Consider the following 72,089-nt stretch of genomic DNA (forward strand, 5'->3'; position numbering starts at 1 on the left):
CTCGATACATTGATGAACCATTCGTACTCTCTAATGATGTGCATCAAGTTTTCTATGTGAAGGACATGTCTAGCAAACCCAAGAGCAATCTAGAAGATCCATGGAAGCCAAAGCGCCACATAGTCCTTCCAAGTAAAAGAAAAATTGTGGGAGTCGAGGACAAAATAGACCAATCAGATGATTATGATCAGTTTGCAGGCATGCCTCCATTCGCTGTTGAAGTTAACCCTAGCATCCTACTATCCAAAGAAGAGGCTCCGTACTTGCGTCGCGATCATGACCAAGGAACATTCGTGAGGAAGAAGTTTTTTAATGTTACATTGTAATGCGTTAAATTTGCGTCACATTTATGATTAATTTCATGTACTACTTGATACAATTTCATGTGTGTTTAAGAAGGTTGAGGTGAAGATTTATTGATAGATCAATTTAAATTTTCACGCGTATAAATTATTTAATTGATAATTTCTTGATGATAGTGATGCAGTAAAATAATTATTTAAGAAGGAAATATAGCTAGTGTAGAATTAATGATTTAGTCAAACTTATTGTAAATATAATTGCTAATTAAATATATTTTTGCATGTTTGAAATATGTAAAGTTTAATTTTTCCTTCATGAAATCTAGCGAAAACATAAAAAAATATTTCCAAAGAAGAAGAGGGAGATGAAAAATGGGAGAGGGACCTTTTATCCCAGTTTGTAAGGCTCCTTTTATCTCGGTTCGTAATTAGAACCGGGATAAAAGGGTAAATTTCAGTTCCTCCCTGGACGTGACCATTTATCCCGGTTCTAGTTACAAATCAAGATACCTTTTATCTCGGATGCGTCAAAACCAGGATAAAAGGGAAGACCTTTTATCTTGGCTGCTTACAAACCGAGATAAAATGGTTGATTATTTATCTTGGTTTGTAAGAACAACCGAGATTAAAAGTCCATTTATCTTGGTTCGTCTTACAAACCGAGATAAATGGTTGGGGGTGGATAAAAGAAACTGGCATTTCTCCCCCCTCCCCCGCGCAACCGATAACTTAGCGAAATTTTTACTCCTCCTCTCTAGCCTCCGCATCGTCTCCGTCGCCATCTTCGCGCGCGTCACACCGCCGCCTCTGTCCCTGTCACCGTCGGTAGTCTTCATCCCTGTCGCCGCCTCCTCTCTATCCACGTGGCGTCCTCCGCATCCATCCGCACCGCCGCACGTCGTCGTCCGCGAGCCATGTCCTTCCTTCTCCGTCCGGCACCCCATCCTCCCTCCTCCGTCCTCCGTCCGTGCCACGAGCCCCGATTCATGATCCCTCCGTCCGGTGCCCCGTCCTCCACGCCGCGAGCGAGAGAGCCATATGTACGTGCATCTTCCACGCCGTGAGCGAGAGAGAGCCGTCCTCCTCGATCCGTACGTTCGCGCCGTCCTCCGTCCACGCGCACGTGCTCGGCCACCTCGCGTGCACTACCGCCGCGGCCACCCTCGCGCGCGTCGTCGACCCTGCCGCGCCCGCGCGTAAAACCCCAGCACTTGGTCGTCGTTTAGGCTCCCGCACCCGCGCGCGTAAAACCCCAGCACTTGGTCGTTGTTTAGGCTCCCGCACCTTGCTGATGCAAGGCAGTGGTGCAAGCCTTTTTTTTATTTTTTTCTACTTATAAAATCAATAGAAAAGGTTGGATTAGTCAAATTGTATAGGAAGTTAGAATAAATTTGGCAGTGATGCAAGTCAGTGATGTAAGCCTTTTTTTTATTTTTTCTAGTTATGAAATTAATAGAAAAATTTGGATTAGTAAAATTGTATAGGAAGTAAGAATAAATTTGGTAGTGATGCAAGGTAGTGAAGCAAGCCTTTTTTTGTATTTTTTTCTAGTTACAAAATTAATAGAAAATTCTGGATTAGTAAAATGGTATAGGAAGTTAGAATAAATTTGGCAGTGATGCAAGCCTTTTTTATTTTTTTCTAGTTATAAAATTTGGTAGAAATTCTTAGAAATTGCACTAATTAGTACAAATTTGTTTAGAAATTCCAATAAATTAGTAGAAATTCCAATAAATTAGTAGAAATTTGTATAAATAAATTACGCTTCAATTTTGATAGAATTCAGTGGAAATTAGTATAAATTTGTATGGTTTTACATTGTTCTTGTATGAGGTCATGTATGTACATTAACTTGTAATACATTAAAGACATTTCAGGTAATTAAGTTTCATTCAAGATTTTTTGTGTATTTCTTGTATGTAGGTTTAATTTTGTGTACGGTTTCATGTGTACGTTTCTATGATTTCATTTATATACCTTAACATACATGAAATTATGATTTCTTGTGTATTTGGAGTAGTTGAGATGGCAAACGACAAGAATGCAAGGTTCATGCTGGAGGACATTATTGTGGGTAGAGATCATAACGTAACCTATACCAAAGAAGAGAGTAACCAGGCGGACATGTACCTCAACATGTCCACCCATGCCAATGAAGAGCCCGAGCGAAACCTTGCCGTGGCGGAAGATACCGCCGAGGTATATATGATTTATAATGTTTTACCCCATTTAGAATGTCTTCTTCTTTATTATTATGTACTAATTAACAAATCTTGAACTGTTAGCCGTCTGGATCGGCGAACCCTAAGAAGACCCGAGGTTGAACCATGGTGATGGATGGATCGCAAAAACTAGAGATCACAAAAGTGTCAGAAGACGGCAGGACAGTTGCTCCTCACGATGTGGCAAACAAGTACGTGGCTCAGCTCGGGGCAATTGTAAGGGACAATGTGTCCATCAGCTTCACGAAATGGAGAGGCAAAAGAAATGATTCGGATGCGCTACCGCAAACAGAAAAGGATATGCTGTGGGAACAGGTCAAGCAACATTTCATATTTTCCGCTAGATATATTGAAAAGGATGTGAAGGTGTCGACGCCGAAGAAGATGGCCACACAATTTCAAACATTCAAGAAATTTCTAGTTTCAAAGTACATTAAGGAGGATGAAACTCCAAATTTCAACGAATTTCCAAAGTTGAGCAGCCACTAGGAGGCATTTGTCGAGTACAAGAGGAGCCACGATGGTAAGCAAAAAGTCAACACCAACATTGCAAATGCTAGTCATACGAAAGAGCACCATAAGCTAGGGCGAGGTGGTTACAAAACAGTAGTGCCCAAATTTCGCAAGACGGAACAAGACCTGCTCGAACGGGGTATCGTACCAGCAACTCATGAATGGAACCAACGAGCTAAAAATTGGTTTTTCGCTCATGGAGGCAAACTGAGCGAAGAGGATGGGACGTTGATCTTAACTGAGGAAATACGTCTCAAGGGCGAACAGCTCGCCAAGAACATTGAAGATGTTAAGGCTAGGAGGTTGGTGGTGGATCGAGAAATGGATGAGCTCACATTGGCCCTTGGGAATCTTGAGCACCCAGGACGTGTCCGCGGGTTCGGGATCCTTCCATGGAAGTACGAATTTCTTTTGTTGAATTTAGTTTCAATCTATTTACAATTACTTTCTTAATTATTTCTTTTCGTAATGGTTAGAATTACTTGTTAACATGGAATATAAAATATAGTTTTTTTCTTAATTATTTCTTAATCATTGAGAAATCATTTATTTAGAATTACTTTCTAACTACCTTGTTTTTTCTTGTACTGGTTAAAATGGGAGATAGGGATGAAGAGGAGTTCATTAAAAACATTATTAATGAAGGCAACAACTAGAACGCAGAAGTAGATGATGCTTCAGGCAAAGAGGATGATGGTAGCCAATACCTAAATATGACTAGTGATGGCGGTGATGATGCTCCAGTTGAAGAGGAGAAAGAAATTGTCGAGGTATATGAATCACTATATAAATGTACATGATTTCAATTCTCTACCTATCAACAATGGTTATAATTAATGCATCTTTTTTGTAGCCATTTGCATCCTCATCGAGGCCTAAACACAAATGAGGTGGGACAAAAAAGTTGGAGGGACGTACCATCACCACAGAAGTGGACAAGAAAGGCGCACCAATTGCTCCCCCGGTGTGTTAACAACATTTGTCAATCAATGTGGCTATATTGTTTGGGAAAACGTCCCCATAAGAATTAAAAAATTGAGAGCAACTGCACTTACTGATGCACTTGAAGACCTCATCCTTGAGCGAGAGAAGGAATTGTGTTGGCAACAATTGGTACTGCACTTCAAATATCCAAAAGTGAAAGCAAAAGAACTGAAGGAATTTTCCTTTAGGAAGATGGCAATTGCTTTCCAGACGTACAAGAAAAACTTGCACAAAGACTTTATCAAGAAGGGCATCAAACCAGATTTTGAGAACAAGTTCCAGAAGCTAGCACCTTATTGGGAAGCATTCAAGCAATACAAGTTGTCGAAAGATAATGTGAGCAAAAGGAAACATTATCATCGTCTTGGCCAAGGAGGTTATAAGACAGCAATGCCAAAATGGCAGAAGATGGAAGATGATCTAATGGCAAGAGGAATCTTGTCGGCAACTCTTGATTGGCCATTGCGAGAAAAGAAATTTTTCTACGCTCATGGAAGCACGCTAAATAGGGAAGATGGATCATTTATTACTACCGATTCATTAATAGCAAAATTCACATGGTTGGAAGATGCACTAAAGGTTAAACGACAAGGAAATTTCAAGACTGACAAAGAGAAAAGCGAGCTAACTTATGCACTTAGGAATGCGAAACACACTAGATGTGTCTGAGGCATGGCTATAGTTCCATGGAAGAAAGGCTTCAGTGAAGATATTGATTCTTACAGAAGTTGAAGAAGAAGCAAGGCCACAGCAGAAGAGAAGCTGTGTATCCTAGAAGAACAAGTAGCTTTGACTAATGAAAGAATGGATCGGCTTCAAGAGGTGTTAGCACTTAGCCAAGCATGAGCTGCATCAGGTGCTAATGTGGACATAATAAGCCCTACTTCCTAGCGTCGTAGCAGCATCGCTTCCATGGAGTTCCAACCAGTAGATGAATCGTCTGACATGCAACAAACACTACCCTGTGGACAACATCACTATGAGGATCCCATGTGAGTTTCTTACTCCGGTGAGGAAAATGGTCAGAGTAGTGGCTCACGGTATTGCTGAAGTACCGGTATCGGGTAGGACAATTCATGGCGCGCAGATTCCTGAAGGATATGCTAGAGTCCAGGTTGACCGAGTGGAAACAGGATGGGAAGACCTAGACCTCGAGATCCCTAGAGGCGATGGTGAAATGAAACTGGGACACGCCATCCACACCTGGATTTGTTGGGCCAAGTGCTACATAAGGTTTCCGCAAGCAGCCATAGTTCCCGCATCATCCCCTCAAAGCTTAAGGCACAGATCACCAACACCACCATCTAGGGATGCACCTGCTCCAAGGGACCAAAGCATGAGTCCATCGTCCCCACTAGCTACAGGGGACCAAACTATGAGTCCACCATTACCTCGGCCTCCACTTCGTAAGAAGGAAAACTTGAAGGCTTCGGTCCCACCACCTCTGAAGTAGAAGAAGAACCCACCTCCTAAGGAAGCAAAGCCTCCACCTCCGAAGCTTCTAGATGAACAAACTATGGAGGAAAATCATGCGATATCTTTCGCTGAGGTTGCTGCTCACTTCGGGCCAAAGAAGAAGCCCAAGGAACCACCAATTGATGAAGCAATGAAGAAATACTTTAAATCCCTGGTGGTTAAAAAAATGGTGAAAGAACCAATCTTGGACTATGATCGCTCAATCACAAAGGCATTTGAGAAGACAAAAAGATCACGGTCCACAATTCCCCAGCTCGGAGAACAATCTCAACAATTGTTCGATCTGCTCAAAGTGCTTCCAAAAGAAGATGAGATTCTAGCTCAATGGATTTTTGAGACCAATCTCACAAAAGAGCAACTCCTAGGGGGGTGGGGGGTGATATCGAAACTCACCCAGTGCTGGTAAATGGGAGTTTAAGTTGGGGGAACCTCTTGTGCGCCCACAGTTGGTGCCTCACCTGCCAACGAAAATGTATGCATTTCATAAATAGTACATAGAGGCAGCTGCATATGGACGGATCATGTTCGATTCTCGGGTTCAAGATCATGATTACTTTCGACGGCCAGATAACACATGGATTCAGTTTTAATGTCTATGGTACTTGTACCATCAAGACGCCCTTGACAAGTCCCTCATTAGTGCATGGGTTCTGTAAGTGTTTTCTATGCTATCTACATCCTAGCTCCTACATTAATTGTGCATCATCTCATCCCCTCTTTTATTTTGTATCATATAGAATGGAGATTCAATATTGCTGGAGAAAACAATATTGTTATGTCAACTTCATGGACCCGTATGTTATAAACGAGGAATATGCTTAATGCAATGATCAAATTGGACCATGAAACTATTTTTAACTTCCTGGATAAACAACATCACATGCAATACATGCTTTTGCTATACAACTTGATTCACTCCTTTTTTCATCATCCATTCAAGTTAATAATAAGTATATCTAACATTGTGTGTGTGTATATGTATATGAATAGGTTCCACTAGATACTACTTGTTGTCGAGATTGATTGAAGCCACATCACAGTGCTGGACCCGAAGAGGAAACCAAAAGCAGAGTACCAAAGCCTCGTAAACACGCATAACAGGGTACGGGCTCGCTTCATAAAAAAACACCCAAAACTGTTCAAGGAAGAACTTCATATCAGGGATAACTTTTCGGTGTGATTTCAAGTTGGACATCTAGTGCATGTCATTTTTTTAAAAACTACGATTGCTTGAATATTTCTTAACTCCTCTCCTTTTTCCATTTGAGTGTTTGAGGCATCCACGACATTGTAGGTCCCAAGAAAGGTAGGAACCGTCAACACCAAGGATGTAAACACAATTCATATCAATTTCAATATTTCTCAATCTACACATATATTGGTTTAAAATGATGATGTTAATTTGCACGTGACAAATTGCTGAAATGAGAGAAGATCTCATCGCTCCAGAACGACTCAGGACAATTCAAGAACAACTATGTGAATTCCTTTTGAAAGAGGTCGTAGATCTAAAGGGAGAATTCTATTACGATGGAACAAGTGTGGGTCAACATCATTAATCAGGGACACGAATGACAACGCGTAATGCAGATTCGAAAACCTTGTAATATTTGAATTGTATATAAATCGTATAAATATAATATATGTAAACTTTACTGGATGCTAGATCAATATATATATATTAACGTAATATTTCTAATATACGCAAATGGATATTCTACACTAATACGCATACTAACCAACCCACGAATTAAAATGAAAGGACCATTTAAGTACGGGTACTAAACCAACCGGTACTAAAGTACCGTCTGCAATAGAGCGACGCGTCTTTCAGTTTAGGACCGGTTGGTACTATCGACTGGTACTAAATGGCCCATTTAATGCTAGGTATTTTGACCGGTACTATATGTGTCCGCTTAGTTCCATTTAAACTATATCCACGTCACACCATACTTTTGTCCTAACAGGCTACACACCATACTTTCGTCCGCCGTATCGCTAGCAGCAAGATACGTGTCCGCCTCGATCATTCGTGCTCTAAACAAAGTGACCTATTGCTTGATCTCATGTTCAACGATCTGACAGAACGGAAGTCCACTTGGCGCAATGGACGTTGCTTACATCGGCCGGTGCATAGCGATAACATACAGTGTTACTTGTATCGGTTCTCCCACCAGTGTTTATTTAATTGCGTAGGTGCGTTCACGCACATTTAAATAATCTTATATGTATTTTACTCAGAAAATAATCTTATACGTGTTTTACTCAAAAAATAGAGGACCATTTCACACAAAGTGAAACCATAAACTGTTTCCATTCCAAGTAGTGGACACACCCAAATAGCACTATGCCAGAAACGATTTGTACTGGCACGTCGAAATTAGCGTACTGGCGGATGGAATTAGCACCCGACAGCACAAAGGTCACCGGAGCCGCCGGAATAGTACCCGCCAGCACACATGACTCTATGCTGACGGGCTACCTAAGCGCCTGCCAGCACAAATAGGATGCATTTGTGCTGGCGCATTAAGAGCCTGCTAGCACAAATGCCCCCTACATTCGTTGTATTGATCTTAGATGATCTGGAGTTGTTGTCTCTGAGGGGGTCCCTGCCCGTCCTTATATACTCGGGAGGGTAGGGTTACAAGTCTGAATCCTAGTCGGGTACAATTACAGAGTTCTACTCGGTAAGGTCTGTTGGGATACGAGGTAGGCTACGCTAGCGCAAAACAAATTTTTTTTATCGCGTAAACTAGGAAAACTGCCGTATATGGATCACGGGATTACCACTCGATGCACTGGTGCGGAAGATGTAGAATCGTGTCGGGGCAGCGAAGTCGATCAGCGTAGTCGAACACGTAGTCGATCATATCGACGTCGAGCAACTCCTCAGCAGCTCGTCTACGTGCAGCAAGGTCGTCCTCGTGCCGTGGCTCGTCGTGGCTCGTCGGCGGCTCATCCAAGTGCTTTAGGTGCAACACCTCCAAGGTATCCACACGTGCAGGGAGGAAGCGTCGCAAGCCGAACTGCTAAACTTTACGAGTTTTAGTTGGGAGGGCATACTAACTTAAACTTTGCGAGGGATCGTTCTACTTCTAACATCACATCATGCAGAAAGTAAACCATAAAGAATAGCATTCACACAGTTGTGATACAGTATGGCCCGATTTCTATTGGTGATCTCCATCTCCATAGAACCTGTTCACCATGGTGATCTCCATCTCCATGTTCCATGTGCGCCATCCTCCTTGTGATGAGTCCTACAAGAACTAGAACATGCTATTACACCTAATAGCTAGTAAAGAAAATTACATAGTCGCTTGGCTCATCACAGATTGGCACGCAGACCATTAATTACATTAAGGTGACAATACATATGGCTCCAGCCGTATTGCCGTACGCGTGACACGCAGGTCACGAATGAGTTACACACATGCATCACAAACACAGGGGCTATACCGATCATAAAATCCTGCAAAACAGAGTTAGGCGTTCTAGCGTTCCAAACTTCAGAGGCCCGAAACTCCATCTTAGAGGCCGAATTTGGGAAATCTAAGATCAATTTTCATATAAAATTTGCCTCGATCCAAGATCGTACCAAAAAGTTACGGTTGTTTTACCGAAGCACACGCATACGGCAAAAATTCGACCCGGTAGTAGATTCAATCTACTATTGCGCATCACATGCACCTAGCGTATGAACCTGGGTTTCGATTCGATCAATCACATTGATCTTCGCACATTGCAACTAGCATTACGTGTATCACTTAACTCCGATGGCGGAAATCTAACCGGTAGGAGTATGTCGTTACACGACCATTGCAGCAAGAACACGAAACTAGGTCATAGATCAATCTAAAAACTTACATATCTCCATATGCACACATCCCGAATCCATAACAAAATAGCTACGGCTCTGATACTACTGTTGGGATACGAGGTAGGCTACGCTAGCGCAAAATAAAATTTTTCTACCGCGTAAACAAGGAAAACTGCCGTATATGGATCACGGGATTACGACTCGATGCACTGGTGTAGAAGATGTAGAATCGCTTCGGGGCAACGAAGTCGATTAGCATAGTCAAACACGTAGTCGATCACGTCGACATCGAGCAGCTCCTCAACAGCTCGTCCACGTGCAGCAAGGTTGTCCTCGTGCCGTGGCTCGTTGTGGCTCGTCGGCAGCTCATCCAAGTGCTGCAGGTGCAACACCTCCAAGGTATCCACACGTGCAGGGAGGAAGCGTCGCAAGCCAAACTGCTAGGTCCGCGAGTTGCAACAGGGTGAGGGCGTGGGAGGCGCGGCAGATGTGTTTTCATCCAAAAGGGATGAAACTCTAGGGCGCCCCACCCCTCCATTTATAGAGGTTCCTGACGGGCCTCTAGGTCTGAGGCCCATTAGTACCTCTAAACCCGATCCAACTCGGATCATATCCGAATTGGGCTTCCAGCCCCTTAAGTGTGTGACCCTATGGGTTCGAATACAAATAGACATGGCCTGAGTACTCCTACTCAGCCCAATAGTTGGTAGCGGCCTCTAGCAAGATGTGCCAACTCCTATACGCACACGAAGATCATATTAGACGAATCGTCACAACGTCACGTACATGCTATTCCCTTTGCCTCATGACATTTGGTCTAGCTCCAAGCCGACCGCTCTTTCTCGATCTTGTGATTCGGAATCCCTTTGTAGGTTAACTCTTAACCGTACGTAGCATGGCCATGCATTTTCGAATCCGATCACTCGAGGGTCCCAGAGATATCACTCTCAATCAGAGAGGGGCAAATCCCATCTTGATTAACCATATCTCACAGCATGCTTCTTGACAAACCCTAAAGCTACCTTTTTAACTATCCTATCATGGTGTAGCGTTTGATAGTCCCTAAGTAAGTCGATCCACATCTTGAATACATGCGACAATTTCAGGTCTAAGGACAAAGTGTACATGTTGTGTAAAGAGAGAACTACTTCTCGTGTTGGGTCAGTCCTAGCACATGTCTCTACATATGCCTACAATATTATTTTGACATCTCCATGTCCATGACTTGTGAAACATTGTCATCAACTAATACATGTACTAGTCTAATATTCATGTGTGTCCACACATGAACTCCGACTAGGGACAACTTTTAGAAAAACCATACAAGTAAAAAGTTCCACATACAACTCACATAATTGCAGATCAATTCAAGTAGCCTTTAATGGATATTCAAGGAACACAATATAAATTATGGATACAATTAGATATCATCATCTCTATGATTGCCTCTAGGGCATACCTCCAACAGTCTCCCACTTGCAGTAGAGTCAATCTAGAAGGTACCTAATACCCATAGCTCTTACATGCGCATCATGCTTAGCCTGCGGGAGAGGCTTTGTCAACGGATCGAAAATATTCAGGTCTGTGTGTATTTTGCATATCTTGATCTCACCCCGATTAACGAAGTCTCGAATGAGATGAAATAGCCGCATTACATGTTTATTCTTCTGGTGATTCCTTGGCTCCTTTGCTTGCACAATTGCCCCATTGTTATCACAGTAGAGATTCAATGGGCTAGACACATTTGGGAACACACCAAGCTCAATAAGGAAATTCCTTATCCAAACACCCTCCTTCGCGGCTTCCGAAGCTGCGATGTACTCGGCTTCTGTCATAGAATCGGCCATCGTCTCCTGCTTGGAACTCTTCCAACTAACAGCACCACCATTTAGCGTGAACACAAATCCTGATTGTGACTTTGAATCATCTCTGTCGGTTTGGAAACTAGCATCGGTGTAACCTGTTACAACGAGCTCCTCCTCACCTCCATAGATGAGGAACATATCTTTAGTCCTTCTTATGTACTTAAGAATGTTTTTCACCGCTGTCCAGTGACTCTCACCAGGATCAGACTGGTGTCTACTTGTCATACTTAGCGCATAGGAAACATCTGGGCGAGTACTTATCATTGCATACATGATAGATCCAATAGCCGAGGCATATAGCACTCTACTCATGCGATCCCGCTCATTAGCAGTCGAAGGATACTAAGTCTTGCTGAGATGTATGCCATGTGTCATAGGCAAGAACCCTTTCTTCGCCTCTTCCATGCTGAACCACTTCAACACTTTGTCAATGTAAGTATCTTGGCTTAATCCTAATAACCTTCTCGATCTATCTCTATAGATCTTAATGCCCAGAATATATGCCGCTTCCCCTAAGTCCTTCATCGAAAAACTATTTTTCAGTGAAGTCTTTACGGACTCAAGCATAGGAATGTTATTTCCAATCAGCAATATATCATCCACATATAAGATTAGAAATCCTACAGAGCTCCCACTAACCTTCTTGTAAACACAAGACTCTTCTTCGTTCTTAGTGAAGTCAAACCCTTTAACCACTTCATCAAAACAAATGTTCCAACTCCTAGATGCTTGCTTCAATCCATAAATAGATCTCTGAAGCTTCATACTTTTCCAGCATTTTTCAGATCGACAAAACCCTCGGGCTGTATCATATAGACGTCCTCAGTTAGGTTTCTATTCAGGAAAGCTGTCTTGACATCCATCTACCCTATCTCATAATCGAAATACACAGCTATAGCAAGAATAATCCGAATGGACTTAAGCATCACTACGGGCGAGAAGGTCTAGTCGTAGTTAACTCCTTGAACTTGTCAAAAACCTTTTGCGACAAGTCGTGCTTTATAGATGTGAACATTTCCATCCATGTCTATTTCTTCTTATAGATCCAGTTGCACTCTATGGCTTTAACACCATCAAGCAGGTCAACCAAGTTCCAAACTTGATTGTCTCCCATGGACTCTATTTCGGATTGCATGGCACTCTGCCATTTTTTGGAGTCTGGGTCCATCATTACTTCTGCATATGTCACAGGCTCATCATTGTCCAACAATAATATTTCCCGCATTTCGCGGAGCCTTGTCAACCTTCGTGGTTGTGGCGGTGCTTCTCTTGCCATGGGTGTCTCAACTTGTTCTGCTACGTTAGCATCACTCGTTGATTCTTACTCGATTGGCTCATCTCGAACTTCTTCAAGATGCACTGTCTTTCCACTCTTTTCTCCTTTGAGAAACTCTTTCTCTAGGAAAACCCTGTTCCGAGCGACAAACACTTTAAAGTTTCCTTTGGATATCCTACGAAAATGCACTTATCTGACTTGGGTGTGATCTTGTCCGACTGAAGTCGCTTGAAAAACACTTCACATCCCCAAATCTTTAGAAAAGACAAACTAAGAGTCTTTCCAGTCCACATCTCATATGGTGTCTTAACTACGGATTTAGATGGTACCCTATTAAGTGTGAAAGCTGCTGTTTCTAGAGCGTATCCCCAAAATGACAACGGTAGGTCTAACTGGCTCATCACTGATCGAACCATGTCTAACAAAGTTCAATTACGTCGCTCGGATACGCCGTTTCTCTGAGGTGTTCCAGGCGGCGTAGGCTGTGGAACAATGCCACAACTCTTTAGACGGTTGCTAAATTCGTGGCTCAAATACTCGCCTCCACGATCAGATCTCAAGGCCTCAAGTTCTTGCCATGCTGATTTTTAACTTCATTATGAAATTCCTTGAACTTTTCAAAGGTTTTAGACTTGTGCCTCATCCATATCTACTAAAATCATCAGTAAAAGTTATGAAGTATTGGTACCCTCCTCTAGATGTTGTGCTCATTGGTCTGCATACATCGGTATGTACAAGTTCCAACAAGTCTAATGCTCTCTCAGGAAAACCTGTGAAAGGTGGCTTGGATATTCAATAAACATAATATACAAATTATGGATACAATCAGATATCATCATCTCTATGATTGCTTCTAGGGCATACCTCCAACAAGGTCCGAGTAGTTTCCATATGCACACTTAACTAGTCCGAGTGGGATACGCCTATTGCTGCATAGCCCCTTTGTCTTGATCATGTCCGAGTACGTCCCTTAGTGGGCCATTCAGGGCCTACTCGTGGACCTGGGGTGTATGCCTGACAAGCCCCCGAGTACTTTGTAGTCGTGCATCACAGTCACGAGTATTGTGGGCACCATCCTAGTAGTTCTTCATAGCAGTTGTAGTGTCCAAAGTGCTCGAGTACTGTCACATGGCTGGAAGGTACTCTTCTTGTTTCTTTGAGTTACTTCTTTTCCAAGAATTTTATATGGTAGTGCGATGACAATCACACTCCATATGGAGTAGCCCCCGAGCCTTAGTTTGAGTCGAAGAGTCAGGCTTAGGGTCAATTCTGCTTCTTGGTTGTTTCTCTTTTGTAGTCTTGAAAAAGAAAACTCTGTCCATCGGGTACGGTACCCGCAGCCCCCGAGCACTTAGGCGATTTTTGTCGATGAAGTGGTCAAAACCTGTTGATTTGAGTAGTCATTGGGTGTTATGGAAATAAATTTGTTTTATACCTGACCGTTGCGTAACTGACACTTGGAATCTGGAGGTGGAGGAAATATAACAGGAGGGCTCTCTTTCGGTTACGTTCAATTGTAGCAGATCTGTTTTTCTTCTTCTCCCCGTTTTTCTGTTCCTCTTTTGCGCCGTCACGATTTTCCAGCACCGCCGCCGCCATTGCTGCTGTTCTTTGAGAGAGATCCAAGGTTGACTTCTTTTTGCCTTGCTACGGCTGAGATCGTCTAATGCGCACCAAGAAAATGAGGAAGAAACCCGAGAAGACTCAGGAAAAGCTCTGGCGGCGGATAAGTTGAGATCCAAATCAAAGAAGGGAAAGGAGCTGGTGTTGCCGGCACCGAAGGTTGGTCCGACAAACCAGACTACGCTGCCACCGCCTGGAATCACGTGGCAGAATTCCATGATGAAGGAGGTGGTCGTTCAGGCGCTTGTTGATGCCAAGCTTCTGCAGCCGAAGGAGGTACTCGAGTGGAGGCCTGCCTTTGCTAATGCGTGGCAGTTCGAGGAGCATTCGAACGAGACTGTCATGCTCGCACACTTTGTGGATAGGGGACTGGCAGTGCCTACATCTGACTTCTTCAGAGGTATCCTCGAGTACTATAAGCTTCAGCTGGTTCACTTGAACCCCAATGGTGTGTTTCATATGTCCATTTTTGTACACCTATGTGAGGTTTACCTAGGCGTTCCTCCTAGCTTTTAGCTATTTAGGAAATTGTTTCGTTGCAAGCCTCAGCCTAGTACCATTAGGACAGAGGTTTTTGGAGGTGCCGGGTTCCAACTTAGGAACTCGGGCGCTTATCTTGACTATAACTTGATGGATTCCCATGGTGAGTGGAAGAGGAAGTGGTTCTACATCGGGAACCATAGCCCTCGCTTGCCGGTAGTCACTGGTCACGCCCCAAAGCATGCAGAGAACTGTGTGAGCGAGTCTGAACATTCTCCTGATATCGACAACTTGCTGATCCAGATTACCGAGTTGAAGACCCTGTGTTTGACTGGAATTAATGTGGCCGCCAGCTTTCTTAAGAGGAGAGTGCAGCCTTTGCAGAAACGGGCTCACTCGGGTGGGGAGTACTCGAGATTTGATGAGCCGTCATGTATGTCTCCTGAGGATATATCTGACGATGATGTGGAGGCAGTGCTAACCATGTTCTTCAGGAACTATCAAGGAGTACCCATTATTCCTTCAGCTCTTCGTTAGTTTGATGCTTGGTATGGGTCACAAGAGGTATGTTTTTTGCTTGACTTGTACTTTTCGAGATGTTGGGACATTGTTTGAGTAACAACTTGTTTTGTAGTCCCAGGTTCTCTCCGGCTATCTGGCGCATTCTGAGGAAGAGTTGGTTGTTGAAGAATCAGAAGATGAGCCTTCTCCTCCTACGAAGAAACACCGAGTAGTTCGCAAGAGGCCTCCTGCTAATTCTACCTCGACTTCGACTCCTGAGAAGTCACAGAGTACCAAGGTATATAGTCGTGCATTCATTGGTAGCTGGTAGAGTTTATCGTGTAGTCTCTTGATGTTTTTATTTGCCTGAAAAGGTTGTCGACGCGTCCCTTGGTGGTGATGAGGCTACTTCTGATGAGGTAGTCATGACCGCTAAGGATGTTGATGTTGCGTCTGTTGAAGAAGTGCCAGTGGAGGTGCCGCCAGTGGATGCTGGAGTAGCCCCTGTGCCAATTGTCCAGACCCCGTCGACTGCCGTATTGACGGTCCCTAACCAGGCAGTTCTGGATTTGCCTGCTGGGGTTTCGCATGTTGCAAAGGGAGGATCGCCAGTAATTGCTACTGGCTCTTTATTATCCAATGTTATCGCTAGTGGTGAGCTTTCTCTCCGACTATTTTTGTTAGTCTGAATTTATTGTAGTCTTGACCCTGTTTTTGCAGGACTTAGCAAAAAAATTGCATCTTCAGTTGTTCCTGCAGTGCCGAGTACTCGGCCACTTGTTGCCGAGAAGAAGCGCGTGCGACTGCTGCCACGATCAACTCGGTGCATTTTTTATTCTTGTGACGTATCTTCGGGTTTTCTAAAAGTCATGTGTTGACTTGGTATTTTGATGCAGGGATGCGGAGGACACTATCCCTGTGAAGGCAGGAGTAGAGACTTGTCCCTCGGCTGCTCTTTCTGCTCCCTTGGGTTATTTATCCGTTGATGATATGTCCGAGGTTGACACTAGCCGTATTGGAGCCACCATGTCCATGCTTTAAGAAGTGATCTGCTCGGTGGAGGATCCTGTGGTTGCTTCAGGTTCTGGTGGTGTACCCTCCTCAACGTCTACTGGCGGTGTTCTGGCTTTGGTTGATGTAGCGAAGGCCAAACAGACAACTGCGCCAGGTATGTAGTCGGGATACTGGTATTGTAGTCATTGTTTTGTGTTGACTAATGTTCATTACTTCAGGTACAACCTTGGGTACAGCTCCAAATCCTCATGTTGTAAAGAGTGCTCATGGTCTAGTACTCGGGCTTCCATCAGAGTCGGAGTTTCAGAGAGCTATGTAGAGCTTTCAGGCGTGTTGTTTCTCTTGTTTGACTTTTTGTTGCTAAAAACTTGACCATTCATCTTTATTTGCAGGATCTATATGACAGGACTCAGAGGAATGCTCGGGCCTTTCAGGAACGAAATGAACAGTTGGAGCAGGAGTGCAGCCGTCTTATGGAATCTTTGAGGGTTCATGAGGACGCTGTGAAATCTTTTGCCATTGAGCGGTCGAATCATGAGGTTTTGCAAGAGAAACTGGAGAGCCGCTATAAGTCTTTGAATAAAAAGTATCATGGTGAGTACTTCCTATTCTTCGAGTATGTCCAACTGTACTCGATTTTTTGAACTTGGTCATTTTTGCAGAGCTCAAGAGAAAGGAGGCTGTTGCGAGTAGCTAGTTCCTTGATTGGAGAAATGCGCATGATCGAGTAGCTGATGAGGCTAATCGTCTTCGGGCTTCACTGGCTGAAGCGCAGGCTGCCTGCGAGCATCAGCGAGACAGGAAGAACCAGAATGGAGTGATGCTTGCTATGGCCATGGTAGCCTGTAGAGATCATGGCTAGACCATAGTAAGACTTTGAGGCGAGCTTCAAGAGTTGACTGATGCCGCTCAGGAATTAGTGAATGCCATTGCTCCTCTTGAAGAGGACGCAGGACCTCATTCACTAGTCGAGCGTTTGAAGGCTGCTCCGGGTAAGGTGGCTTGCCTCTACAAGGTTGTATGTAAACAAGTCCTTGCTGTGGTCAAGTCGTATTACCCGAGAGCAGATTTGATGGCGGCTGGTGATGGCGTTGCTCGCAACTGTACGGAGGAGGCTTATGTGCAATACCTCGAGGAGGCTGATCCAATTGCGCGAAGATGTTTGAATTTGTATCTTTGGAGGAGCCTTAGGCCTTGTGTACTTGAAACAATGTTTTGTTTGAAAGTGAATACTTGTCCATCCTTTGTTATTTGCAATAGTTCCGAGTGCTGAGTTTTAGTAGTCGCGCGGTAGTCGAGTACTTCGCTTTTTTACTCTTTGATGGGGGAGAGCACGGGTGTACTGTGCTCTTTTGTCTTTTGTGGCGTGAATGCTTTCACGTGAGTGGAGTCAGAGAGCATCCCGACTCATCATTCAAGCGAATAGTAACTCTCAGGTAGTTGATAGTTGTAGTGCTTGGCTATAAATAGACTGTCGTGGAGGTCGACCGGGATCAAGCTTTGAGTAGCGATGGATTGCCTTCGGTTGTTGTTGTTTGAGTGTAGAGAGCCTTCAAAGAGTACTCCGATGCTAGATGATTCCTCGTAGGTTAGAGCCACCTTCCTTCCACGGACTCTAGCACTCGTAGGGATAGCCGTGATGCTAGAAGAATCCTCATAGGAGGTTTCATTGCACGCCTCATCTTGTAGCTCGTGATCCAACCGGGTACGCGCTGGAGCTTGCGAGTGATGGGTGATGAGTGCCGCGGTCTTTATCTGGCTCTCTTAGAGGTGGAGGTGTGGCCATAGTGTGGGACGGTTCGACAAGGCTAGCAAAAGAGCAGCCTTGTTTACTCTCCCTTATGCAGCATGCGAGATTCATCATTGCCGTTGTCGAGGAGGCGGCAATGCAGGAGTTCCTGGTGTTGTTTGGGAGGAGGACCTGGATATGGCTGCATTTTGCACAGCTTCCTTGCGTGCGGGCCCTTCCCTTTGTAGTCGGCAGACCTGAGTGGCCTTGTGATATTGTAAAAGCCTGAGGCTTAAATGCAGACCGCCAGTAGGCAATTGCTTGTAGTCTTTTTGTACTGTATTTTGAGTACCATAACTCATATGTAACTTTCAATTTTACTTGAGTCAGGCTCGAGTAAAAAATTGCTTCACCCTTTTGGGGTTCTGTGCCAAGGTTGGAATGCCTGCTGATTTGATAGTCTTGTGTTAAGAGTAGGGTATTTTTGTAGTCGGTAGTCGAGTTGTTGTCTCTGAGTAATGAGTTTCTACTTGAGGCAAAAGCTCGAGTACTTTTGTCTGCTATGGGTAGTAGTGGCAGAGATGTTCTATATTCCAAGAATGGTACTTGTTCGCTTGAAAGTTCTTTTAGTCGGTAAGATCCGGGTCCTGTGACCTTGGATACGATGTAGGGACCTTCCCATGGAGAATTGAGTTTATGCAACCCTGACATGTCTTGGATTCGTTTGAGGACCATGTCGCCTAAGTTGAAGGACCGTTCTTTAACGTTGCGGTCGTGGTATCATCTTAACCCGTCGAGGTATCTGGCTGATTGAACTAATGCAGCGCATCTTGTTTCTTCTAGACTGTCTAGATCCGTGCGTCTTGTTTCTTCTGCCACTTCTTCGTCATATTGTTCGACCGAAGGAGATTGCCACATGACGTCCGCGGGTAGTATAGCTTCTGATCCATATACTAGGAAATAGGGAGAGAGCCCAGTAGTCTTGCATGGTTGGGTTCGTAGTCCCCACAGAGCATTAGGTAGTTCCTTGAGCCATTTGCTCCCTTTTGTATTGCTAACATCGTGTAGTCTTTTCTTGAGAGCTTCGAGTATCATGTCGTTAGCTCACTCAACTTGTCCATTTGCTCGTGGGTGAGCGACCGAGACGTAATGGACATCAATTCCACTATTCTCGCAGTACTCCCAGAAGTCGTGATTATTGAAGTTGGATTCTAGGTCTGTGATGATTCTGTTTGGAAAACCGTAACGGTGTACGATTTCATCTAAGAAGTCGAGGACTCGATCTTCCTTGGGGCAAGTGACTGGTATGGCCTCGATCCATTTGGTGAATTTGTCAATGGCCATGAGTACTCAGTTGAATCCTCCTGGCGCAATTGGCAATGGCCCTATCATGTCCAGCCCCCAACAAGTAAAAGGCCATGTTGGAGGGATTGTGACTAGTTTGTAGGCAGGGACGTGTTGCTGTTTGGTGAAGAATTGATAGCCTTTGCATTTTTGAACTAACTGCTTCGCATCTGCCAAAGCCATGGGCCAGTAGAAGCCTGCTCGGAAAGCTTTGCCTACTATCGTTCGTGAGGATGCGTGGTTGCCACAGATTCCTTTGTGAATTTCTTCTAGGATTTCTTAGCCGTCTTCACGGCTGACACACTTCATGAGTACCCCTGATGATGCAGTTTTCCTGTAGAGCTTGTCTCCGACCAGAACGTAGTTTTTTCCTCATCAGGAAACTTGTTCAACTTGATTTTTGTCAGATGATAACTAATGGTCTCTGATGTAGTCGATGAAGGGTGTCCTCCAATCAACTTCTATCATCATTATTTCTTGAGTAACTTCTGTAGTCTTGATCACTGGTGGTGTGACTTGTTCTGGTATGGATGGTTTATGGAGTTCGTTTACGAAAATTCCTGCTGGACATTCTGCACAAGTTGAGCCATTTTTGATAGTACGTCGGCGGCTACGTTGTTGTCGCGGACGATATGATGAAATTCCAGGCCTGAGAACTTGTTTTCCAGTTTGCGGACTTCTTTGACATAAGCATCCATGTTGTCCTTGTTTCAATCCCATTCGTCATTGACTTGGTTTATAACGACTAGTGAGTCGCCGTATACCAGTAGTCTTTTGATTCCGATGGAAATTGCAAGACGAAGGTCATGTAGCAGTGCTTCGTATTCGGCTTCGTTGTTTGAGGCTTCCCAGAAGATTTGCAGCATGTACTTGAGTTGGTCTCCTTTTGGGGAGATGAGGAGTACGCCTGCACCGGCTCCTTCGAGTTTGAGGGAACCGTCGAAGTCCATTACCCAGTGCTCTAGCCTTTCGACTGGTGTTGGCACTTGGTTTTCAATCCATTCAGCCATGAAGTTGACCAAAGCCTAAGATTTGATAGCTATCCTTGGTTTAAGTCCAAGGTTAAAGCTCCTAGTTCTACTGCCCATTTGGAGATTCTACCCGTGGCGTCTCTATTGTGGAGAATTTCGCCAAGTGGGAAGTCGGTGATGATTGTGATGCTGTGTTCTTGAAAATAATGTCGTAGCTTTTGTGAAGTGAGCAGAATTGCATATAGGAGTTTTTGTATCGGTGAGTACCGAGTTTTGGAGTCCGAGAGTACTTCACTAATGAAGTATATAGGTCTTTGGACTTTGTAAACATGGCTTGGCTCAGACCGTTCGACTACTATTGCCGTGCTGATGACGTGAGTAGTAGTTGCGATGTATAGGAGCAAGGCCTCGTTTGGAGATGGAGCAGTGAGGATTGGAGGTTTTGACAGAAATTCTTTGAGTTGTGTTAATGCTTTGTCTGCCTCTTCTGTCCATTTGAACTTGTCCTGTCGTTTGAGAAGCTTGAAGAAGTGGAGTCCTCATTCTCCAAGTCTCGAGATAAACCAATTGAGGGCTGCCATGCAGCCTGTGAGTTTCTGCACATTCTTGATTCTGGCTGGTGCGTGCATGTTTGTGATGGCAGATATTTTCTCCAGGTTGGCCTCAATGCTGCGATGGCTAATAATGAACCCGAGTAGTTTGCTAGACGGTACTCCAAAAACGCATTTGGTAGGATTGAGTTTCCATCGGAAAGCTTGTAGGCTTGAGAAGGTTTCCTCCAAATCGGCGATAAGGTCCTCCTAGTTTTTTGTTTTGATGACTACGTCGTCCACGTAAGCTTCAACATTACGATGTAATTGCTTTTCAAAGCACATCTGTATAGCCCGTTGATAAGTTGCCCCTGCGGTTTTTAGTCCAAATAACATTGTTTTGTAGCAGAAGGCCCCAAATGGAGTGATGAAGGCTGTTTTAGCTTGATCTTCTTCTTTGAGGCTTATCTGATGATAACCTGAGTAGCAGTCGAGAAAGCATAGCAAATCGCACCCAGCAGTAGAGTTGACTACTTGGTCGATCCTGGGTAATCCGAAAGGGTCTTTTGGACAATGTTTGTTGAGTCCGTGTAGTCGACGCACATTCTCCATTCATTGTTTTTCTTGCGAACGAGTACAGGATTGGCTAGCCAGTCAGGGTGAAAAACTTCTTTGATGAACCCTGCTGCGACAGGCTAGTTCTTTTTTGATTGCTTCTCGTCTGTCTTGGGCGAACCTGTGGAGTCGCTGTTGTTTTGGAGTAGCTTTGGGATCAACGTTTAGAGAGTGCTCAATGAGTTCCTTGGGCACACCGGGCATGTCGGCTGGTTTCCAAGCAAACATATCATGGTTAGCCCGAAGGAAACTGATGAGTGCGGTTTCCTATTTAGGATCTATCCCTGTTCCAATCAGAGCTATTTTAGAAGAGTCGCCTGTCTAGAGATCGACTGGTTTGAAGTCTTTCTCGCTTGCTGGTTTCACCTTTGTGGACCTCGACTTGTTTTCTGGGATCTTGAGTTTGGTTGGATGAAGTTTCTTTGAAGCTGTGAAAACTTGTTACATGGGGCTGGGTGCTTGAGAGGTTGCGGCAATCTCCACGGCTTCGGTGTCGCACTCGTAAGATTGTCGTAGATCTCCTGGTAGCATTAGTTCTCCCTTGGGCCCTGGCATTTTGAGTACCAAGTAAACGTAATTTGGTATGGCCATGAACTTAGCTAGTGCTGGCCTTCTGAGTATGGCGTGGTAAGATGTCTCGAAGTCGGCGACTTCAAATCTGATATACTCGGTTTGGTAGTGTTCCTTAGTTCCAAAAGTAGCTGGCAGGATGACTTGTCCTAGTGGTATGGCCGCGTTTCCTGGTACGATTCCGTAGAAGGGTGAATCTGTTGGAGTGAGCATTTCCATGACGTCAAGGCACATCTTCCTTAGTGTTTTGGTGAAAATGACGTTGAGTCCGCTTCCGCCATCAATGAGTACCTTTGTCAGTTTTAAGCCTGCCACAACGGGGTCGAGTACTAAAGGGAATCGGCCTGGCTCTGAGAATTTTGTCCACTGGTCCTTCCTGCTGAAGGTTATGGGTACTTCTGACCATTTTATTGGTGTTGGATCTGTTGGTTTGATGGCCATGATTTCCCTAAGTACGAGTTTCTAGCCCGCTTGGATGCGGTGCCTGGGATTCCACCAAAAATGACGTTGACTGTGTTGGAGGCGGTCTGGAAGTCACCTTCTCCTTCTTCGTTGTTGTGGAGTTTGTTCTTGCCTTTATCTTTTTTCTTGTTGTACTCTTCGGGAAGTGGTGGTGTGGGTAAATCCTGCATTACTCAGCGCATGCTGTAGTAGTCTATTGCTGAGTGTTTGCTAGTCAGGTGCCATGGGCACTATTTTTTGAGTAGTTCGGTGAAGGTTGGCCCTTCATCATTTTTGCGGGATCCCTTTTTCCCGGAGTTAGTCATGGAAGCAATAGTGTTGTCAGGTTTCCGTTTGCGATTTTGATTACTCAAGAAGTTGTTTCGAGTATTGCTGTGTCGGTTTCTATCCTGGTCGTTGTTGTTGTTGTCGCGTCTACGGTTACGATAAGAGCTGAACCATTCTTGCTCTTTGTCTTCTTCATCTACCCACTATTGCACCATGAGTTTGAGGTCTTTGACATTGGTTGGTCGTCGTCTACCGAAGTTTTGGTATGTTCGTCGATTGTAGAGTCCATTCTGGAAGCACTCGATGACGTCTGTTTCTGAAATGTCAACTATAGCGGCCTTCTTTTTGAAGAATCGTCACAAGTAGTCGCGTAGTGTTTCACCTTCTTTCTATTTTACTTGGCTGAGGTCGATCTTGTTACCCGGTCTAGTCATGGAACCGGCATAGTTGTTAGTGAAAACTTTTGTTAAGTCTACCCAAGAGTCGATTATGGGCTTGAGTGACTCAAGCCATGTCAGTGGTGCGGGTTCCGAGCATATGGGAAAATGGATGACCTTGATGTCATTATTGCCCCCAGTTGCTTGGACCGCCAACGAGTAGAATCGTAGCCATTGAATTGGGTCTTGCTTGCCGTCATACTTAGTGATTCCTGTTGGTTTGAACTTTTCGGGTAATCTTGTCCTCGTTACCCGATTTGTGAAAGCAGGAAAGTGGTTGTAATTGTCGACTTCTCACTCACGCCGACTGTTGATTATTTCTCGTAGATCGTTGAAATTTGATACTTCATGATTTTTCCGAGTATGGCGAGGACTTTTTGCGGAGTTGGTGTAGCTGACTTCTCCAACGTCCTTTTGTCGTACTGGAGCGTTGTGTTTACTCGAACCTTGGCTGTGTTGCCTTGGTTGGTTTACTACTTCGTTGTCGTTCCTTTGTACTTCGTTGAAGTCGTTGTTAGCTGCAGCACCTCTACTGCCTTCTTGATGAGCTGCAATGCAGGGAATAGACGGGATTGGTGATTCCTTATCGAGTAGCTTGTAAGCTTGTTCTGCGAGTTGTGCGATTAGTCCGTTGCCTTGCTGCGCGAGTTGAGCTGTGTCTTCGTTGTCTCTGTCTCGAGGTATGAGCGTTGATATAAGGTTGATAGAGGCAATTGCCGCAAGTGGAGTGTTGTGTTCTTGAGCCTGTACTGCGTCAAATGCTCTTTCAAGGTTTGTGATGGGGATGTTTGTAGCCAGCATTTGTCGTCATTCAGCCTGAGTAGTATTGGGCATCCTTCTTTGATTCCTCTGGTCGGAAGTTTCATCTTGTGGATCATTAACTGTTGACTCGTCCTCTGAGACATTGTCGAGTTGTGCTAGTCGTCGGGGGGTTCTCTGTTGGCTAGTACCCGAGTTGTTATTTTGAGTAATAAGAAAGACTTCTCTGTCTGGTAGTAGCTCCTAGAGCTTAATGTTGCAATTTCTGTGGAACTTTCCTCGCGGCTTGAACTGAGTGGAATGCCTTCCTGGTACGGGAGTTTGTCTATGTGAGCAACGAGGCGTGACTTGTAGTCGCGGGTGAGGAGGGATGGTCTCATTCCTGGCTAGTGAACGAATCTGCCTTGCAATGTTGAAGTTATTACCAGACCTTGGGCTGGTCCTGACAGTGGGATCTCTGGGACATAGTCCGAGTCGGAGTCAGAGTCTTCGCCTTTCCCGTGTTCGAGTTGAGTTTGAGTGAGGAAACTTCGGCTGCATTGCGGAGTCCGTAAGGGAACCGTTTTGGAGTCGAAACTGATTTGGAGAGTGTCTGAGACCGACTACTCCGAACTGGGGTCAAGTCCGATGCGTAGTCAAACTCGGGATTGTTGACTTTGAAATTTTGATTTTTCCTGGCCGAATTGTCTGATTTCTTCTCCTGGATGTTGATGATTTGGCGCTGAAATGATCCGGCGCCGTTGGTGATGCAGAGCCAGGATCCAAAAACAAAGGTTGCGCCTGCTTCGATGATGAAGACAAACTTGAGAACAACAGGTGCCATCGAGCTCACGCTGAGAAACTCGATGAACCCCCCTACCTGGCGCGCCAGCTGTCGGTGTTTTAGACTGGCAACATGCCTAGGGGGTACGCTAGGTGATCTTTTATGTGGTAAGTGCTGTTGAGAATCAAGGAGTCGATGGTGACGCAGGGAACGCGATTTAGACAGGTTCGGGCCGCTAGATCGCGTAATACCCTACATCCTATGAGTTGGTTGTATTGATCTTAGATGATCTGGAGTTGTTGTCTTTGAGGGGGTCCATGCCCACCCTTATATACTCAGGAGGGTAGGGTTACAAGTCTGAATCCTAGTCGGGTACAATTACAGAGTTCTACTCGGTAAGGTCCGAATAGTTTCCATATGCACACTTAACGAGTGGGATACGCCTATTGCTGCGTAGCCCCTTTGTCTTGATCATGTCCGAGTACGTCCCTTAGTGGGCCGTTCAGGGCCTACTCGTGGACCTGGGGTGTATGCCCAACAACATCTCCCTTATCTTATCTCTCAAGGAGCATACCTATCCCTTATCTCCAAATATCTCCATCTCCCTCGGTGGCGGAGAACTGGTGACTGCAAGGCGCAAGAGCAGCGTCGGCGGGTGGCCGGCGGGCGTGGGCGCCGGCGGGAGCGACGGAAGCGGCACGTGTGGGAGCGGCGGTGGCGTGGAAGGGGAAGCCTGCTCAGGCAGCGCGAGATGCCAGCGCGGGCGGCCTGCTCGGTTGTGGCCTATGGCGCAGCTGCAGATGGCCGTCGCCAGCAACGCGTTCAACCGGCGGGGCAGCCTCCGGCAGCGGCTGTGGCCTTATCTCTTTCCTCTCACACCTTATCTCTTTCTCCTGCAGGGAAGCTGCACCTGGGTCTTAGGTGGGCACAGGATGCCAGCGCGGGCACTCAGCGGGGTAGCCTCGGGCGGTGTGGGATGCCTGGCGGGCGGCTGGCTCGGGCGGCACGGGATGCCTGGAGCAGGTGGCCTGCTCAGGTGTGGCCTGCAGCACAGCTGCGGATGGCCATCGGTAGCAGCACATTCAGCCGGTGGGGCAGCATCGGGCGGTGGGTGCGGTCTTCCGTCTGACGGCGGGTGCAGGGCCAGCGGCGGTGCGACCGAATGCGGCAGCATGAGCAGCTACAACAATTTTTTTTATTTTTCCTAAAAATATCACTGCTGGTGGGCCTTCTAATCGCCCTCAATACAAATCATATCTTTGTTGGCAGGTGTCCACCCGCCAGCATAGAGACCATTTCTACTCGCAGCTTGCTGGGGGTGCCAGACCCGCCAGCAGAAATTGGTTTTGCTAGTGGAAATGTTTTCTAGCATAGTGTAGATTAAGTGTAACAGCTCTAATCTTGTATGGGCTAAGCATGTCATATGTCATCATTTGCATCATTAAGCATTAATCAAAGTTTCCTTAATAAAACTTGCTTTTGTTGAGGTCAACTTTTGACCTGCGGACAATCCGCCCTTTGGGGCCAGACGGTCCGCCGTTGCACGTCAGCACTTTGACTTCGGTCAAGCACAACCCCGGTAAACCCCTTTGCCACATCACCTACAAAAAGTCCACTCACTCCCGGATGGTCCACCAGTACACCCTGGTATGTGTCGCGAGCGCAGAACTTTTGTGCCACGTCATCCTCATGGACCCCACATGTCAGCCTGCTCGAGGACCGTCGGAGCTCAACGGTGACGAGCTGCACCAACTCGACATCATCTTCTTCCTTGGAGCTTGGAGTTTGGAGCTTACCCAAGATATTCCTCCTCTATCCCAAGACCTTCCCCAAGCTTCAAGTTAAGGATGACCCCAAGCTTCCTCAACACGCCCTACACCAACCTGCGTCACCTCACCGGAGTCCTACCAATCGCCAGTGAGCCATCCCCATCCCTGATTTATTCCCTATTGCCCTAGGTTTCAAATCCATGAAACCTTTACAGCGAAACCACCATTGATGACCTAGGTCTTTGAATCCATAATGTATGTCAAATCTATCTCCCTAGATAAATCTAGACACTCCCAAGAACCACAGAAACAAACCCTAACCCAAAGCAATGCCGTAGTCACCACTAGTGAACTCGGAAGAGAGCCGTGACGGCGGTGCGGAAGGTATGCTTGACACTAGCTAACGGTCCGCCAGTTGCACATCAAAAACCAACAGAAACCTTCCATTTCTGCTTCTCAAGTACTTTTTGTACTGCAAACAGTCCGCTGTTCAAGCACATGGCAAACCGAGTCTCTGCACATCTTTCCAACCTATGCTGATTTTGTACAACGGACGGTCTGCTATTATGGGGTGGATGGTCCGCCATTCATTTTTTAAAAACCATCTAGAATCTGCATAGTTTTAACAAAACGATTCCCACTTGACCAGAGGATGGTCCGACCAACAATCGATCGTTCAAACCGGATGGTCCGCCATTCCCAACATGCCGGACGGTCGCCACTTCCTGTCCAACATCAATAGTTTCGCACTCGAGTTACTTGCTTATGTATGCTACAACCAACTCTTGTATGTTTATCTAGCAATGCTAAAACATGCTTAATCATGTCATACTCATGTCATTGCAATTATTCATGGCATATTTACTTATCAAGCATCATTGCACTCGACCAAAACGCTGGAGTAAGAAGAGGAGGGTGAGCCCGAGCCGAAGCCCATTGCTGACGACGCTTCCTTTGTGAACCAAGGCAGGTGCCTAAGCATCTCTTAACCCTATTTTGGATCAATGATGTATGTGTGTCTTGTATGCGCATGAGTTATTGTTTAGCTCCTACTTAATGCATCCATCCTTGATCTAGAACAACTCTTCTAGGTTAGTATGCTTGTGTAGGTGTCACGAATTTAATCGGCTTATCCATGCTTATCTTCGATAGAAGTCGAGAGGTGGCAAGGTCACCACCACTCGTGAGTTATAGGATGCTTATTTAAATAATACTTAGTTAGCTATGAATGGATTAAAATTGAGCAACTATGAATGATGAATGGAACTTGAGCAAGAATGGTAGGGTCATGTTGAGATTGGAGCTCACTTTACTTAGTCTTGTTTAAGTAATTATGGCCCAATCATTATTGTTGTGATACTTGAGCAGTTTTTTGTACAAACCACATGCTTAATATGGGAATGGCAAGCCAAGTAGACATGTGATCGGCCGTGTTCAGTGCATCTATCCATTCCGACCGTTCGTTCATATGCAGTTGTGGGTATGTGAACGGTCGGGGGCATAAATCAACACTTATCCTCAGCCATGGGTATGGTCGTTAGTCTTGTGCCTTGTATGGGAAAAGTTGTACACCTATACAGGGTTATAATCTATTGCAATAGTTATGCTCTCGGACAAGCATGCTTATGTACTTGGACTTTAACATACAGTTACCGAATGGAGTTGATGGAAGATTGAGCTCATGTAAGGTCACATTTACTTATTACGATGACTTGATGCTTGACTTAGAGATCATGGATTGCCACCTCTTTTGCTTACTATAACTTGATCAAATGTAGATGCTTTTATGCAAATTTAATTACAACCACCATTCCTTGCTACTTAACCAGATGCATTCTCCTTGAGAGTTAGGCAAGTATATACCCTTACTTGGATAAGACCTGATGAGTATTTCTTTTACTCATGGTGCTGCCGTTAAGTTGTTGCAGGTGATCCGCATCCGAAGGCCGTCTTTGGGTACTTCTACCTGCGGATGGAGATGCGAGTGACAAGTAGATGGCCATAGCTATAAGAAGGGCACTATTGGCATATAGTCTTAACCTTCTTATTTTGTGTTGTATCATATGACGAGAGTGATGATAGAACTTCCCACTGCAAACTTTATGAACTTATTATGTTGCAAATTTGAAACCTTTTATGTAATGTGATGGGCTATGTATATAATGCTTATGTTGTGATGATGTTCATCTTGTTGTACATGTGAGCTATATATAAATCTTGAGCATGGCTCATGACAAATCTCAAGGATGACCAGAGATATCCTTATTTAAAGAATGATGACTTGATTAAATGAGTGTAACACTACTAGAAAATGACCTCTCGTTCCGAGGCTTAGTACCGGTCACTGTTGGACCCGGTACTAATGTTAGCATTAGTACCGGGTCCAAATTTGGGATTCTGGTCGGGGCCGGCGGCGGGGCGGCAGGGGTTGGGGCGGGGCTGGTGGGGCCGGGTGGGGATTTTTTTTTTAATTTTTTAATACCCTTTAGTACTGGCTAGGACTCATCTTCTGGTACCAAATTGCTAGTACCGATTGCGAAACCGGTACTAGAGTCGTTGTCTCTAGTAGTGTAACTTGGGGTTCCTCACATTAAGGAAATCAAATCCGACCTCAGCTCTCAGAAGTTTGAAAGCGTGGATGCACGAAATACTAGCCATGGCTTGTTGTTCAGCCCTAGGGCATGTTTGGTTGCTGGGAACAGTTTGCCACACTTAACTTTAGGCAAGTGTGGCATGAAAAAAGGTGCAGCTAAGAAATTTGAAGGCACACTTTGCCTTGCTAAAGGGAATCTTGCCTCTCTTTTTGTCTCTATGACATGTAGCGCAAAAAATCTTGCCAAAACCAAACATTTGCCAACTTGGTGGCTAGGAACCAAATAACCTTCTAAAGCTTGCGCTCATCCTTGAGGGGCTACAAGGGTCAAGGCAGAGTTCGCTCATCGTGTTCTATCGTAGCGGGGACACTCCTTTGCTACAAAAATCGGTAGTGACAAATCCTTGATGACAGATTGGGGTACGTAGCACATGGTGGAGCTTTAATGCACGTCTAAGCACAGCTGCTAATGCTAACTGAAATACCGTCAAAGGCATCAGTTAATGAAGCAAAGTCAATCTGGAGGCAAACAGGTTGAATCAGATGATCTTGATTGAAGCGGAATAGCCGTGTGATAGGTCGAGGATGAAAACGAGTATTCCACCTTAACAAAACTAGCATGGACTTCAAGAACTTACATATGCTATAGAACGTTCAGCACCTGATGACACAGATGTCAACTAACAAGTAGACGTCCCTCCGCAAAGATGCCACCATCTTATTCATGGACCCTTCCATGCCCGAACATGCCCTAGGACCATGAAAAAGTTGAGCCATCAGTGCTGGTGTATATACACTACGTGAAAAATGTTATAAAGATGACGGGCAAGTATCTTCATACGCAGCGGACAAGATACCTGTAACCAGAGATGAATCATCAATGTCTTGTAAAAAGTAATAGCCATGTTTGCCCATCACATTAGATGTTGCCGTTCACCTATAAGTTATCAAAAGCGACAGACTAAGATTACTGCCTATCACTTATAACTTAACAAAAGTAATTGGCGAATATCTTTACCCATCTTCATTTTATAATTCAAAATATATATATATATATAAAACGGTAGTTCAAATTTGATCTTTCTTTACTATAGTTTGGATGTAACTTCTAACTTATCCAAATGAGTAAAGTCATAAATAAAGGAGGAGGATGCTGGAGGCCATTGCCATGAGTTGGGGAAGAGGGGGCCAATGCTGCAATCTCAACTCACATGGGCGGACGAAGGAGGGCGGCACCACCGCATGTGTGGTCTACAGTGAAAGAGGGCTAAGTCATGAGGCCAAGCACGGAGCCCACAACCGTGGAGTGGCGGTTGCTAGGGGGAGGGGCGGTGGACCGCTGAGCTTGTCGATTTAGAAATGAAAGAATGCACAAATATATAGGTAAAGACAAAGGTGGGATCACAAACAAAACCCATCACCTTCTGCCAAGTTAAAGGTCGCAATCCTAGTTAAGGTGACATGGTGACGGGCCCTAAAAACGCATGCCACCTCATCAAAAAGGTGACAGACATGCTTTGGAGGCTACACAATGCATTTTCACGTAGCTTTGGGCCCGTAGTGATATGCAGGTAGGGCAAGATCAGATGATTTTGCTGTAGCGTCCTCTAGAGAAATTGTCTGACAAAGAACAATGTGGAGAGGTGCACTCAGCATGGTGTCCGTGGTAAACGCACATCGCAATGCACGCATATTACCAGATACTTTTTTTTAGTGGCATATTATCAGATATTAATGCTGTGAGGAGGAACGAAATATGATAGATTGTTTGATCGGAAATGTCCGACCTGTTGGATTCCACATTTACATATTTCATTAATGCGAAAGCTTACCCCTCTCTCTCCAATGGTGCTCTTGACGACGAGGACGAGCTTTGCTTGCATGCGCAAGAAGTCATGTTTGCATTCAACGTCCCCCTGGTCCTCAGGGAGGCAATCCAGCTCGGTCTCCTCGACACGCTATGCACGGCCGATGCTCCCCAGATCGCGGGCGAGCTTGCCGAGCAGATCAAGGCCGCAGACAAGGCCGAGGCGGCTGCCTCGGTGGATAGCATTCTCGGCTACCTCGCGTGCTTTAACATGGTGAGGTGCATGACCGAGAAAGGCGTAGATGACAAGGTTCTGGGGCGGTACCACGCCGGCGCCGCTGTGCCGGTGGCTCACCAAAAACGACAGCAAGGGGTCGCTGGGAACATTTGCCGTATTTCTAGGCGAACCAGACCACATATTACCCTGGTATCGGCATATTTTCCTCACTATAGCTGTCATTACTCATTACATGAATATTTTTGTTGAGAATTGAAAAAAAATTACCTCAATTAATACTTGACATTATGCACAAAGGCATCACATAGCCGAGACGGTGGTATCTGGTGGGCCGTCGTCCTTTGAGAGAACCCATGGGGTGCCGTTCTACGATCACTTGGGGAAGAACCAGCGGCTGAGCACGCTGTTCGACAAAGCTATGGCTGAGCACTCGGTGATTCTGGTCACAAAGATGCTGGAGCGTTTCAACGATTCGATGGCGTTCGGCAGCTTGTTGATGTTGGCGAGGGCAACGGCTCGACCCTGGAGATGATCGTCTCCCGTTAAAAGGACAGGGCGTCAACTTTGACCTGTCTCATGTTATATCTCAGGCCCATCTCTTCCAGGTAAGTGCCTGATAGTTATTTTAACCACTCCCGGAAACCTCAAATTTGCCGAGTGTTTTTAGTTTGCCGAGTGTTTTTTTGGCACTCGGCAAACAAGCTCTTTGCCAAGTGGCTACCTAAAAACACTCGGCAAAAAAGGGGTTTGCCGAGTGTCAAAAAAAAAATACTCAGCAAACAATTTGTTTGTCGACTGTTATACTCAAGACAATCGGCAAAGAAAAAAAAGAAAAAAATAATCCAACACCACCTGTAAAATCCCGCACCCGCCTCCCTCCCGCATCCCCCGCACCTGGCGTCGCAACCTCCGATTCCGGCCGCCACTCCTCCCCTCCGGCGCCAGCCGCCACCCTTCCCCTCCTCCCTCTCTGGCGCCGCCCACCGCCCCTCCCCTCCTCTCTCCGGATCCGGCCGCCCCCTCCTCCCACCGCCTTCGCCTTCCCCCGGCCTCCCTCCTTCCCCCGGCCTCCGCTGGATCCGCTACGTACCTCTCCGGATCCGGCGCAATCCGTCGTGGCCCCACGCTCCCCTCCTTCGGCCTGGGGCTCCGACGGCTGTGCGGGCGGTGGCGGCGGCGGGGGCCTCCCCTCTTGGATCTGGCGGCCCCTCCCCTCCCTAATCCGCCCGCAAGTCCACCGGAGGGAAGGCCCCCCGCAAGCAGCTCGCCACCAAGGTTCGTCCTTGTCTCCCTCTCTCGCGTTGTTCCCTTTCGATCTGCTCTGTTCTCGCCGAGTTTGGTTTGCAGGCGGCGAGGAAGTTCGTGCCGACGACCGGCGGCGTGAAGAAGAGCACGGAGCTCCTGATCCACAAGCTCCCGGCGATGATGAGCGTGGTGGAGGCTGCATGGTGGTGTGGCGACGGCGGCGTGGTTGTGTGGCGACGGGAAAGGGTGGCGGCGGCCGTAGAGTGCTGGCTTTTTTTGAAAATAAAGTTTGCCGAGTGCCCGACAAAAAATACTCGGTAAAAAAGTAATTTTGTCGACGGAAAGTTTGCCGAGTGCCAGATGCCGAGTGTAACACTCGGCAAACCTTTTGCTGAAAGTATTTTGGGCTGGCACTCGGCAAACAACCTGTGTCCCGTAGTGAACGTATTGCAGCTCGAATAACGTTTGGTATTGCAGGTCTGGAACATATAGCTGGGAACATGTATGACCGCGTACCCTCTGGAGATGTATAATTCTTTTGCAGGTCCGTTTAAACTGACTAAATGTCATCATCAACAAACACCCCCCCACCCACCCCTCTACGTGGCAGCAAACAGTGAGGTTATAGTCGAACCATAGACAATCTACTTCCGCACTCACTAATATATAAGTTTAAGGGAGCCCACCATGAATATGTAAATTATGCGGGTGTGGATTCTGACGGGATATTTGTACTTAAAACGACCGTCTGCAACTAAAAGTACAATTAGTCATTCCACCACCAGCGGATCGGAAAACAAGTTTGGTGGTGAAGATGAAGAACCAAAAAAGCCTAAGAATGGATGAAAAACAACAACAAAAAAGAGGCTGCTAGCCTCTAGCACCGATAGTAGAGGCCACCAGAGAGGCTAACAAGTTTACAACTATATTGAAGCTCTTCATGTCGTCCGTCATCACGCTATCATCCATAGCTCCACCTAGATGAATCCTCCCATTGGGGGTCAATGCGAAGTTGGTAGCCACCGCTAGGTTGTCAATAAGGGGACAATCGAAGACGTATGTGGTGCCTAACGAGAGACCATGGCGAGGGACCCCTAGCGCCAGCTTAAGATAGCCCGAAGTAGTTAAGGTCGTCAGGGCGCTTCGGGTGGTGTGCGGGATCAGGGACATAAACTTTGCCAGTTTAATTATAATACCGCTTCTGCTTTTTCACATGTCGCATTTGCTTTGTCGAAAGTTAAAATTGTCGAACTTTAACTAAATTTATAGAAAAATATGACATCTAGTATTAAATATGGCACATTAAAAATGTCACGACACCATTATCATAAATCAATGAGACGTGTTTAAAAAATAGGAGCGAGTATATAAGTAGGTACAGGCCGGTCACTGGTTAAAACTTTTTAATTTCGTTGCTGTCTGGTAACACAAACACTATTCATTATAATATTACAGCCAGTATAATACGCACCCAATTTAGCAAGCCGTACTACAGTTATGTGGTCAACACAATATTAATAATCAATACAAGCATGTGCAGTGGATTCTCCTTATGTTTACTGACGAACAATGCATCAAGTCACTGAAGAACTGCTACCAAGCTCTCCCCAAAGGCGGGAAGGTGATCGTGGTTGAAGGCCTCCTCCCGGAGACCCCAGATGCGAATTCTCTAGCTGCACGGGATGCATTCACCTTGGATATGTGTATGTTTGACCTTTTCAAGGCAAGGCAGAGGACCAAGAAGGATTACACCAAGCTTGCCCGTGAACTGGCTTCACTGGTGCAGTCCGAACAACCTACATATTCATGAACTTTTGCGCGATCGAGTTCACCAACTAGTCAATACCTATGCCACCATGGTCTTGAATATGAGCTCATAGCTTATAGCTCGCGTGTGTCAGTCTGTCATATAACATGTCTGTATTCCCATTTATTTCTTTACAGTGTTTCTATGAATAACGAACCAAATAGCATGTGTCACACTAGATAATATAATAGTCTTTTAGAACCGGCACATCACAAACGTTTCGCTCTGAACAGTGATGGCTACCTGTTGAAAAGAAAACAGGGCACCATATAGGGCAAAGTGAAGCCACTGTACACAGTGGAGCATTGAGTCTGCTCTTATGGGCCACAGCATAGCACACGCCACTGGTGCCCAGTGACCTACTGTGCGAGCAGCACGACGTGCTGCAAGGAGATCGGATGGCTATTGTATTGTAGATTCATGGTAGTAGTTCCAGCGATGCCTTTTCTATGAAGTGATTTTTCACTACTAGAAAAATAACTTCTCTTCCCGAGCTTTTGTACCGATTTGCTTTAGACTCGGTACTAATGTTAGCATTAGTATCGGGCCCAATGGATAGTCCCTGAAGCGCTCCCCGTAAACCCCTTTAATACCGGTTGGGGGCAACAACCGGTACTAAAGGGTGCACATTAGTACCGGTTGCTGCTTCACCCACCCTCTAGTACCGGTTGGTGGCAACAACCGGTACCGGTTGGTGCCTCAACCCGGTACTCATGTGGCACCCCGCTCCAGTACCGGGTTGGGGCCCCCAACCCGGTACTAGAGGGCTCCCCTTTAGTACCGGTTGTTATCCCCAACCAGTATTAATTTCCTTTCTATAAATACCCCTCTTTTTTCCTCAAGTCCGAGCCATCTCCTAGCTCGAGCTTCACTCTATCCATAGAGAAATAGGGGGAGGTGCTGCCGGATTTGTGACCAGTTATTCGGGATTTTACTCATTCAAGTATTCTAAAGGATAGAAACTTCATCCTCCCTTGATACATGGTTAGTATACTAAGTTTTATACTTTAGAGCTAGAGTATGTTTGTGATTTTTAGAATAACTTACAATAGGAAAAAAACATTTATATGAATGTGTTATTTCGAGCTCATATTTGTGATTTGTAAAATAAGATACAAATTTTTGGATGCTATAATTCATACTAGTCAAAGAAATTCATATCAGGTTAGATGAATAATTTCATAGTTTAGTACTTTTCAAATATGAGGTAAATAAATTATGGCTAATGTGAGCGAGATAAATTCTGGTACATAGAGATAATTACGTTATCAAATTGTAAGAAATAATGTTCATTTCTCGCTAATTCAATAATTTTTCTATATTCTCTAGATAACTGTAGCTCAAGCTTCACCCTATCCATAGCGCCATAGCGGAGGTGTTGCTGGATTTCTGACCATTTCTTGGGGAATTCACTCATTCAAGTGTTCTAAAGGTTAGAAACTCCATCCTCCCTTGATATATGGATAGTATACTTCAAAAACCAATCCATGTGTATATACTTAGAAAAATTAGATTAAATATTTCAAGTCATATGCTTATACTTCAAAATCAATCCATGTGTATATACTTAGAAAAGTTAGATTAAGTATTTCAATTGATATGCTTATAATTCAAAAACTAATCCATGTGTATATACTTAGAAAAATTAGATTAAGTATTTCAATTCATATGCTTGTACTTCAAAAACAAATTCATGTGTATACACTTAGAAAAATTAGATTAAGTATTTCAATTCTTATGCTTATACTTCAAAAATGAATTCATGTGTGTATATACTCAGAAAAATTAGATTAAGTATTTCAATTCATTTGCTTATACTTCAAAAAATAATTCACGTGTATATACTTAGAAAAATTAGATTAAGTATTTCAATTCATATGCTTATACTTCAAAAACTAATTCATGTGTATATATATAAAAAATTTGATTAAGTATTTAAATTCTTATGCTTATACTTCAAAAACCAATTCATGTGTAATATTTTGTAGATGGATCGGTAATGGACATACAACGCAGATAAACGTTCCATGGAGTACATTAATAGCTTGTGTGGTTTTCTCAATCAGGCAGAATCCAACAAACCGTCGTCCAGTTTCATTTGTTGTCCATGCAAAAATTGCAAAAATTAGAAGGATTACTCATCCAGAAAGACTATTGACACCCACTATACAGTTCTAGATTCATGCCTAACTATTTTGATTGGACCAAGCATAGGGAAAGAGGAGTTATGATGGATGATGATGATAAAGAAGAAGATGACAACATTCCTTCAAGGAAGTGCCTTTGCAGATGCTCCAATGGGCGATGCTGAAGAAGAGATTGGCGAGGCAGAAGGTCCTCTCGATGATCTAGGTCAGGTGTTGTGAGATGCAAAGGAACACTGCGAGAATGTGAAGGAGTCAAAAGTGTTTGAGCATATGTTAGATGATCATAAGAAATTGTTGTACCCAGATTGCAAACAGGGGCACAAAAAGTTGGGTACCACACTGGAAATGCTACAATGGAAGGTAAAAAATGAAGTTTCTCACAAGGGTTTTGATGAGTTAACAAAAATCATAAAGAACATGCTTCCGAGGGGGATGAATTGCCATCCTCAACGTACGAAGCAAAAACTGTTGTTTGCCCTCTGGGTTTGGAGGTACAAAAGATACATGCATGTCGTAATGATTGTATCCTCTATCGGGGAAAGGAATACGAGAAATTGGAGACTTATCCAGTGTGCAAAGCGCTGCGTTATAAGATCAGGTGAGATGACCCTGGTGATATTGAAGGGCAAGCCATCAAGAAGAAAGTTCCTGTGAAGGTAATGTGTTATTTCCCTATAGTACCACGGTTGAAGTGTTTGTTCAGAAACAAGGCACATGCAAAGTTGATGCACTGATGGGTCCCAGTGGAGAACAATTGATACGGAATTTCCCGAGTTTGAAAAGGATGCAAGAAACATACGATTTGGTTTAAGTACAGATGGATTCAAACCATTCGGAGAGTTCAATAGTGGTCATAGCACTTGGGCTGTGACCTTATGTATGTTCAACCTACCGCCATGGTTGTGCATGAAGCGGAAGTTCATTATGATGGCGATAATTATCCAAGGTCCAAAACAACCTAGCAACGACATTGACATTTACCTAATACTGTTGGTTGATGAACTTCTATTGTTATGGAGGAAGAAGGTGTACATGTGTAGGATGAGGACAAAAAGGAGACTTTTAATTTACGAGGATTGTTGTTCGTAACCATCAATGATTGGCCAACGCTTGGTAATCTGTCCGGATAGTCAAACAAGGGATTTCGAGCCTGCACACATTGTTCAGATAATACTTGCAGCATGTATTTGAAGCATTGTTAGAAGGCCGTGTATACGGGTCATCATCAATTTCTTCCTGCTAAGCACCTTATAGGAAAGAAAGGGAAGCATTTTGAAGAGGAGGAAGAAAAACGTACTAAGCCCATTCACCGTAATGGTAAACGTGTATTTTCTATGATAAAGGATGTGAGGGTAGTCTTTGCAAAGGCTCTGGTAGCCAACCTATTCCGAACAACCGGGACAGACATGCACCCATGTGGAAGAAGAAGTCTATATTTTGGGAGCTACCTTATTGGGAAGTCCTTCAGGTTCGTAATGCAGTTGATGTGATGCACTTGATGAAAAATCTTTGCATGAACGTGCTTGACTTCCTGGTACATATGGAAAGGCAAAAGATACAATTGAAGCATGTCGGAACCTGAAATGTATGAAACAATGAGATGCCCTACATCCGGAAAAGAGAGATAATGAGTATTACTTACATCCTACCAGTTACACTCTCAGTAAGGAAGAGAAGGAAAGCATGTTTGAGTGCTTGAATAGTATCAAGGTCCCATCAGGCTACTCCTTGAATATAAAGGAATTAATAAATTTTATATAGAAGAAATTCGTAAATCTAAAGGCCCATGACTGTCATGTCTTGATGAAACAATTGCTGCCTGTTGCACTGAGGGGTATTCTTCTAGAGAATGTGAGAATGGTAATCATGAAGCTATGTGCATTACTAAACAAAATTTCTCAAAAGGCAATCCATCCAAACAATCTACTAAAGCTGCAGAATGACGTGGTGCAATGCCTTGTCAGCTTTGAGATGGTCTTCCCATCTTCCTTCTTTAATATCATGACCTAACTTCTAGTCCACATTGTTGAAGAGTTTTTTATCCTCGATCCTGTATTTCTACACAATATGTTCCCTCTCAAGAGGTTTATGGCAATTCTTAAGAAGTATGTTCGTAACCGTGCTTGTCCGGAAGGAAGCATCGCAAAGGGATATGGAACAGAGGAGGTCATTGAGTTTTGTGTTGACTTTATGGATGACCTGAGTTCGATTGGAGTTCCTATATCACACCATGAGGGGAGACTGAAGGGAAAGGGCACACTAAGGAGGAAAGCTTGGATGGATATTGATGAGGATACATTTCGTAAAGTACACTTCACCGTCCTGTAGCAATCATCCCTGGTCGCTCCATATATGGACCAGCATAGGGCTAATGTATGGTCCTCAAACCAATGGAAGACTGAGGCCTAGATTACACGTCATCACATTGACACTTTCACCTCTTGGTTGCAGCAGCAACGACTAATGGGTGATGACACGATTGAAGAACAACTAGCATCATTGGCTAGGGGTCCATCTATCTCAGTATCGATATTCCAAGGATACGAGATAAATGGGTACACATTTTACACCAGAGCCCAAGATCAAAAGACCACAAACCAAAATAGTGGTGTCCGTATCGATGCAATAGACAACAATGGAAGAAAAGATAGATACTATGGTGTCATTGAGGAGATATGGGAACTCGACTATGGACCTTTGAAAATCCTTCTGTTTCCATGCCAATGGGTGAAACTTACTCGAGGAGGCATAACGACAGACAATTATGGGATGAAAATAGTGGACCTGAACAAGATTGGATACAGAGACGAACCATTCGTCCTAGCCAATGACATGACTCGAGTTTTTTACGTGAAGGACATGGCAAGCAAACCAATAAGAAAGGGTGTTAATAAGTCAGATGATCAGCCAAAGCGCCACATAGTTCTTCCAGGGAAAAAATCATTGGAGTGGAGGACAAGACTGACATTTCAGAAGATTATGATCACTTCGATGATCTTCCTCCATTTTCAGTCGAGATTGACCCAAGCATCCTATTAGCCAAAGAGGATACTCCATACTTACACCGCGATCACAACCAAGGGACGTTCATTAAGAGGAGGGTTATTAACGTTCCATTAGATGATGTTGTGTAATGTATTTAACAATTATATTGTATTTTTGGTTATCAACAAAGGAATTAATGTAATGGTGTTGGTTACCATTAGGTTTCTCAACCTTTTCAGTTTCAACATTCATCTTTTTTATGGTCCTCGACTATAGTTTCATCTGATGCTCCAATCTTGTCTTTCTTTGTTTCACTATTTTTGGATACTTTGGTCAATGGAGTAAAGGGAGGTGAAACTTTTAGTTGTAGAGTTAAATTGTCTGCTCAATTCATCGCTCTGCATTTGACGTCGCTTAAGGACATTGCTCTGCATTTGACCTTGCTTAAAGACTTGGCTTTGCATTTGACCTTGCTCAAGGACATATCTCTGCATCTGGCCTCGAATTGACGGTACCACTCTCCATTTCTCCAAATGTCTTGACCATAACTGTTAAAATACCACGTCAAATCGCACTCAAGACCTCTCACCAACTTGTCCACCACTTTCCAAGGCAAATCAGCCAAACCCCTTGTTATATTCCACCTCTTGTTATGGATGTATATACCCTTTGATAACTTTTCCTCTTCAATGGACACAAGTCTTCCCTTTAGATAATATACCATCGGACCATGAAGAGGAAGATGCGATCAATAGCTGGAGCTTACAGATCCAGTTTGCAATGGGGGAATCTGGCGGAGGGAGGGAGGTAGGGAATCAAAAGCTAGGGTTTGTATCCGGGGCAAGAGGAAGATGAAAGTGGGGAAAGCATAAGGGTTGAGGAGGGGGAACTTATCTTGACCCCGACACGCATCGAAGCCGGGGTGAGAGGAAGACGTGAACTACTCCTACGTAAAGTAACTAGAAAACGCTGCTCCAACTTCCAAGCACTATTTGCATAAAATCTCACCCTATTAAATAAGAACAAATTTTTGCATGGTTAAAATATTAAATATTTCAATTTTTAAAGCATATTTAAATATTATTTAATAATTTTACGTATAATTAAACAAGTACATGATTAAGTCATGGTAAACATGTTAAGAACGCTACAGATACTATTCTTCTAAATTTTTGCATGGTCAAAAAATCTATTTTTTTGAATTTTAAAGTTAATATAAGTATTATGACCATTATAACCTATTACTAAGTTAAAATTAATAACTTTACCATGTTTTATATTTGACCGCATCTGACATTTTTATAGTGTATATCTAATAAACATGAAGCTACCAAATTTTTACTATGCAATAAATTAATACAATAACAATTGTAAAAGAAAGAAAAATAAAAAGATGGGCGGGAAACTGAAACAGGGTCATGCAACCCCTTTAGTACTGGGTGGTAGGAACACCTGGTACTAAAGGGGCACATTTTCTTTTCGCGCCTGGGGAACCCCTTTAGTAGCGGGTGTTGAGAACAACCGGTACTTAAGGCCCCCGCTAGTATTGGTTGTTCCCAAAAACCGGTACTAGAGAGGCTCTAGTACTGGATGTTGTTTTGCACCAGTACTACGGGGTGTTAAAGGCTGCGCAGTAGCGCCCTCCCTGAACTCTTAGCCAATTTACGCATTATGCCGCTGCCTCCATCTTCTTTCACACCCTCATCGCCCCACGCCGCCGTCAGCCGCGCTACCCCCTCGTCCCCCACGCCGCCCCCTCCCCCCCACCGCCGCCCACTCGTCCACATCGCCAGCCCCCTCATCACCGCACCCTCACCCGATTCGATGCCGCCTCGCCCGACACCTCCCCTGACGCTACCGTCACCACGCTTCTGTCCGCGACCGCCGTAGCCACCCCAGTCCGCCACCTCCGTCACCTCCATCACCACCCCCAACTCTGCCTCGCCCGACGCCACCCCGACCTCGACGTCGTCCGCCCCCGCTGCCTCCGTCCCCACCGTCGCTCCCATCCGTGTCCTCAACCATCGCTACCCGTCCAGCCCCATCCACCCTCGTCTGCGTCCGCGATTGCTGTTGCCTATCCATGACTGCCGCTGCCCGTCGGCCCCCGTCCGTGACCGCCGCCGCCGCTCTGGGCCCCGGCCCCTCCAGTGCCCCCATCCACCCCCGCGTCCGCCCCTTACTCGTGGTGGCCGTGGGGCTCATCTTCGCGCTGACGTAAGCTCGCGGCCGTCGTGACAGCATTAATTATTTTATTGATCTAAAATTATGGAGAATTGTAGAAAATAGCTAGAAAATTATCTAGAAATTGTAGGAAATTATCTAAAATTGTAGAAAATTATATAGAAAATGTAGAAAATATTGTATAAGAAAATGTAGAAAATATTGTATAAGTGTTGGAAATCATGCCATTTATTTTTTATTTCTACAGTGCTAGAAAATAGATAAAAAAAATATAGAATATTGTTGGAGTAGCTAGAAATTATAGAAAATACGTGAAAATTACAGATTCAAGGTTATAGAGTACAATGTCTGGATGGAATGAGCGACAATGTGTTTTGATAATGTTATCGCATCAATAACGCTGATTTGCCTATGCTACTTGTGGTCATCCGTGGATTTAATGAACTAGAAAAGTATCAGCGTGATCCGTGAACTGACTTTTCGAGTTTTACGAGAAATAAGATTTCCTTATTCCTAGTATTTCTCGTCTAGCCAAACATGATTTTAGGTGGTTAACCCCTAAATCTATCAAATGAATTAGGATTTTACCAAACAAGATTCCAAGCACTTAGATTTTATTCCTTGTATTCCTAAATCAATTAGATTTTAATTAGCAAGGGAGATGTGAAATCTTATTCCTAGTATTTCTCGTCTAGCAAATGAATTAGAATTGATTTCTCCCCTGAATTGAAATACTTAGAAATTATCGAGAAATTTTATGATGTTGTTATTTATTATAACAAAATTCATTAAATAGTTCAATCAATTATAGAAATGTGCAAATCACTGTAAAAATTTTTGTACTCAATTATTGTATAACTATTTCATTCTATTTTTGTTGTCATTTTCTAGCAATGTTTTATTCTATTTTTGTTGTCAATTCTTTTTTTATTTCTTTTTTTATTTCAACACTATATGAATTACCTAGAAATTGTTGGAAAGGGTTATTAATTGTAAATTGCATGACATGCCATGCTACATATTAGTCATTCTTATTATAATAGTCATTCTTTTTTTAGACATTTATTTATTATTAGAAATTGTATAAGTGTTTAATTATTTTTGTAGTCATCCTTTTATATTATACTAGTTACAATGGCACGATTACAGGACGAGCATAATGCCTTAACGGCAGAGGAGCTCATATTTTAGTTGATTGCTAAAGGCGGCAATCAACCAAATGAAGAGATCGATCAGCGAGGCTGACATCTACATCAACATGGCTGGTGATGGCAATGAGAAGCAACCAATTGGTGAGGGAGGCAATGAGAAGCAACCGATTGCTGAGGGAGGCAATGACGGGCAATAAGGCAAGGTCTAGCAAGTATTATACGTAAACATTATTTGAATTCTCTTCTTATCAAAAAAACATCATCGCGCAACATTCCAATCATGCACCATTTCAATTGTCATGTTTCAGCCATCTGGATCGAGCAACAGGCCTCAAAAGAGACGAGGCAAGAATAAAAAGTTAGAGGGCCGTACCATCATCATAGAAACTTCTAAGGATGGTGAACCGAATGCTCCTGCCAAAGCTAAGACAAAGTTTGTGAATCGAATTGGGTTCCTTGTTAGAAATAACATCCCGGTCACCACAAACCTGGTCCTTTACGTACCTGACCTAGAGAAGGCTATGTTATGGCAACAGGTAAAAAATAACTTCACGTTGGAAGATGTAGACAAAGACAAATTGAAAGAATGGGGCTTCAAGAAGGCTGCAATTGCGTTTCAGACGTACAAGAAAAACTTGAACAAAGAGTACATAAAAAAGGGTCTTACACCTGATTTCAATAAGCACCCGAAGTTAAGGGATCACTGGGATTCCTTTGTACTGTTCAAGCAGTCGGACAAGAGCTAGTTGTCAACTCAAACCAACACCAACAATGCCCAAAAGAAGCAATACTTCATCGACTTGGGACAGGAGGTTACAAGTCAGGGGTCATGAAATGGCAAAGGATGGAAGATAACCTAATTGCCTGGAGAATAGTACCATATACTCTCGAATGGCCTGAGCGAGCAAAGAATTGGTTTTAAGCTCATGGCGGCAGGCTCAATCCCGAAGATGGATCAATTGTGTTCGGCAATGAAATAAGAGAAGCGGTTATGAGACTTGATGACTTAGTAAAGAAAACAACTGATGGATCCTTTGTGCCTGACCGAGAGACGGATGAGCTGACAATGGCACTTAGAAATACCGAACACCCTGGACGATGCTGAGGAAAAGGAGTCATTCCGTGGAAGTTTGCCTTTTGTGAGCACATTGAATCATATAGAAGTCACCAAAGAAGCAAGGCCGACCAAGCACAACAACTACAAGAGCTGCAAGAATAAGTAGCAGCATCAGAGGCAATAATGGAGGAAATAATCGACCAGCGTGTGATGCTAGCTTAGAGCAAACAAGCTAGTGAACAAGCAACTACTGCAGCATCAGTGCCACATGTTGACGTAAGCCCGACTCAGTGTTGAAGCAGTGTCGCTTCCACGGAAGCCACAGCTGGAGGATCCTCTGAGTTACTTGAGGAACACCACCTCGTGGACAACATCACTGGGAGAGCCCCTTGTGAGTTTGTTGCTCTTGTGAAAAACAAGCTCATCATGGTGGCTAATGGTGTGGCTGAGCAACTGACACAAGGCTAAACACTTCATAGCATGGAGATTCCAGCTCGCGAATTCGCCAAAGTTGGGGTGGACCGAGTGGCCGACGGTTGGGATGATCTGGAATTGGAGATCCCTAGAGGTGACGGGGAAAAGAATCTAGGAGAAGCTATCCATGGTTGGATTCTGTTGTCCAAACGCTACGCTACATAAGGATTACACAGCTAAATCCCCCAACCTTGGGATCATCTCCTCAAGGCTCAAGGGCAAGATCACCTACGCTATCTGCCGGGGCATCCTCTCCACTACTAGACAGGGATCCTAGCATGAGTCTAGTACCAGAAAGGGATCCAAGCATGAGTCCACCTCCACCTTCTAAGAAGAAGGAGAAGAAGCAGAAGAAGAAGCAATCAGTTGAGAAATTACCATATGATATGACAAATGAGTAACTCAAGGTAGCAACGGCTGCTGAGTACAAAGCATGAAGTGAGGCTCGAAAAGAAGCATGGAGGCAGAAATAGAATTAGGAGCCACCACTTGATAAGCATAAACTTCGGTCTTTCATCAAGACCATGGAGGCAGAGTAAAGGAAAAAGCTAGAGAAACCTCCGCTAACTGATTACGAAAGGCAGATAACAAAGCAGGCAACTAAGAAGAGGAAGAAAAGTGGGTCAACTATTCTTCAACTTGGAACCCAATCTAACCAATCGGTTGCCCCACTTTGTGGTGCTTTTTGAGTTTGAAATGAACATGCTAGAATTCACTAAAGATACAAATCTGATAGCAGCTCAACTTCGAGGGGAGGATCACATCCCAATGTACCATGTCCCTGCAAAATGGAAATATAAGTATGGTAAACCACTTTGTGTGGCCGCAATTGGTGAAACGTCTCCCAACGAAGATGTACAAGTTGCACAAATGGTACATGGAGGCTACAACATAGGGTTTGGCCGTGATGGAAGTTCAAATTGGTGATCAACATTATTTCTGTGGGGATGACATCATAAATGTGTTGCTAGAGGAACTGTATATGCTATTCAATCAAGTCGCACTAGACAAGTCACTGATTAGTTGCTGGATCCTGTAAATCTTTAATACATTCATATAACTTCAAAATCCCCGCTCTAGTCAATTTGCGATGTCTTAACTCCTATTCGATTTTGTATCATGCAGGATGGAGATTCAAACATGTCGGAGGAACAGATATTATGACATAGGCTTCATGGACCCCCAAGTTATACACCAGGCAAATCTAAGGGATAAACCAAATCGGACCTTCAAGAATATATATAAGTTCCTTGATAAGCAATATTACAAGAAGTACATATTACTACCATACAACTCCACGTGAGCGTGTTTCCCATCTCTTTCTTTTTTGAACTTGCAGTTAAACATAATACTAACAAGTTTTAATTTGGATGTACAACTTCCATTGGATACTCCTTGTTATTGTGCCCGATATGAGCTTCATGTATGTCTTCGACTCTTTGGGGAAAAAAAAGAAGAATATGCTGAAATCATGGATGCCATGAACAAAGCCTGGGCTCCATTCCGTCAAACTCACACAGGTGAATTCAAGGAGGAACTTGTTTGGAAGACACAATTCCTGGTATGTGTTGAATTTTCACATCTCGTGACACTTCCTTTAACACAACAAATTTTTCATAACTTATTTCCATATATATAGTGTTCGAGACAGCCGCCGGGTACTAATTTATATGGATACTATGTTTCTAACTGCATCCATGCCTTTATGTGTCCAAACCGTATCACCAACCATGACTTAACCGTACGCATACAAAATTGTCAACAATAAATTAGTTTATATGTATATACTTCAAAAATCAATTCATATGCTTATACTTCAAAAACCAATCCATGTGTATATACTTAGAAAAATTAGATTAAGTATTTAAATTCATATGGTTATACTTCAAAAAACAATCCATGTGTATATACTTAGAAAAATTAGATTAAATATTTGAATTCATATGCTTATACTTCAGAAACCAATCCATGTGTATATACTTAGAAAAATTAGATTAAGTATTTCAATTCATTTGCTTATACTTTAGAAACCAATTCATGTGTATATACTTAGAAAAATTAGATTAAGTATTTCAATTCATTTGCTTATACTTCAAAAACCAATCCATGTGTATATACATAGAAAAATTAGATTAAATATTCATTTTCTTATACTTCAAAAAAGTTTCAATTGTTCAAAAAATTTATATTGAGTATTTCTAATTCATTTGTCAGTGACACAGATAATGGCCAAGAAGGAAAAACTCCTCGAGACAGAAGTTTTCAAGGCAATAAAAGAACAACTATGTGGATTTCTTCTGGATGAGGTCGCAAATCCTGCGAGGGAGTTTCATAATGTCGGATCAAATCTAGTGCAGCGTCAAGAGTCGGGTTCATAATAGTAAATACAGTATGTGTACACACAATATGTCTACATATATGTGTAATATTATTCATATATATGTATGCACACTGTATATATATATATATAATAGTATCTCAAATGTTATATTAAAGATAAATAGAACTTTATATATATTAGCGTATTAGAACTAGTATACGTAAAGGAAACAAATACGAAATATGAATATAGCGTGGCATGTCCTTTAGTACCGGTTGGTATCTCCAACCGGTACGAAGGACCCACATCTAGTACCGGATTGTCAGTACCGGTTGCACAACCGGTACCAGAAGAGGGGTATGGACCGGTACTAGAAGCGATTTCTCTAGTAGTGTTTGAGTCAGGAAGACTGTAGTCAAGGGTTGCTTTTTTTTTTTTCTAACTGTGAAGACCAAAACATAAGTCAGGATAAACAAGCACTACTGCAGAAAGGGTCATCTCCCCTGGTCCCAAAACCCACATCACCTATGGTTTTGGGCACCAGTGGATTTGGGTCGACGCTGATGTCCGCAGCTTGGTGAATCACGTAGTGGAGCTTTTGTGCTCCTGTAACAGCTGCTGCAAAGACTAACCATTCAAAGTCGTCATCAACTATGAGAGGATGAAGTCGATCTGGTACTAAAAACACCTCAAATCAGATAATCTTAAGATATTACTCATGCCGAAAAGTGGAATGTCTGCAGCAGGCAACATGGTCGTCGCACCACAACGATGCGTCCCGCGGCGGAGATGCCACCTTCGTCAAGGCTCCTTCAGAGTTGACGGAGGAGAGAAAAAGAGAGGGGAAGTGGACTAGGCCGGACCGCGAATGGAAATAGATCAGGTCATCAGGGTTAGAAATGGGCCGATTGTGGGCCACGGAAGGAAAATTCGGCCCATAGGAAAAAGAAATCAAGTAGGTTACTGAAATTAAATCTCTGTAGTGATTTTGAATTCGAGTTTCTTTTTGAGTTTGATTTTTCCGGATGCTGCAATAATACGCCCGTCGTACACTTTATACATCGTGTAACAAATGAAACTATACTCTCGTGTTGATGGGAATGAAATCTGACAGAATGTTATCTACAGTTCTTCAGCATAAAAATACGCACAGGATTTTTTGCAGCTTATAGGAGCAGGTGTTTACTCATGGTCAACCTGCCTTGCACGAAGCTTAGTGCAAGGAATATATCGCACTTTTGAGTACATTGGAAGCTAGGAATTTATCACGTGTGAAGGCATCTTTTTAGACATAAAGCGAAGTCGGTATTTGCAAGGAATATATCGCAGTTTTGAGGACACCTTTAGAGAGCCTGGAAGAACTTTTTCAACTCCGCGTACAACGAACCTGTTGTAACTAATCCCTCGGTTCGTCTTTTTTACTTTTTCTTAAATTCATACATATTATAATATGTACCTACACATATACTATACCTAAATGTATAATAATATCTATGAACCTAACACTGGTAGAAAACTGACATTCCATCCACCCCTTTTATCCCAGAACTAAAACTCAGCCACTGACGGAGGCTCATCAACCAGAACTAAAGAACCCTTTTAGTCCCGGTCGTAAAGACCAGTGGCCCTGACGGTCCTTTTCTCCCGGTTGGAAATACCAACCGGGACTAAAACATTAGTCCCAGTTGGAAACATCAACCAGGACTAAAGGGGGTCCTTTAGTCCCGGTTAGTATTTTCAACAGGGAGAAAAGGGGGGTCCCTCGTTCCGCACCAACCCCCACCCCCTCCACATCCTCGATCTCTCTCTTTCAAACTCTCTCCACATTAAATTGGCAGTACATAGCATCCTTAGCTGCACAGCGCACAAGTAGCACCTCCTCTCCTCCCTATCTCCTTCTTCCTTATCCTCTCTTCTTCCTTTCCACGCAGGCGGGTAGTGCAGAGGCGGGTGGCCTGGCGCGCGGAGCAGAGGGCCGAGGCGGCGGGCGGGGCGGCGCGGTGGCGGAGTATCAAGGGCACGGGCGGCGGCGCAAAGGGGCGGTGCGGGCGAAGTGGAGGGGCGGAGCTGGCGCAGAGGGCTGGCGACGGCTGAGCGGCAACGCAGAGGGCTGGCGGCGGCCGAGCGGCGGCAAGGGTGCGGCTGGGCGGCCGGCCGGCAGGCGTGGAGTTTTTTTTATTTTTTTTGAAATTTTTTAGTCCCAATACGTAACACCAACTGGGACTAAAGGGGACCTTTTAGTCCTGGATGGATGACCCGGGACTAAAGGACCCTCCTTTTATCTCGAATATTTAATCTTGGATAGCTTTTCGGGAGATTTGATCCCTACCAACTGGGACTAAAGGTCCGTTATCTACTAGTGTAAAAAACCTAAAATGACCTAGAATTTGGAACGGATGGAGTAATTCACAAAGTGATGGTGAGCCAGCATTATCATTCTTTACTTTGCATCTCTCTATTCCTCTCAAGCACCTTTCCAATATGAAACTGGACATGAAACTGGCACTAGTAGAGAACTCACCTTCCATGCGTCCCCTTTTCTCTCGGTTAGCCTGGGATAAAAGTTGCTTTAGTCCCGAGTCAAATATCAATCGGGACTAATGACCCTCCTTTAGTCCCGGGTCAAAAATCCGCCACCCATGGGGAACCTTTTAATCCCGTGTGAAAAAATCAGCTACCCATGAGGGACCTTTTAGTTATGGGTGGTAACACCAACCAGGATTAAAATGGTATCTTTAGTCCCGGTTGGTCTTACCACCTGGGACTAAAGCTCACGACACCAACCGCGATAAAATGGAGTCTTTTATCCCGGTTGGAAACACTAACCGGGATAAAAGGGTCCCCACGGGTGGCAAAAAAGAATTAAACCCCTCGGACCCTTTTTATCCTGGTTTGTAATACTAACCGGAATAAAAGGGGGTTTTTAATCCCGGTTGGTGTTTAAAACCGGGATAAAAGAGTCCCTCACGGGTGACTAAAAATGAACTAAATTTGTCAAAACTTTTTATCTCAGTTTGTAATACCAATCAAGATAAAAGGGGGTCTTTTACCCCGGTTGGTATTACAAACCGGGATAAAAGGGTCCCCCAAGATTTAGTACAAAGGGATTGCATCCCCTATATAGTTAGATGTGGTGTGTAGGTCGGATGGCAAGGAAGCTACACGCCAGGCTTGAGGTCGTGGGTTCGAATCCCACGGACCGCGCATGAGCATATTTCACATGAAAATCGCATGACATGCGCGTGTGGGGTACCCGCGGAGATTTAATTTTTTTTTGCAAAACCATTTATCCGGGGTTGGTATTACTAACTGGGATGAGAGGGGCTTGTCCCGCAACTGGGCGTGGCAGCCCCTTTAGTCCTGGTTGGCAGCCCCCTTTTGTCTCGATTACGTTATCCCGGAAAATATCTCGATTACATTATCCCGGATTGGTTTTCGGGAGGTTTTCACCCTACCAACCGGGACTAATACCGAGTTTTCTAAAAAGTAAAAGTAAAGAAACCTTCCCAGTGCCATGAATACGGCAAAAGGACCTAATGCCTGACCGAGGTGGCCGTGTTTCCTTCCTCTTGGTCACCAGATTTCTTCGGCTTTGTTATTGGTGATACGGAATTGGTGATCAGCTATATATAGCTTGTGGTTTTTTATGAAGGTTCTGTGCCGAAGTATCAAGCAATCTGCCAATCTGCATGTACTGCTGCATGGAACATGGATACTTCACCTCCTTTGCTTCGCAGCTAAGTACATCGATGCATGTCATTGGAAGTAGCAAAAGTTACAAGATAAAAATGAAAAGAAAAAAGGGGACATGTTACTTAGTTCCTTGTTGGTTGAAGTTCTCCTGGAATTTGGTTAAAATATATAGTATCAGGAGGAATGGTGAACTATCGTGATTATGAGGTAAATATCACATGAATGTATTTCATATGATTTATCACATTTTCTTAAAACATCACCATTTCTAAAAACACATTATTTAAATTTACATATACAATTTTTAATACTCTTCAGCTACGGTTGAGCATTTTGTTTTGTAGAAGTATTCCTTTCAAGAAGAACCAAAGAAACGAGATAAATTGGTAAAGTCTTCTACCTTTCAAATTAATAATAAACAATTATGAACATACGAGGACTATGGCTACAAGTTGCTTTTGGGTTAATTATCAAGAACATGCCAGGTGAAGGTAGCTATTAGCGAAGCTCGTGCTAGGATAAGAGATTCCTCTAGGAGTAAGAAAATATGAAATGCAAACAGAGCAATTACAAAGGAAACTACAAAGTTCAAATGCTGTATGGAGTGTAAGCGTATAACTCAAGCACATTATGACCTGGACGGCATAAGAATCCATGGCAAGAGTTTGTTGGGTTTTGCTTTTGTCTTGCTAACATTGGAATCCATAAGCACAGTTAAGCATACAGGGGAAATATATCAAGGCAGGAATAATGGAATAAGAATAAAGTTAGCATCTAGGATAAGTTTGGTGGAAGACATCAGCTCAGTCTGATCAATGATTGTGCACCGTTTACCTATCAGGTACATGCTCGGCAAAGGGGAAGAAAAGAAATATAAGTTTTAACTTGGAACTCAAATCTTCGATAATCCTATAAATTACTTTCTGATTAACTTGGCAATTTTGAATAATTAGATACGATTACACATGAGGATGCAATATGTGGATGAGGTAGTATATATATATAATCGTTATTATTCGCTTCAATCCCTGCAGGAATGTGGATGCGGTAGAAAGACAGCAGCAAGCTTGGGCCTCTTCAAGGATATATGCAGATGCTCTCTACTGTTCACAGGTTCGCCAAATTATACTAGAGTACAGGTCCTTTTTCACGAGGGTAATTTTTATATTTCGTTTTTAATTGTGTTGGACTCACCCTCTCCTGTTAGTCTTACCATTTTTGTATTTTCATTATTCAACATGAGTTATTTTTGGATAACTACTTAAAAAACTTATGCAATATAGTAGTAGCCTAAAAATTTAGGATAAGTGATTAAAAAACTTATGCAATATACGTCAATCTTCCAAACTAACTCAACCTGGTAAGCTGAACTGGAAATGCAATCTAATTTATCAAATTTAGTAAAAAAATTTAGAGGGGAGGCAATATTTATATGTTATGCTATAGTTAGTTTATTTTATCTATTCGGATAGTATATTTTTTTGTAGTTTCATGTAAAATGAAATGCAATCAAAAGGAACTATCTATTTTCTGGAATACATGGGTGCAAACTAGATAAAAAAAGGCAAAATGCTTTGAGACGAATTTAATATGAATTTCAATTTCAAATAGTAATTCCTAATATACATGGTAACTCAAAATCCACGATTCATACAAAGCTTTTGGAGAATCCAGCAGAACAAGTTAAAGCTGACTCAGAGAACTTGCAAACAGTGGCAACAAACCAAGTAGCTTGGCCTCAAACCCTCAACTAAAAATCCATATAGCATGCCTTCCATCATGCATATATTTCACTCTATTCAGATTGAACTTAGCACTCCATGTTTCACATGAACAAAATTATTATACACGGATAGAGCTGAGGACCACTTTTCATCTTCCCTCTCTCTCTAACACACTGTACTTACACGTTTATTACTCGTTAGATCATTGTATTAAAGATGACAACATATTCTCGCCACCCATTACTCCAACAAGGGCAACTTGGAACATTGCTATCTAACACTGGCCGTCGACCTCCAAGCTCCTGGGAGTCATCTGGAAGAAGTGGTCCCAGGCATAACGGAAGCTCACGGCGCCCATGCTCTCGATCGGCCCGCCGCCGTTCACCAGGTAGACGCCTCCGTCGTCGGCTCGGAACACCGCCGGGTCCACCTCCACCGTAGTGGCGAAGCCGCCGCCGTCGAGGCGCACGTTCCTGACGCTGCACGAGCACAGGTTCTTCACCTCGACCTCGAACTCCATGTCGCCGCTGGACGCCGTCTCGCCCGTGTTGATGGTCTGCACCTGGATGCTGGACGTGCCGCATCGCTCGCCACTTGTACCTGTTACTAGTAAGTATGTGTAAGCGTAAACATGGAGTTTATGAGCAAGAATCGGCATAAGATTACTGTACGGGTACCAAGGAATAATCTTTCGCTGATAACCTCTCCTTGGCGTAAGTATAATCTAGGGCGATTGATTTCTAGATATTCAAATTTAGTGAACTACATCGTTATTTTGAAACTGATATCCTATCTGATAAAAATTTGCACAAGGAGCAGGCGATTTTGAATTCCCTACCTTGAAGAGAAACGGAGAAGAAGAGAGCAACAATCAGGAGCTTGAGCGCAGTAGCCATGTTTCTTCTTGGTCTTCCTTTCGGAGACAGGACTTTGCTGTGACCACCTATCTATTGGTTTCTGATGAAGTTGTTGCACAGCTGTGTTCAATTTATAGCGACAGGGACCGAGGCTCCGGCTCTCCATGAGGCGATCGGTACGAATCTGTACCGCCTCATTTGGTGGTCGCTTTCTTGGTGTGCCCATTGACCCAAAATTGGAAGACCCCCTTCCCCTGAATATAATATGGCCTCCCCTCCTTTCCTTCAAAGCTAAGTACATCCATGTTCGTCATTTGAAGTTGCAAAAGAGAAATGAACGGTGAAATAAAACGGGCTATGTTACTTAGTTCCATCTTTGCAGATTACATGTAGCTAAAACAATGCGAAGCAGGACTGTTACAGAATATATTGTCCATTTTCCATGCTGGTAATTGCAATAAGTGTTAAAACTTTTAGTATCTATGTGTGGTTCTGGTGTTTTTGATAAAAAATTATTACAGTGAGGATTTTAGAGTCTTTCTCCAAATGTAATAATTTCATTTTTTTTACTATATTCGTCAAAATTTGTATGTTTCCAAACAGAAAGAGATCTGTTGACGCCAGATTTTGACACGTGTAAAAATCTGCGTTAGGAGAAGAAAAGATCGGAAGATGCGGCGCGATACAAGGGCGACGATTGGAAATCGACCAATTGCTGCTACAGTCAAGGATCAGCCATTTGATGCTTCAGTTGAGGATCGACCGATTGATCCTTGGAGTTCCGCCTCGACCTACCCCTAAGGCTTGGGATCCGACACGCCCGACCCTCCAAGGGAGGATCTCCGCCTCGCCCGACCCCTAAGGCTTGGGATCGGACGCGCCCGACCCTCTAAGGGAGGATCTCCGCCTTGCCTGACCCCTGAGGCTTGGGGTCGGACGCGCCCGACCCCTCCAAAGGAGGATCTCCGCCTCACCCGACCCCTGAGGCTTGGGGTCGGACGGGTCGGGTGTTGGAGGTATGCCCTAGAGGCAATCATAGAGATGATGATATTCCATTTGTATCCATGATTTGTATATTGTGTTCATTGAATATCCATTAAAGGCTACTTGAATTGATTTGCAATTATGTGAATTGTATGTGAAACTCTTTACTTGTATGGTTATTCTAAAGTTGTCCCTAGTCGGAGTTCATGTGAGGACACACATGAATATTAGACTGGCACATGTATTAGTTGATGACTATGTTTCACAAGTCATGGACATGGAGATGTTGAACTAATAATATGGACACATGTGGAGACATGTGTTAGGACTGACCCAACACGAGAAGTAGTTCTCTCTTTAAACAACATATACGCTTTGTCCTTAGACCTGAGATTGTCGCATGTATTCTAGATGTGGATCGACCTACTTAGGGGCTATTAAACGCTACGCCGTAACAGGGTAGTTATAAAGGTAGCTTTCGGGTTTGTCAAGAAGCATGCTATGAGACATGGTCAATCAAGATGGGATTTGCCCCTCTCTGATTGAGAGAGATATCTCTGGGCCCCTCGAGTGATCGGATCCTAAAATGCATGGCCATGCTACGTATGGTTAAGAGTTAACCTACAAAGGGATTCCGAATCACAGGATCGAGAAAGAGCGGTCGGCTTGAAGCTAGACCAAATATCGTGAGGTAAGGGGAATAGCATGTATATTATGTTGTGATGGTTCGTCTGATATGATCTTCGTATGCGTATAGGAGTTGGCACGTCTTGCTAGAGGCCGCTACCGACTATTGGGCCGAGTAGGAGTACTCGGGCCATGTCTATACGTATCCGAACCCATAGGGTCACACACTTAAGGGGCTGGAAGCCCAATTCGGATCTGATCCGAGTTGGATTAGGTTTAGGAGTACTAATGGGCCTCGGATCCAGAGGCCCATCAGGAACCTCTATAAATAGAGGGGTGGGGGCGCCCTAGGGTTCACACCTTTTTGGCGAAACACACCTGCCGTGCCTCCCACGCCCTCGCCTGTTGCAACTCGCGGATCTAGCAGTCCAGCTTGCGACGCTTCCTCCCTGCACGTGTGGATACCTTGGAGGTGTTGCGCCTGCAGCACTTGGACGAGCCGCCGACGAGCCGCCGACGAGCCACGACGAGCCGACGACGAGCCGCGGCACCGGAGGCGATCTTGCTGTGCACGTGGACGAGCTGCTGAGGAGCTGCTGGACGTGATCGACTACGTACGACTACGTTGATCGACTACGTACGACTACGTGATCGTCTTCACTGCATCGACGCATATCTACATCTTCCGCACCAGTAGTGCGTCGAGTGGTAATCCCGTGATCCTTATACGGCAGTTCTTCCTGGTTATACGCGGTAGAAATTTTGATTTGCGCTAGTGTAGCCTACCTCGTATCCCAACAGTGGTATCAGAGCCGTAGCTGCTTAGTTTTGGATTCGGGATGTGTGCATATGGAGATATGCGAGTTCTCTGTTTGATCTATGTCCTGATTTCGTGCCCTTGCTGCAATGGTAGTGTAACGACATACTCCTACCGGTCGGTTTCCGCCATCGGAGTTAAGTGATACACGTAAATCCAGTTGCAGTGAGCGAAGATCAATATGATTGGTCGAATCGAGATCCAGGTTCATACGCCAGGCACATTAGATGTGCAATCGTAGATGGGATCTACTGCCGGGGTCGGGATTTTGCCGTATGCGTATGCTTCGGTAAATCAGCCGTAACTTTTCGGTACGATCTCGGATCGAGGCGATTTCTATACGAAAATTGATCTACAGAAAAAGTTACACATGAATTTCAACCGCTTCGCTGTTTTCAGCGAGATTAGATTTCTCAAATTCGGCTTGGAAGATGGAGTTTCGGGCCTCCGAAGTTTGGAACGTTAGGACGCCTAACTCTGTTTTGCAGGATGTATGTATGTATCTTGTGATCAGTATGGCCCCTTGTGTATGTGATGCATGTGTGTAACTCATTCGTGACCTGCGTGTCACGCGTACGGCAACACGGCAGGAGCCATATGTGTTGTCACTTTATTGTATTTAATGGTTTGCGTACCAATCTGTGATGATCCGAGCAACTATGTAATCTTCATTACTAGATTCTTTACTAGCTATTAGGCGTAATAGCATGCTCTAGTTCTTGGAGGACTCATCACCAGGAGGATGGCGCACATGGTACATGGAGATGGAGATCACCATGGTGAACAGGTTCTATGGAGATGGAGATCACCATATGAAAACGGGCCATACTGTGTCACAAGCTGTGTGAATGCTATTCTGCTTATGTTTTACTTTCTGCATGCTGTGATGTTAGAAGTAGAATGATCCCTCGCAAATTTTAAGTTAGTATGCCCTCCCAACTAAAACTTGCACCGTCCCATGTCTTGTACAATTAGTGGTGGGTCTATGAAATTAGGGTGCCACTAGTTTTCCTTGACTAGACGGGTTTGTGTCGGACATTTACACGCATAAGGGTTGGTTTGCTTAACAAGGTTATCTTAACGGTTAAGGACCTTGGGGCATAAAGGTTGGGCGCCGAGACATAGAGATGTCACCCAACAACAGGAGTCATATGTGATATGATTAGCAAAAGTTGCTTACCAATCTACCTCGTTTGCTAGCGGTGATGCTAAAGCTCACTAGTGGACTTGTTAGTTGTGGATCCTGAATCACTAAGTTTCAATAGAGGGATATTGATTTTAGTGGGAGTAGATTCTGTTAAAATAGTTTAATGTAATTTGCTCTATCATGGATACGTTTGTCTTAGTGTATTTTGCATTACTTTTGTTGTAGATTAAATGGCACCTAGCAACACCACCGCATCTTTTGCTTTGCGTTCGGTCCTTGAGAAGGACAAGTTGAATGGAACAAACTACTCGGATTGGATCCGTAACCTGAGAATTGTTCTCAGGGCTGAGAAAAAGGAAGATGTTCTAGACACCCCACTACCACCAGTACCTGCTGATGATGCATCTGCTGCCGTTAAGGCTGCTTACAAGAACGCATTTGATGCTAATCTTGAGGTAAGCTGCCTTATGCTTACTTGCATGGAACCCGAGCTGCAGATGCAGTTCGAAACAAATCATGAGGCTCACGATATGATCATGGCGCTCAAGGACATGTTCCAGACACAGGCTAGGACCGAAAGGTTCAATGTGTCCAAAGCCTTTCTGGAGTGCAAGTTAGCAGAAGGCGCAGCAGTAGGACCACATGTGATCAAGATGGTTGGTTACACTCAGCGATTGGAGAAGCTGGGCTTCCCAATGGGCAAAGAGTTGGCCACTGACTTCATTCTTTCATCTCTTCCGCCTAGCTATGGGAACTTCATCTCGAACTACCATATGCATGGGACGGAGAAGGGTCTGAATGAACTGTGTGGTATGCTCAAGACAGCAGAGGTAGACATTAAGAAAAGCGCTAGTACCAGCCATGTGATGGCTGTACAGAACAAGCCTACCTTTAAGAAGAAGGGCAATTCTTGGAAGAAGAAGGGCAAGGCTGGAGTGTCCAAGCCAAACCCAGCGCCCAAGGCTAAAGCTGGACCTGCTCCAGATAAAGAGTGCTTTTACTGTCATGAACTTGGTCACTGGAAGAGAAACTGCAAGCAGTACCTAGCTTCGTTGAGGAACGGCGGAAGTAAGAGTACTTCTACCTCAGGTACGCTTGTTGTTAATGTTATAGACAACATATTTCTCGCTGATACAGTTATTAATTCTTGGGTATTTGATACCGGATCGGTTGCTCATATTTGCAATTCGATGCAGGGAATGATAAGAAGTAGAAGCGTGGAAAGAGGAGAAGTTGATTTCCGCATGGGCAATAATGCAAGAGTTGCTGCGTTGACCGTCGGGACGATGCAACTCCACCTCCCATCAGGATTTATTATGGAGTTGAATAATTGTTATTTTGTTCCTAGTTTAAGTCGAAACATTTTGTCTCCTTCATATTTGATGAAGGATGGTTATTCATTTGCGAGTGAAAACAATGGTTGTGTGATCTCTAAGAATAATATGTTTATGGCTTTTGCACCCATTGTGAATGGATTATTTGTTTTAAATCTTGATGGTTCACCTGTCTGTAATGTAAGTGCTAAAAGGCCTCGGCCTAATGATTTGAGTCCTACCTACTTGTGGCACTGTCGTTTGGGTCATATAAGTGAAAAGCGCATGAAGAAGCTCCATTCTGATGGACTTCTAACTTCGTTTGATTTTGAATCATACGAGACATGTGAGGCTTGCTTGCTAGGCAAAATGACCAAGACGCCTTTCACAGGATTTCCTGAGAGAGCAGTAGACTTGTTGGAACTCGTACATAGTGATGTATGCGGACCAATGAGCACGACAGCTAGAGGAGGATTCCAATACTTCATAACTTTCACTGATGATTTTAGTAGATATGGCTATGTCTACTTGATGAGGCACAAGTCTGAAACCTTTGAAAAGTTCAAGGAATTTCAGAATGAAGTTGAAAATCAGCGTGGCAAGAAAATTAAGGCCTTACGATCTGATCGTGGAGGCGAGTATTTGAGCCACGAGTTTAGCAATCATCTAAAGAGTTGCGGAATTGTTCCACAACTTACGCCGCCTGGAACACCTCAGAGAAACGGTGTGTCCGAGCGACGTAATCGAACTTTGTTAGACATGGTTCGATCAATGATGAGCCAGTCGGACCTACCGTTGTCATTTTGGGGATACGCTCTAGAAACAGCAGCTTTCACACTTAATAGGGTACCATCTAAATCCGTAGTTAAGACACCATATGAGATATGGACTGGAAAGGTTCCTAGTTTGTCTTTTCTAAAGATTTGGGGATGTGAAGTGTTTGTCAAGCGACTTCAGTCGGACAAGATCACACCCAAGTCGGATAAGTGCATTTTCGTGGGATATCCAAAGGAAACTTTGGGATATTATTTCTACAACCGATCAGAAGGCAAAGTGTTTGTCGCTCGGAACGGGGTTTTCCTAGAGAAAGAGTTTCTCAAAGGAGAAAAGAGTGGAAAGACAGTGCATCTTGAAGAAGTTCAAGATGAGCCAATCGGGCAAGAATCAATGAGTGATGCTAACGTAGCAGAACAAGTTGAGATACCCATGGCAAGAGAAGCACCGCCACAACCACGAAGGTCAGCAAGGCTCCGCGAAATGCGAGAAATATTATTGTTGGACAATGATGAGCCTGCGACTTATGCAGAAGCAATGATGGACCCAGACTCCGAAAAATGGCAGAGTGCCATGCAATCCGAAATAGAGTCCATGGGAGACAATCAAGTTTGGAACTTGGTTGACCCGCCTGATGGTGTTAAAGCCATAGAGTGCAAGTGGATCTATAAGAAGAAAAAGGACATGGATGGAAATGTTCATATCTATAAAGCACGACTTGTCGCAAAAGGTTTTCGACAAGTTCAAGGAGTTGACTACGACGAGACCTTCTCGCCCGTAGTGATGCTTAAGTCCATTCGGATTATTCTAGCTATAGCTGCATATTTCGATTATGAGATATGGTAGATGGATGTCAAGGCAGCTTTCCTGAATGGAAACCTAGCTGAGGACGTGTATATGATACAGCCTGAGGGTTTTGTCGATCCGAAAAATGCTGGAAAGGTATGCAAGCTTCAGAGATCCATTTATGGATTGAAGCAAGCATCTAGGAGTTGGAACATTCGTTTTGATGAAGTGGTCAAAGGGTTTGACTTCACCAAGAATGAAGAAGAGTCTTGTGTTTACAAGAAGGTTAGTGGGAGCTCTGTAGTATTTCTAATCTTATATGTGGATGACATATTACTGATTGGAAATAACATTCCTATGCTTGAGTCCGTAAAGACTTCACTGAAAACTAGTTTTTCGATGAAGGACTTAGGGGAAGCGGCATATATTCTGGGCATTAAGATCTATAGAGATAGATCGAGAAGGCTTATAGGTTTGAGCCAAGATACTTATATTGACAAAGTGTTGAAGCGGTTCAGCATGGAAGGGGCAAAGAAAGGGTTCTTGCCTATGTCACATGGCATACATCTCAGCAAGACTCAGTGTCCTTCGACTGCTGATGAGCGGGATCGCATGAGTAGAGTGCCATATGCCTCGGCTATTGGATCTATCATGTATGCAATGATAAGTAGTCGCCCAGATGTTTCATATGCGCTAAGTATGACAAGCAGACACCAATCTGATCCAGGTGAGAGTCACTGGACAGCGGTGAAAAACAATCTTAAGTACTTGAGAAGGACTAAAGATATGTTCCTCGTCTATGGAGGTCAGGAGGAGCTCGTTGTAACAGGTTACACCGATGCTAGTTTCCAAACCGACAGAGATGATTCAAAGTCACAATCAGGATTTGTTTTCACGCTAAATGGTGGTGCTGTTAGTTGGAAGAGTTCCAAGCAGGAGACGGTGGCCGATTCTACGACAGAAGCCGAGTACATCGCGGCTTCGGAAGCCGCGAAGGAAGGTGTTTGGATAAGGAATTTCCTCATTGAGCTTGGTGTGTTCCCAAATGCGTCCAGCCCATTGAATCTCTACTGTGATAATAATGGGGCAATTGCGCAAGCAAAGGAGCCAAGGAACCACCAGAAGAACAAACACGTAATGCGGCGAGTTCATCTCATTCGAGACTTCGTTAACCGGGGTGAGATCAAGATATGCAAAATACACACGGATCTGAACATTTCTGATCCGTTGACAAAACCACTCCCGCAGGCTAAGCATGATGCGCATGTAAGAGCTATGGGTATTAGATACCTTCTAGATTGACTCTAGTGCAAGTGGGAGACTGTTGGAGGTATGCCCTAGAGGCAATCATAGAGATGATGATATTCCATTTGTATCCATGATTTGTATATTGTGTTCATTGAATATCCATTAAAGGCTACTTGAATTGATTTGCAATTATGTGAATTGTATGTGAAACTCTTTACTTGTATGGTTATTCTAAAGTTGTCCCTAGTCGGAGTTCATGTGAGGACACACATGAATATTAGACTGGCACATGTATTAGTTGATGACTATGTTTCACAAGTCATGGACATGGAGATGTTGAACTAATAATGTGGACACATGTGGAGACATGTGTTAGGACTGACCCAACACGAGAAGTAGTTCTCTCTTTAAACAACATATACGCTTTGTCCTTAGACCTGAGATTGTCGCATGTATTCTAGATGTGGATCGACCTACTTAGGGGCTATTAAACGCTACGCCGTAACAGGGTAGTTATAAAGGTAGCTTTCGGGTTTGTCAAGAAGCATGCTATGAGACATGGTCAATCAAGATGGGATTTGCCCCTCTCTGATTGAGAGAGATATCTCTGGGCCCCTCGAGTGATCGGATCCTAAAATGCATGGCCATGCTACGTATGGTTAAGAGTTAACCTACAAAGGGATTCCGAATCACAGGATCGAGAAAGAGCGGTCGGCTTGAAGCTAGACCAAATATCGTGAGGTAAGGGGAATAGCATGTATATTATGTTGTGATGGTTCGTCTGATATGATCTTCGTATGCGTATAGGAGTTGGCACGTCTTGCTAGAGGCCGCTACCGACTATTGGGCCGAGTAGGAGTACTCGGGCCATGTCTATACGTATCCGAACCCATAGGGTCACACACTTAAGGGGCTGGAAGCCCAATTCGGATCTGATCCGAGTTGGATTAGGTTTAGGAGTACTAATGGGCCTCGGATCCAGAGGCCCATCAGGAACCTCTATAAATAGAGGGGTGGGGGCGCCCTAGGGTTCACACCTTTTTGGCGAAACACACCTGCCGTGCCTCCCACGCCCTCGCCTGTTGCAACTCGCGGATCTAGCAGTCCAGCTTGCGACGCTTCCTCCCTGCACGTGTGGATACCTTGGAGGTGTTGCGCCTGCAGCACTTGGACGAGCCGCCGACGAGCCGCCGACGAGCCACGACGAGCCGACGACGAGCCGCGGCACCGGAGGCGATCTTGCTGTGCACGTGGACGAGCTGCTGAGGAGCTGCTGGACGTGATCGACTACGTACGACTACGTTGATCGACTACGTACGACTACGTGATCGTCTTCACTGCATCGACGCATATCTACATCTTCCGCACCAGTAGTGCGTCGAGTGGTAATCCCGTGATCCTTATACGGCAGTTCTTCCTGGTTATACGCGGTAGAAATTTTGATTTGCGCTAGTGTAGCCTACCTCGTATCCCTACATCGGGATGGGTTTGAGCCCTTGACGTGTGGGTCCTGATCGGTTACCTCCTTGCTAAAGAGGTGATTGGGCCGATGTGGGCTTAAAAAGGATTATGAAGATGAAAGAGGAGGTCAGCCCATGAAGCGCGTAAAGATAGTACGAATCGTACTTGTAAATATTCGTTTTCTGTTTAGATTTGGGGATAGAGTTCTAATCGGATAAGAAGTTTTTCTGTTTAAAGTTAGAGATAGAGTTCTAGTTGGATTAGAAGTCGTTTGTACTGGGCTATAGATAGCCACCCTTATGGGTCTGTAAAATAACAATCAATTCAATACAACAAACTACTTTTTCCTCGTACTTACTTTCAAGCAGGCGACTTCGCCAACACTTTTTCTCCTTTTTCACGAGTTCGTACGGGTTGGCGGGGCTGCATCAACTTGATCTCCGGCTGATCTTGTAAGTTCCGTTTATCGAGTAATTTCTAAACTTTAACTTCGGGCGCATCGCTGTCGTTTCGTTTAGATTTATTCACTAGTTATCGATATTCACTAGAATTCTAGGTTCTACCTGTCGTTCTAGTTTTATCAGCAGTTATCCAGCTTGGAATTAGAACCTTCGGCTTTATTATATCTTGTTACTTAATTTACTGCTTTCATATAGCCGATCGGATCTGTTCCTAGTGTTGCTACTTTAGCGTTGTTTAGATTGCTCTAGTAGTTTTCTCTACAAACGTTACCTAGTAATCGGTTGCCTCATAGCCGATTTCCTTCATTACCGCAAATCGGCCGATTCGCTGATAAGCTTTCCTAAGATCGGAACTGTAGCCGATTGCGACCCCTTGGAACTGACACGTCTATTTCCTTGCCAATCAACAGGTCAGATTGGCTGGCACACCGTGTGAACCGCACCAGGGCGATTCACCCGAATAGGAGCGAAGCAGATTCTCCCGGGTCGTGTGTCCGATGCTGGGAATGCGATCAGTGATTTCTAGCGCCAACACACTTTTGGCACGCCCGGTGGGACCAATACAACCGCCACCATGTCGAAAGCTGCTGAAGTCTCCGAAGATAACGTCATCGAAGTGACAAAGGAAGATCTCAGGGATGACCAAAAGGAAGAACTAGAGAAGCAGATGGCATACTACCGGAAGGCATGCCTGTAGTCCTTCAGTCGCACCAGAAGCGGGGAAACTATCAAAAAGACTCCATTTCCAACTCCCCGCCAGATCACAATCACCGAGGACTTGGACAAGATGTCCAAGATGGTCCGGCAGTTCGTCTATCAAGCTTTCATCGATCAATCCCCGGTGCTTGCGAATACGGTGTACAATGCCATCATCAGCTCCTTGGCTAGCGGAGTATCTCAAGGGTACAAGGGACCGGCATATGCTCCGCCGATTTCGCCAAACAAGAGTTATCCGAATTCGGCTTCTCAGCCGATCCAATTTCCAGTTGGGGGTTCAGGCACTTCCTCATCATCGATCCCTATGGGGTTTACTGGCACACAACACCTCCAGCCACATCCCGTTTAGTTGTCCTCTGCGCAGTTCCTTCCGGTTAATCCAGCGCCTTGGGGGGCACCATCAGCGACGGCCGTTGAGGATCAATCGACCAATCAGGGAAGTCCCCGATTCCAGGCGTCTTTCCAGGCAGCCACTCGACCTACTATGCCGCCGTATCAGCCTGACGCACCAGAGATGGGCAAAGCAGCAGAGCTCGTACTATATGATGAAACGAGTGGCTCATTCAAACAGCCGACCCTGAATACGCAGCCGGCTATAACACATCAAATGCCACATACTTTCACTCAGCATCAAGTCATCCCGCCGCCGATATACCAGCACGTACCAGTCCCTCAGCCGACGGTTTACCAGCAACAGCCGGACTGGTCGGCACGTATAGCAGAGGTGATTCAGGAACAATTCGGCTTGAAGCTGAAGATGCAGACTTACACCTACAGGACACCGTACCCATCTACGTACGACTTACTGCCGTTTCCCCATCGGTATAAAGTTCCTGACTTCACCAAGTTTTCGGGGATGGATGACACCTCAACCGTAGAACACGTGAACAGATTCATCATCCAATGCGGAGAGGCAGCGGCGCAAGATGCTCTACGGGTGCAGCTTTTCTCGTCATCCTTGTCTGGGTCGACCTTCCTTCTACCGAACAACTGAAGAAGATGAAATATTGCAAGTGGCACAACACTACCTCCCATGACACTAATGAGTGCAAAATCTTTCGGCAGCAGATACAAATGGCCATTGAGCAGGGCAGACTTAAATTTGAAGTGCCAACAAAACCAGCCAAGCTGATGAAGATCGATCAGCACCCCTTCCCTACCAACATGGTTGACACAGGGAATAACTCGCTCCAAACCAAGGTGCTGACATCCGAATCGGCTAAAAAGAGTGGCGCTGTAGACCCCAGAAATCAAGCGGCGCCTGAAGATGTCAAGGGGAAGCGACGGATGGAAGACGATGACGGCGGATCAGGAGAACCACGCATTACTTCCCAATTCCTCCTCAACAAATATCAGCGGCAACATGAACGCTTAAGATCCCGGGAAGAAGCGATGCGGTGACATGAAGATCACTGGAGATGCCCGTTCTTCATCCACTGTTGGGAAAGCAACCTCAGGTTACCTTCGGCCGATAATTGCCTGGAGTGCAACGGCCCGTATTGTAACAATCGGCCGTTCAACAGGTCTCGCTCCAGAGATGGGAGACCAGAGCCGATCAGCAGGAGCTGGCGCGACCAAGACGACCAGCGCCCTCCCGTAGGTGATCGGCTGGGGGGCAGAAGTGACCGGTATGACCGGTCGGAAGGCAGGCGCCATGATGGGCCGGGGGGCAGATTTGATCGACATGACCGACCGAAAAATAGGGCCAGCGTCCACAGTTCGCTTGAAGAGATGGCCGATGCTCGAGTGTCAGACGAGAACCCTTTAGGACGCGAACCAGAATGGGAACGCGCCAGGCCACGAACCAAACCAGTGAACCCCAGGTGGTGTCCCGATGGATTGACCAAATCTCAAAAACGAAGAATCCAGCATCTCCGCCAGTGGGAACAACAGGAAGAAGAACAACAGTACACGACGGACAAGAGGGAAGGCAGGTCTCAGGTATGGCACCCCAAAAGAAATGACAGAGGAGGCGACGAATCGGCAGGTGACGAATCGGCAGCCGACATCGGCATGGTTTTCATACTGACGATGGAGTTCATGACTCCTGCCGACCGACAGGACATATCGGTGATGGAAGAACAGATGGCGCAATTGGCTTTGGAGCCAATGACAGCCACATTCGAGAAGCCCGAAGACGACAAACGGCAACACCTGAAAGCGTTGTTTCTTAAAGGGCATGTCAACGGCCGACCCCTCACCAGGTTAATGGTAGACGGAGGAGCTGCAGTCAACATCATGCCATACGCCATGCTCCGGAAGCTTGGGAAGGGCGATGATGACCTGACCAAGACAGATATGATGCTCAAGGACTTCGAAGGCAACGTATCCCCCGCTCGCGGCGCCCTCTGTGTCGACCTCACCATCGACAGTAAGACCCTTCCTACTACTTTCTTTATTATTAATGGAAAGAGGTCCTACAACATGCTACTTGGCCGAGACTGGATACATGCAAATTGCTGTGTTCCATCTACAATGCATCAATGTCTTGTACAATGGGTCGGCAACAACATCGAGGTGGTCACAGCCGATTCCGCATACAACATCGCGGCAGCCGACACGCAGCAGTGGAGCTACGAAACCGTCAAGTGCATATCCGGGAGAATATGGGATACTGACTTCTTGAATTTGTCCGATTTTGGCCTACAGCCGATCCGAGCAGTCGGCTCCGAAGACTCCGACTAAATGGATCAGTTCGCCCGAGAAGATGGGAAGCTAGGGCACAGGTTCACGTCGGCCGATTCATTAGAGATGATAGACTTAGGCGATGGCACCAAACCAAAGCCGACATATATTAGTGCAAATTTAGATCCGGAATACAAATGTAAACTGACAAGTTTGTTAAGAGCATTTAAGGATTGTTTTGCTTGGGAGTATCATGAGATGCCCGGATTAGACCGATCTATTGTTGCACATCGGCTACCCATAAAACCAGGATATCGGCCGTATCAACAGCCTGCACGGCGGTGCAATCCTAAAATCCTACCAGACATAAAAGCCAAAATAACTCGGCTAATCGAAGCAAAATTTATTCGGCAATGCCGTTATGCCGAGTGGATCTCCAACATTGTACCAGTATACAAGAAGAATGGAAAGCTACGCGTGTGCGTCGATTTCAAGAATCTTAATCAGGCCACACCAATGGACGGATACCCCATGCCGACGGCCGATGTGCTGATAGATGCCGCCGTGGGACACAAGGTTATTAGTTTCATGGACGGAAACGTTGGGTACAATCAGATACTTATGGCCGAAGAAGACATACCCAAAACGGCCTTCAGATGCCCAGGTCACCTTGGTTTATTCGAGTGGGTGGTAATGACTTTCGGTTTAAAAAATGCTGGCGCCACGTATCAGAGAGCCATGAACTATATATTTCACAAACTCATCGGCATACTGGTAGAAATCTACATCGACGACGTCATAGTCAAGTCAAAAGGAAACGAGGAGCATCTGGCCAATTTGCGAAAAGTGTTGGAATGCACTAAGAAACATGGGCTGAAGATGAATCCGAATAAGTGTGCCTTCAGCGTATCCGCCGGACAATTCTTAGGATTCATGGTGCACGAGCGGGGAATAGAAATCAATCAGAAGACTATAGCGGCCATCAACAAAGTCGTGGCCCCGCAGAATAAAACTGAGTTGCAATCTCTAATCGGCAAAGTGAATTTCATCAGAAGATTCATATCTAATCTATCTGGGCGAATCCAAGCTTTCACACCACTATTAAAGTTGAAGCCCGACCAGGAGTTTATATGGGGGGAAGAGCAACGCAAGGCACTGGAAGATATCAAGCAGTACTTGGTCTCACCACCGGTATTGGTCCCTCCTCAAACTGGTAAGCCGTTTAAACTATATTTATCAGCCGATGAAAAAGCTATTGGGTCGGCTCTGGTCCAGGAGTTCGAGGGAAAGGAACGAGTAATTATTATGTCAGTAGAAGACTTCTGGATGCCGAAACAAGGTATCCTCCAGTGGAGCGGTTGTGCCTATGCCTTTACTTCTCATGTACCAAACTCAGGCACTATTTGCTATCGGCGGAATGTGTGGTCATATGCAAAGACGACGTGGTAAAATACATGCTGTCATTGCCGATTTTGAAAGGACGAATCGGTAAATGGATCTTAGCTTTGTCAGAGTTTGACCTTCGGTATGAATCGGCGAAAGCCGTCAAGGGTCAGGTCATGGCCGATTTTGTCGCCCAACACTGCGGACCAGAGGCTACCTTCATGGAACCGGTACCTTGGACTTTATACTTTGATGGGTCGTCATGTGGGGTCGGATCAGGAATCGGCATCATCCTCATATCGCCTCGGGGGGCAAGCTATGATTTTTCTCTGCCGATAGAAGCGACCGCCACTAACAATCAAGCAGAGTACCGAGCTGTACTGAAGGGATTACAATTGCTAAGAGAAGTCAAGGCTGATTCTGTCGAAATTTTTGGGGATTCCATGCTTATTGTGGATCAATTAACAGGGAAGTCCGAATGCAAAGATGATGTATTGAGGATCTATTACGAAGATTGCCTGCAGCTTTTAAAAGAGTTCAAATCGGCAGTAATCGAACACATCCCAAGGAATCACAACGAGGATGCCAACAAGCTCGCCCAACACGCATCTGGGTATCGGCCGATTCAAGGCGCTATGGCTCTGGAGCTTGCGGCCAATGACTGGCGAAAAGAAATTGCCGATTACCTGAAAGATCCATCTAAGAAAGTGGATCGGCGGGTGCGTTTCCATGCTACCAAATACGTACTACTGGAAGACGACTTGTTCTACTGAACAATTGACGGCGTCCTACTCAAGTGTCTGGGAACGGAGGAGGCTAAGACTCTGATGGGAGAAATCCATGAAGGAGTGTGTGGAGCCCACCAGTCGGCTCATAAGATGAAATGGATGATCAGGAATAATGGGTATTACTGGCCGACGATCCTCGAAGATTGCTTCAAATATTATAAGGGATGCCAGGATTGTCAGAAATTCGGGAATGTCCAACGTGCGCCCGCGTCAGCCATGAATCCCATTATCAAACCATGGTCGTTCAGAGGATGGGGAATAGACCTCATCGGCCAAATTTATCCTCCATCAAGCAAAGGGCACAAATTCATTCTAGTTGCCACCGATTACTTCACCAAATGGGTGGAAGCAATTCCGTTAAGAGCCGTAACATCGGCTGCCATGGTCGACTTCGTAAGGGACCATATCGTCTACCGATTCGGCATTCCCCAGACTATCACAACCGATCAAGGGACAATGTTCACATCAGGAGAATTCGAGGAGTTCACGGCCGATATGGGAATCAAATTGTTAAACTCCTCTCCATATTATGCCCAAGCTAATGGCTAGGCCGAATCCTCCAACAAAGGGATAATAAAATTAATCAAGAGGAAGATAGAGGAGCAGCCGAAAAAGTGGCATCTATGTGTGACTGAAGCCTTATGGGCATACAGGATGGCTTGCCATGGGTCCACCAAGTTGTCCCCTTATCACTTGGTGTACGGTCACGATGCAGTACTACCATGGGAAGTGAGGGCGGGGTCGAGACACACTTCGCTCCAGGACCAGTTGACGACCGACGACTACTCCTTACTCATGAAAAGGGAGCTTGATATGACTTGGCTGGCCAACGATTGAGAGCTTTGATAAGCATCGAGGAAAACAAGAAGAAAGTGGCCAGGTGGTATGATAAGAAGGTCAAAGTCAAGCAATTCTCTCCAGGGAACCTGGTTTGGAAGTTAGTGTTGCCGATTGGGTCGAAAGATCCTAAATTCGGAAAGTGGTCTCCTACATGGGAAGGGCCGTATAAAATCGGCAATGTGCTCCAGGAAATGCTTATATGCTGGAAACAATCAAAGGAGAAGAGTTTACTAGGGCTCTGAACGGAAGATACTTGAAAAGGTACTACCCTAGTATATGGGTCGGAGCATAAAGGATCGACCATGATAAACAGCACACAGCCGATACAAAAGGATTCGTCTAGAGAAAACATGTAATCGTCCAAATTGGCCGATATATTCATTCGGTACGGACGGTGGGTTACACGGCCGACAAGGTACAAGTCGCCCTTAGTACAAAAAATAATTAACCACGTTTTTTCTTACGCTCTCTCTCAGCCCGACCTAGTTCTATCAGAAGACGGATGTACTCTTCTTCTATCTCTTTCATCGCAGCATCCGCTTCGACTTGACGGGGGAGAGGGTGGCTCCGGTCCATTGTCGGGCGTGATGTTCCTGCTGCTGCATCTTCAAGGGCGACTTGTTGAGGAAGTAGATGACTTCTGTCGGCTTGAGGTCGCCGGCGGGTGTTGCCGTCCAGAAAATCCCAGATCCGTTGGATGTCGGCAGGGACATGCTCTTGGAGTTCGTCACGATGAGCCCTGATTAAGTCCTTGTCCTCTTGCGACAACGGTTCATCGGAGTGCATGAGTTCGATGGCTCATTCAAGTTCAGGGCTAAGGCCCCGTGGCTATAGAAAATGACGATCAAAAAGGTGATTCCCTTCAGAAGATCTAAACTGAGAAAAAGGGTGAAGGCAAAACTTTCACCTGGTTAACAGAGGAAGAGGAAGAGGATGAAGAAGACATGACTGAAAGGCGCACTGACGAAAGCAGGTTGGGAAGATGAAGTCGAGCTAGACTGGTACTCTCGGAACGGGGGCCTAGGCCGGCATTTATAAAAGGGAGGCGTAGATGTTTGGTAAGACGCATCCCATCGGAAGTGAAAAAGGTAATAAATAAAGGGTGTGCCGCAAAGGACGGTCAAAAGGGGCATTAAATGTTTGTACAAGAGCTGCCAGTACTTTTACAGGCCACCCAGAAGGGCATCGATAGCCGCGATCTCTCAGCGCCGGATCTGATCGGCAGAGTCCAGGACGCGTTGGTCATCTTCTGCCGATCCGGGGACTTCTGACGTATTGCAGTGGAGTTTGAGGGCTTCGTGAGCTAGGTGCTGCCTCTCCCGCTTCAGATCGGCGATGAAAGAGGGGAGTTCCTGGAGCCTCTTCTCTTCGGCGTTTATTGCCTTGGTCACCTGCTCCATCTCCTTGGCAAGTTCCGCCCTTCGGCGTTTGAGGCGATCTATCGTGCCGACGATCCCTGGGCGAGAGTCCTCCAGAAAGTGAATCCGTTGATGCACCTCTTGAGCTTGACGCTTGTATGTGTCTTCTTCTTCACGAGTCTTGGTCAACTTGGCGCGATCGGCCATGTGGCGCAGGGCCCTAAAGACCGGAATCCTCATTGACTCAATATATGCGGCCGGCGCCAAAGCTTCTTCTGGTACTCGCCCGCTGACGTCACCGAAAAGTTGCCGAATTGGCGAGGCGTCTTCTACCAATCGGCTGATGTCCTCTTGAAGAAGGGATCGGATGCTGGCGAGTTTGGCACGGACGTCATCAGGAACAGAGCTCAAGGTGACCTAGCGAGAGGCGACTTCCTCGTCATCGGAGAGTGTGACCGCAAATGAGAAAAGGCTGTTGTTAGGAGTGTCTTGTTCCTGGAAAATAACAAGACAAGAAGAGGGACAAGTCAGCTGATGATGGTAGCAAATCGGCCGAGTAAGGAGAGGAAGTCTCTTACCTCCTTAAAACGAATTTCTTCAAGTTGCGGTCGGGAGGCTGTTATCCTCGATTCAGGGGCTGGTTCCATTGATTCGTCATGAGTAGAAGGCTCCACTGGGATTGGTGCTGTGCTCGGGCCGGCCTCTTGAAAGATGACCGATTGAGTTGCTGCCGATTGTTGCAAGTCCACAGGAGGGATTTGTGCAGTCTAAAATAAGATGAGTTAGTATGAGGATGGCAATCGGTAGGATAAGACAACAAGTTTACCTGCATAGCTTCCACCAGTAACGATGCAGCGGCCGCTCTAGCTTGCGTGATGACTTGAGTTTCCATTTCTCCAGCAGCTGCAAGGGGCAATGCGGCAAAAGTTTCTACCGATGTGATCATAGGAGGGTCAGCCAATTCTATACGAGTTCGTACTCGGCGACTAGTCTTCTTGGTAACCTTCTTCCGCGTCTGCTTCGATCGGCCGGCGATCACATCCACGGAAGGGGCATCATAGCCGATAAGAGGGAAAATGGTGTAGGGGTGATGATCCTCTATCGGCCGGCCACTCCGACTGTGTGTTGGGGGAACACGATTTTCAGACTGGAATAACAGCAAGATGTTAGTATACATATTTAAATGCATCAGTAAAGGAATGAAGATCGGTTATGGGAAAATACCTCGGCGTTCGGATCGATGTTGGCTGGATCCAAGAGGTTGCAGTACATTGATGCGGAGGCGCAGAACAGGTACTGTTTCCATTCGGCCCACCATAACTTGAATTGTTGGACAGCAAAGGGAGCTACTATCCAGTCATTCAGATCTATGGTGCTAGAGTCTGGTATCTGATCTCGCAGCCGACTGTAGTCAAGGCCCTTGGTGGGCTCATCTCTGATCTTTGCTCGGCCGATGAAGTATGCCTGAATCGGCAGTTGACCCATGCCGAATTGCCGTGTTGCAACAGAAGGATTGTAGAATTCATATGTAGGGGCATCTTTTCCTGAGAAGAAGTTGGCCGGTAAGATTCCTGGTTTAATTAACTCATCTGTTAGATCTTCGTCGATCGGCCGGTGGTTGAGTCAAAACAAGGAGGGAGTTCGAAGATTGAGTCATCTCTCCGATAAGGGAACCAGACGGTTACATCTTCATTGAAGCCGTTGTAGAAGCACCGGAAGTATTCGGCCACCTTGGTCGCAGAATATGAGCAACCAGAGAAGGCCGATGCCGCTTCACCAAAGGACATACACCGGTGTCGGACTGTAAGGTTCTCTTCCGATTCGACGCTAGGGAAAGTCATATTTTCCACTCGCTGCTGAGAGATCTCACTCATATACAAGTTCAGCCACAAGTTAATGAACCACCAGGGCCCACCTGGGTTTCCAATCGGCTCCCCTTGGGATAGCTTGATGCCGACTTGGTGAAGCATGTGGTAGACTGCTCCCAGTAAATGCTTTCCAAGAGGAACAGAAGTCCCTATTGATAATGCTTCGGCCAGAGCTTGGGTATTGGTAGATAGACCAGCTGCTCTCCCATAGAAGAAGTACTTCTCTAGCCACATCATCAGGAAGGCCGTATACTCTCTGTTCTCGACAGATCCGGCCCTTTTGTTGCATCTAATGAAGCCCTTCCACCCGCCGATTCC

The 72,089-nt window shown here is 44.9% G+C and overlaps 2 protein-coding genes and 1 pseudogene across 2 annotated transcripts; 1 reads left to right on the forward strand and 2 right to left on the reverse strand.

Moving 5' to 3' along the window:
* Positions 1–30,663: 30,663 nt before the first annotated feature.
* On the forward strand, positions 30,664–34,014 carry LOC101781450 (annotated as a pseudogene).
* A 6,719-nt stretch (positions 34,015–40,733) lies between these two features.
* LOC105914960 (glycine-rich cell wall structural protein 1.0-like) lies at positions 40,734–41,123 on the reverse strand. Its single transcript, XM_012848198.1, has one exon. The coding sequence runs from the start codon at positions 41,121–41,123 to the stop codon at positions 40,734–40,736; it is 390 nt and encodes a 129-aa protein (XP_012703652.1).
* Positions 41,124–51,744: 10,621 nt separating this feature from the next.
* On the reverse strand, positions 51,745–52,692 carry LOC101762937 (TPD1 protein homolog 1B). Its single transcript, XM_004979266.2, has 2 exons — positions 52,556–52,692; positions 51,745–52,317 (listed from the first exon to the last, which is right to left on the reverse strand). Exons 1-2 carry the CDS (start codon positions 52,611–52,613, stop codon positions 51,992–51,994), a joined length of 384 nt encoding a protein of 127 aa, XP_004979323.1. The 5' UTR covers positions 52,614–52,692; the 3' UTR covers positions 51,745–51,991.
* Positions 52,693–72,089: the final 19,397 nt, after the last annotated feature.

This window comes from Setaria italica, chromosome VIII, assembly GCF_000263155.2.
Source record: "Setaria italica strain Yugu1 chromosome VIII, Setaria_italica_v2.0, whole genome shotgun sequence".
Lineage (NCBI taxonomy): Eukaryota > Viridiplantae > Streptophyta > Magnoliopsida > Poales > Poaceae > Setaria > Setaria italica.

What these genes read in the sequence shown, in the direction of transcription:
- LOC105914960 (XM_012848198.1), bottom strand. Translation starts at nt 41,123, where the DNA reads ATGGGAGCGACGGTGGGGACGGAGGCAGCGGGGGCGGACGACGTCGAG.
- LOC101762937 (XM_004979266.2), bottom strand. Translation starts at nt 52,613, where the DNA reads ATGGCTACTGCGCTCAAGCTCCTGATTGTTGCTCTCTTCTTCTCCGTT. An exon ending in CTTCTCCGTTTCTCTTCAAG is followed by an intron (nt 52,318 to 52,555) that starts GTAGGGAATTCA and finishes TACTAGTAACAG; the next exon opens with GTACAAGTGGCGAGCGATGC.